Source organism: Erythrolamprus reginae, chromosome 3 (genome assembly GCF_031021105.1).
Source record: "Erythrolamprus reginae isolate rEryReg1 chromosome 3, rEryReg1.hap1, whole genome shotgun sequence".
Classification (NCBI taxonomy): Eukaryota; Metazoa; Chordata; class Lepidosauria; order Squamata; family Dipsadidae; genus Erythrolamprus; species Erythrolamprus reginae.
Window position 1 is genome coordinate 6,286,897 of NC_091952.1, and position 54,334 is coordinate 6,341,230.

Sequence of the window (54,334 nt, forward strand, 5' to 3'; positions counted from 1 at the left end):
GATGAAACATTGTTTCCCATAGGAATCAATGGAAAAGCGATTAATGAGTGCAAGCCCAAAATTCACTCCTTTTGCCAGCCGAAGCGCCCGTTTTTGCACTGCTGGGATTCCCCTGAGGGAGCATCAGTGAAATCGCAGCATCGCAAAAACACCAAAGTCCTCGAAACTCCACCTCCGGACCTCTGTGTTTTTGCGATGCTGTGATTTCACTGAGGCTCCCCTCGCTGGAAACCCCCACCTCCGGACTTCCGTTGCCAGCGAAGCACCCGTTTTTGCGCTGCTGGGATTCCCCTGCAACATCACAAAAACACGGAAGTCCGGAGCTGGGGTTTCCCATGGAGGGGAGCCTCAGGAGAATCCCAGCAGCACAAAAACAGGCGCTTCGCTGGCAACAGTTTCATCATTTAAAAAAATAATAATGTTTATTAATGTTTCCCAATTTTTAAAAGAAAACATTTCAATAATTTAATACAAATGTATACCTGATATCTTTTAAAGAAAATTACTATAAGATGCTCTATAGGTAGTATTTAGCTCCCTCCAGATTAGAAAAAAATTACCCAAATATGAATTTGACCTGTTGGAAGTGCAACAAAGAATTAGGCTCTTTCTTTCATGGCATTACCCACATAATTATGGCAGCACGGATATCCTATGCACAATTCTGGAAAATGGTATATTTACTTCCGCATCTCCACTCCGTGGAAATTCGACCTTCCTGGGCGGTCTCAGAATGCATCCCCCGTAAAAATCGAGGGAACACTGTACTTTTTTCCTTGTTTTCCACTTGTAAAATCTAGGTGCGTCTTATACTCTGAAAAATACAGTCGTTTTAGAGAACCGGTAGCAGAAATTTTGAGTGGTTTGGAGAACCGGTAAATACCACCTCTGACTGGCTGCCTTCCCTTCTATTCTGTGCCTCTCAAGTCCCAGCTGATTGGAGGAAATGGGGATTTTGCAATAACTGTGCTCCTGCCACGCCCACCAAGCCACACCCCACCCACAGAACTGGTAGTAAAAAAATTTGAATCCCCCCATTGGTTGTAAAGGTATTATAACTTACAACTCTCAACTTACAAAGGTAGTAAAACGGTGCATCTCACTTAACAGCTGCCTTCCTGTGCAATGGAAATTCTGGTCCCAGTAGCAGTCCTAAAGCAAGAACTACCTGTAATCTTGCCATTAGAGATCAACCTTTTGCACACTAGAGAAATTCCACACTTCTTTCAAGGAAACTAACATAGACCCTTTCCCTAAGCATGCAATGCAACTAGAGGGAGAGGTTGCGTTATTATACAACCAGAGCGGCATACACACCGAAACATGTACAACAGGTGGCAGCAACAATCCTTTTGCAAACTGCCAGGTCCTGGGATCATTTGATTCCCCTTTGCGACCTGTGAGCCACGGTGGCGCAGTGGTTAGAGTGCAGTACTGCAAGTTCACCAGTTCAAATCTCACCAGGCTCAAGGCTGACTCAGCCTTCCATCCTTTCGAGGGGGGTAAAATGAGGACCCAGATTGTTGGGGGCAAGAGGCTGATTCTGTAAACCACTTAAAGAGGGCTGGAAAGCCCTGTGAAGTGATATATGTCTAAATGTTATTGCTATTGCTGTCTGTCTAGCTAGCTAGCTAGCTAGCTAGCTATCATCTAAGTGCTATTTCTTTCTTTCTTTCTATCTATCATCTATCTATCTATCTATCTATCTATCTATCTATCTATCTAGGAATATATAGCACTTAGATGATAGCTAGCTAGCTAGACAGACAGACAGACAGCAATAGCAATAACATTTAGACTTATATATCACTTCATATATATATAGGAATAAAGCCCTATATGGCATTGGATCAGAATACCTTCGGGACCGCCTTCTGCCAAAACAATGTCGTCTGGCGGGCCCCAGGAGAAGAGCCTTCTCTGTGGCGGCCCCAGCCCTCTGGAATCAACTTCCCCCGGAGATCAGGACTGCCCCCACTCTCCTTGCCTTTCGCAAACTACTGAAAACCCACCTATGCCGCTAAGCTTGGGGCAATAGCTGACCCTTAGCTGTTTCATTTTAGGTATGGTTTAGTTGGATGGTATGACTGTTTTATAATGGGTTTTTATAATTGTTTTTAATATTAGATTTGTGCTTTGTATTTTGTTGTGAGCTGCTCCGTGTCTTCGGAGAGGGGCAGTATACAAGTCTAATAAATCATTATTATTATTATTATCATTATCATTATTATTATTATTATTTCCTGCTCTTTGCTTTCTTATCCATGCAAACGCATGGGCTGTTCAACTTCCTCTGGGAATTGTCAAGAGGCCCCTGGGCATGTACAGAGTGATTTCCTTTGACCTGCAAAGTCGATGGTGACGCTGTGTTCATTTCACACACACACATTACTAACTGAACAACCACAGCCATTCACTTAACAACCGGGGCAAGAAATATTGTAAATCTAGCTTAACCAACGTCTCGCTTAGCAACACAACTGTGAGCCTTCCCCCACCACCACTCAAGTGTGGTCGTAAGTCGAGGACTCCCTGCACAATTGGAACCAAATGTATATATATATTATCCCAGCAAGATATTTCCTGCTCTTTGCTTTCTTATCCATGCAACCCTATTGGCCGTTCAGCTTCCTCTGGGAAGTGTCAAGAGAGCTCCTGATCATGCACAGAGTGATTTCCTTTGCTCCCAAGTCGTTTCTGGATCCAACCCACCCGGATGCCTTTCCCACCTGCGAGATGGGGATTGTGGTCCCGCCTTCCCCCTTGGGGTTTCGCTGTCCCCGTGATTCCCCCTCCCCCCCGCAGGAGGGCGGCGCCGGACACTTACCGGGCACTTTACAAGGGGAGGGGTGAATTCGGTTTAACGGCTCCTGCTCGCTTTCCTTATGGGCTTCTTCCTCAGTCCGCCCCGCTCGTGCGAGGCACCCTGGGAAATGGAGTCCCGTCCCCACCGGCCACGGCGTCCGGATGGCTGTAAAAAAACCACGTTCCCCATGAGCCTCTGCGTCTCCACGCCACGCCCTCTCTCGCATCGCCGGGCAGAAAACCATGGACAAGGAAGGAAAGAAGAGGGAGGCGGAGCCATTTTCGGTCGGCTTCGCCCGGTTATAAACCATAGAGGGAGAAGGAAAGAAGAGGGAGGCGGAGCCATTTCCGGTCGCGTATAAACCATAGTCAGAGAAGGAAAGAAGAGGGAGGCGGAGCCATTTCCGGTTGGATTCTCTCTATGGTCATACAGGAGACCGGAAACGGAGGCGGATTCCGAGAGCCGTCATGGCGGACATTGGATACTGAAAGGGGGGAAAGCCGTCCGTCGTTGGGGCGGGGAGGTCGTGCTGGCCTAGCGCTTTCCCCTCGCTTGGGTGGCGAGCGGGAGCTTTCGTTGGTCTCCAGGCCGACCCCGCGTCCAGAAGCCCCGTCTCCACAACGCTAGTCGTCTCCTCCACCCTCCAGTGGACCCATATGGCTGTGGATGATGGGAGATGAGTCCATTGTCTTCGGTGGGCTAAGACTTCTCTCTTGTTTTTGATCTGAGTTGACTGCAAAGGAAAGAAAGGTCTAGCTTGGAACGAGGCCTCTTCCTATCCGTTCGCAAATCTATTTTATTTATTTTATTTTATTTCATTTTATTTTTGCTGGGGCTTTTCCTGTTGAATTTCTGTCTGGCTCACAAGGCAGAAGCTGCCGGGCGTGAAGAATAAAAGGGAGGAAAAACAGTCATAATTCTTTTCTCTGCCCAGAGACCAGCTGGAGTTTCCCCCTTTTCTTTCCTGCCTTTGCTCCTGGGCCACTTAATACCAACCACAAAAATTCACACACAAAAAAGATAGATAAGTAAAAATGCTAGAAAAAGAGGAAGCAATAAGCCAGAAAATTAAGTGGCACAGGAGATTATAATTAACCATTAAAATTAAGGAGTAGCAATACATTAAGAATAAAAATTGAATTAATTGGTGGTTGTCCCAGGAGGCAAAATTAGAGGATTAGGTGGCATTAGAGGGGCATAAAATATGCCAAGGTTATATAAATTATAAACAGAAATGAAACAAAAATAATTGTTTGCCACTAATATAAAAATAAGCATATCAGTTGGTTGAATATAAGTTAGTCTATAATTTGTAAATATGGTAATGTTCCTGGTTTAAAATAATATTAAAAATTACAACCTCATTTTGGTGGAGGGGTCTCAATGATCTTGGGTGGTGGGACCACGCATTACTGTGCACTGTCTTTTATGTAGTGTGTATGTGTTATTAAAAATTAATAAAATTTAGTTTAAAAAAATATAAATGGATTGAGATTGGGGGACACTGAGGAACGGTTTTAAAGGGAAGAAGAGGAAGTTAGAAAGGGGAGTTAGAGGAGTGGAAAGAAGCAGAAATGTAGAGATAGACGATGAATGGAGAGAAGGAATAATAATAATAATTTTATTAGATTTGTATGCCGCCCCTCTCTGAAGACTCGGAGCGGCTCACAACAACAATAAAACAACACAAAAACAAATCTAATAATTAAAACTTTAGCTAAAACCCATTTTCTTAAAAACAATCGATATTATACAATCATACCCACTCATAACTTTAATGGTCAGAAAAGAGGGATACATTAGTAGAAAGTAGTAGGAAGAGGAGATGAAGGTTCAAGAGAGGAGTGTTGGGTTAGGTAATCGGTATTGAAAAAGATGCAAATTAAGATTGGTTTATGAAATATTGAAGATGTATATGTATTTTATTGATATATTTTAAGGTGTATAAAATGGAATTTGTGGAAAGGAATAAAAAATTTAAAAACATTTTAAAAAATTCATTTCTTCAAAAATTAAGAAAAATCAACAGCAGGAAATTTTAATCCCTTCATATCAGGAATTGTTTTAATGCCTGTAAAGGGCACACCGCAAGGGAGGAGGGAAGCTATAAGTGGATTGCAGTTGTTATCTATGGTATATGAAAGGCACTTGATGTGATTTGTTCTTCATTTCAGGAGTCAGTAACACTTGGGCAGATTTTATGGCAAATTTTCCACAGTTTTAGAAGATGGAATAAATGTCCTGGTGCTTTTGAGATGTTTATCTTTGTAATTTCCCAATACAGGTTGTCCTCAATTTACAAACATTTGTTTAGTGACCATTTGGACCCCAAGAGCACTAAAAAAAAGACTTCTGAACAGTTTCACACTTAACGAACATTGCAGCATCCCTGTGGTCACATGATAACATTTGGGCTTGACAGTTGCACTGTCCTAGGGTCACATGACCCCCCACCCCTTTATAACCTTCCCATCTAGCATCTGACAAGCAAAGTCAGTGGGAGAAGCCAGATTTGCTTAACAACCACAGGATTCACTTAACAAATGTGACAATTCTATCTGTCCGTCCATTACCCTGGCGGGGGGGGGGGGGAATCATTGACCCCCTCAGAGAGGGTTTGCAACTTGGGTGTCCTCCTCGATCCACAGCTAACATTGGAACACCATCTTTCGGCTGTGGCAAGGAGGGCGTTTGCCCAGGTTCACCTGGTGCACCAGTTGCGGCCCTATTTGGACAGGGAGTCATTGCTCACAGTCACTCATGCCCTCATCACCTTGAGGTTCGATTACTGCAACGCTCTCTACATGGGGCTACCTTTGAAAAGTGCTCGGAAACTTCAGATCGTGCAGAATGCGGTCGCGAGAGCTATCGTGGGGCTTCCTAGATTCGCCCACGTTTCTGCAACACTCCGTGGCCTGCACTGGCTGCCGATCAGTTTCCGGTCACAATTCAAAGTGTTGGTAATAACCTTTAAAGCCCTACATGGCATTGGACCAGAATACCTCTGGAACCGCCTTCTCCCAGTGGCCGATAAGGTCCCACAGAGTTGCCTTCTCTGGGTCCCGTCGACTAACCAATGTCGTTTGGCGGGCCCCAGGGGAAGAGCCTTCTCTGTGGCGGCCCTGGCCCTCTGGAATCAACTCCCCCCAGAGATTAGAATTGCCCCCACCCTCCTTGTCTTTCGCAAATTACTTAAGACCCATCTGTATCGCCAGACATGGGGGAACTGAGACATCTCCCCCAGGCTTTTATATTTCATGTTTGGTATGTGTGTGCTACATGGTTTTAAATGATGGGGTTTTAGATGTTTTTAATATTAGATTTGTTTCGTTATAATATTGTTTTATTATTGTTGTGAGCCACCCCGAGTCTTCAGAGAGGGGCGGCATACAAATCTAATGAATTGAATTGAATTGAAATTATTATTATTATTATTATTATTATTATTATTATTATTATTATTATTATTATTATTATTATGAGAGGACACAGTGGATAGAGTGCAGTACTGCAGGCCACTAAAGCTGACTGCTAGATCTGCATGTCAGCGGTTGAAATCTCATCACCTGCTGAAGATTGACTCAGCCTTCCATCTTTCCGAGGTGGATAAAATGAGGACCCGGATTGTGGGGGCAATAGGCTGGCTCTGTTTAAAAATGCTATTGCTAACATGTTGTAAGCCCGCCCTGAGTCTAAGGAGCAGGGCGGCATTAAAACATTGAATGGATGAATGAATGAATGAAGGAACGAACGAACAAACAAACAAATAAATAAATAAGATAAGTAGCACAACTCTTAGCAGCCGCCTTGCTCTGCATGAGAAATTTTGAAAAAAGAAAAAAGGAAATTTTGAGTCTCATTGTGAGCGTAAGCTGAGGACCACCTGTAATATTGCTTTGTAACCTACTCAGTGTCTCAGGTTCCTCTGTACAGAATTGCAAAAGCTTTTCCTGAAAAGTAGTATGAACCTCCTGACAATTATCTTTTTCTCTTGCAGTGACATGAGCTTGGATGTAAAAGAAAAAAACCAAACGCTACCATGAACTAAAAGGTTGGGTGAATATCGTTATTTCTCTATTGCCTGTTAAACTGAAAATGCGCTGAATTCTCAAAGAAAAGGAACGGAGCCATGGACGAGGAGAGCTTGGAAACGGCGATTCAGACTTACAACGCTCAGTTGCAGCAGGTGGACTTGGCCTTGACAGCAGAGCCGGACCCAACACAACAGGCCGATCTAATCCAGCTGCAGACGGATTTAAGACAGCTGATAGAACTGACCGAAGCCAGCCTCTTATCTGTGAAAAAAAGCAAGCTTTGTTCGGTTTTGGACACTGAGGCGCTTTCCACGCCTTCGTCCACCCATCCTCCACCAAGTGGTGGGGCAGCAGCTGGCCACCCAAACGTCAACGACGAATATGCTGCCTTTAAGGAAGCCATTGAACAAATAGAGGGAGAGGCCGGTCCATTAAGGACTCAGGAGGACAGAGCTGGGGTGGGTGATGAAGAAGAGGAGGAGGAGGAAGAAGAAGAAGAAGAAATAGCCAGCGGGATGAAAGTGAAAGCTCCTTACTACAGTTCCTGGGGAACCCTGGAGTATCACAATGCGATGATCGTAGGTAGTGAATGTTTGGAAGATGGAGGGCCCGGAGTTAGGGTGCTTTATCTCTACCCGACTCACAAGTCTTTGAAGCCGTGTCCCTTTTTCCTGGATGACAAATGTCGGTTTAAGGAGAATTGCCGGTAAGTAGATCGACTGGTAGCAGGGGTGGGATACCATGATACTGTCTGGATATAGATACAGTGGTACCTCTACCTAAGAATGCCTCTACTTAAGAACTTTTCTCGATAAGAACCAGGTGTTCAAGATTTTTTAGCCCCTTCTTAAGAACCATTTTTTACGGAGGGGGGTGGCATACAAATCTAATAAATAAAATAATAATAATAATTATTATTATTATTATTATCTAGTGAAATACGAAGATCTAAAAATCGAGCTGCAATGACTCTGGCATAAGCCCATGAAAGTGGTCTCAGTGGTACTTGGCACGCTGGGTGCAGTGCCAAAGGATCTCAGCGGACATTTGAAAACCATCGGAATTGACAAAATCTCCATCTGTCAATTGCAAAAGGCCGCTTTACTGGGATCGGCAAACATAATTCGCCGCTACATCACGCAGTCCTAGGTGCTTGGGAAGCGCCCGACTGGTGATGAAATATGAAATCCAGCATAGTGATCTCGTTTGCTGTGTTGTTAATAATAATAATAATAATAATAATAATAATAATAATAATTAATATTAATTATTAATTATTTATTAATTAATTAATAAATAATTAATTATTAATTATTAATATTAATATTATTATTATTAATAATAATAATAATTGAACCCCAGCCTAGAAAATTTTTCAGGAAATTAGAGAGTGGCACGAAGGCCCAGCCAGTTTCCTGCCATTCCCTCTGGGTTTCTCTCTCTGGTGCAGTGTATAGGAGGCAGCCTCGTGCCCAGTGTATGGGAGGCACATGCTCCTCCTTGCCTCCTCAAAGTTCTCCTTTTTTCTTTTCTTTTTTAAGCATTAAAGTTTTGGATATTTTTGATTCCCCTCACCTCACCTTCTTCTTTCGGCAGTGTTCTGTCGGGCTCTCTGGTAGAATCCTCCCAAAAATGCACAGGTACAAATTTCAGACACACGTTTGAAAATTCAAAACAATGTTCTTTATAATGAAAATTCACTTAAACCAAGCCCTCTTTTGGTATAGCAAAGAGCCCTCGTCTCCAAACAAACTGGTAATTGGTACAAGTCCCTTATCAGTTCTGTGATACTTAGCTTGCACCTGTGAGGCAATTCACAGTCCTTCTTCTTCCACAAAGTGAAACACACTTTGCTCTGGTTTAGTTTCAAAGTGGGGAAAAATCAGCACACAAAAAGTCAAAGTCAGCAAAGCAGTCATGAAACACAACAATCACAACAGCAGATGTGGTAGATAAATCCACAGTAACTGAATTTAAACATGCCTGGGATAAACATATATCCATCCTAAGATAAAATACAGAAAATAGTATAAGGGCAGACTAGATGGACCATGAAGTCTTTTTCTGCCGTCAGACTTCTATGTTTCTATCAGATAATCCTCCACAATGGCCAAACCCACAGGCTGCTATTTATAGCAGCCTCACTAATTACCACAGCCCCACCCAACCACAGGTGGCCTCATTTTCTTTGATAATAATATCTCAGTTGTTGTTGCCTATGCATCGCTCTCCGCATGGGTGGCTGTATCATTAACTCTTGTTCTGAATCCAAGGAGGAGCTAGATAATTGATCTCCTGAGCTGTCTGCCATACTCTCCTCCTCCCTGTCACTCATGTCTTCTTGGTCAGAGGAGCCTTCATCAGCAGATTCCACCGGAGGCAAAACAGGCCTGCAACATGTGGATGTCTCCCCCACATCCACAGTCCTTGGGGCGGGAGCTGGGCCAGAGCTAGCCACAAATAATAATAGTAATAGTAATAGTAATAATAATTTAAAAAAAGAACCCCAGCCTGGAAAATATTTCCAGGAAATTAGAGAGTGGCACGAAGGCCCAGCCAGTTTCCTGCCATTCCCTCTGGGTTTCTCTCTCTGGTGCAGTGTATGGGAGGCAGCCTCGTGCCGGGTGTAAGTAAGGAAAGCAAGTAGAATGCTTGGCTGCATAGCCAGTGGTATAACAAGCAGGAAGAGGGAGATTGTGATCCCACTGTATAGAGCGCTGGTGAGACCCCATTTGGAAGACTGTGTTCAGTTCTGGAGACCTCACCTACAAAAAGAGATTGATCAAATTGAACGAGTCCAAAGACAGGCTACACAAACGGTGGAAGGTCTTAAGCATAAAACGTATCAGGAAAGACTTAATGAACTCAATCTCTATAATCTGGAGGACAGAAGGAAAGGGGGGACACGATTGAAACATTTAAATGTGTTAAAGGGTTAAATAAGGTTCGGGAGAGAAGTGTTTTTAATAGGAAAGTGAACACAAGAACAAGGGGGCACAATCTGAGGTTAGTTGGGCGGAAGATCAGAAGCAACGGGAGAAAATATTTGAGTAGTAGATGCTTGGAACAAACTTCCAGCAGACGTGGATGGTAAATCCACAGTCACTGAATTTAAATATGCCTGCCTTAATCATCCATCCATCCTAAGATAAAATACAGAAAATAGTATAAGGGCAGACTAGATGGACCATGAGGTCTTTTTCTGCCATCAATCTTCTATGTTTCTATGTTCCAGAGGGCCAGGGCCACCACAGAGAAGTCTCTTCCCCTAGGCCCCGCCAGTCGACATTGTCTGGCTGAAGGGACATCACTTATTTATTTTATTAGAGTTGGAAGGGACCTTGTAGGTCCTCTTGTCCAACCCCCTGCTCGAGCAGGAGACCTTACACCACCGCAGACAAATCGCAGTCCAATCTTCTCTTGAAAGTGTCAAGTGTTGGAGCGTTCACAACCTCCGTTGGCAAATCGTTCCACTAGTTGATTGCTCTCACCGTCAGAAAGTTCTTTCTTACTTCCAGATTGAATCTCTCCTTGGTCAGTTTCTATCCATTGTTCCTTGTCTGGCTTTCTGGTGCTTTGAAGAATAGCCTGACCCCCTCCTCTCTGTGGCAGCTTCTCAAGTATTGGAAGATTGCTATCATGTCCCCCCTGGTCCATGCCCAGTTCATGCAACCTCTCTTCGTATTTTTTAGTTTCCAGTCCCCTTATAAAGGGAAATATTTCTTCACCCAGAGGGTCATTGGTTTATGGAATTCCCTTCCAGAAGAGGTCGTGACAGCTGTCAGGCTGGATAGCTTCAAAGGAGGATTAGATAGATTAATGGATGCCAAGTGTATCGGTGGTTATTGAAACGGATGTCCAAGTGCCACCTCTATGTTGGTTGAGGCAGGCAGGATTCCCTTGGGTCCCATTTGTTGGGGGTCAAAGGAAAGGGAGGGATTTTGCCTTCTCTTTCTGCTCAAGATCCCCATGGATCCCCGAGTCTACGGAGAGGGGCGGCATACAAATCTAATAAATAAGTAAATAAATAAATAAAATGGACACTTGGTGTGCCACTGTGTGACACAGAATTCTGGACTCATTGGGCTTTGGCCCGATTCAGCATGGCTCTTCTTAGGGAATTATGTTCTGTTCTATCATCCTGGTTGCTCTCTCCTGCACTTTCTCTAAAGTTGGTAGTTTTGAAACCAAGGCCCTTAACCATGGACTCTCCCTCTCCCTGGTGTTCCTGGCAGGTTTTCCCACGGGCAGGTGGTATGCATCGAGGAGCTGCGCCCCTTCGAAGAGCCTCACCTCAGTTGTCTAGCTGTGGGGTCAGCCTGCCTGGCGAGACACCAGGATGGGATCTGGTACGCTGCTAAAATCACAGGTGAGGTCGCTTTCAGCACATACCCCAGGGGTTTCATTGTAGGAAGAGTCTATAGGATGCTGGTAGTCACATCTGGGACAGGTAGAACTCTGGGCTAGAATTGAGGACCCCTTAACTGCAGCCAGGTGTTGTGGGTTATTTGCTCGTTTTAAGAAAACTGTTCTGGTACAAGTTCAACTTTTCCCAGTCAGATAACTCAGCACAACGAGATATCACGGATCATTTTATTACAGGCATTCTCACAATAACTCACAGTTACAATGCGATTCTTCTGCAGTATAATCTTTCCCATTGTGCAGGTAAAAAGAGGTTGAATTTACCCAGGCTCTAGGTGTAGCATCTACATGCTGGCTGGCTTAGTGAGTGAAGACAAAGACCCTCTGGAATGTTCTCTCCAATTACCCCTCATCCCGAGTCAGAGCCAATAGGAATACATAAATGTGGTCACATGTAAAACTACATTACCCAGAGTGCAATTTCACTACATTTCCTCTAATGCAATATCTTAAGGAAACATGCCTAAATACAGCCCAACTATCTCTGTCTCTAGGGACAGCACAAAAACACACAGGTGATCTGTCCAGAGCTAACATTTTTTTCTCCTAGATTTGCTGCCAGATTCCAAGTTTGCTCTTTTTTGTTTTAAGTTTCCTTGGCTCATTGATTTAGAAGCTTCTGGAGACCTGAAGCAGCTCATTTTTTAAACCATTTTTTAAACCAAATTTTGCTACCGGAACTGCGTTCCTCCCAGTCCAGGCAAAAGCCCACTCCTGCTTTTAACTCAGTGTTTCTTGATCTCAACAACTTTTAAGAATGATAAATTCCCCGAATTCCCCAGCCAGCCAATCACCTATAGACTTTGAGTTGTTATTATTATTATTATTATTATTATTATTATTATTATTATTATTAATTAGATTTGTATGCCGCCCCGCTCCGAAGACTCGGGGCAGCTCACAACAGTAATAAAAACAATAGTACTGGAACAAATCTAATATTAAAAAACATATAAAACCCTATCATTATTTAAAAAAACCCAAACAGCACATTCATACCAAACATAAAACAAAGTCTAAAAAAGTCTCAACTCCCCCATGCCTGGCGATATAAGTGAGTCTTGAGTAGTTTACGAAAGACAGGGAGGGTGGGGGCAGTTCTAATCTCCGGGGGGAGGTGGTTCCAGAGGGCCGGGACCACCACAGAGAAGGCTCTTCCCCTGGGGGCCCGCCAAATGACATTGTTTAGTCGACAGGACCCGGAGAAGGCCAACTCTGTGGGACCTTATCAGTCGCTGGGATTCATGCAGTAGCAGGCGGTTCCGGAGGTACTCTGGTCCATTGCCATGTACAGTAGTTCTAATCCTGCCTTAGGCCCAAAAGCCAACCGGGTGACTTTGGGCCCATCACTCTCTTTCAGCCCAATACACCTTGCAGGGTGTTGTAGGGACTATAGGAGGAGGAAGTGGTGTTAGTAATACAGTAATCCCTCATTTTTTGCAGGGGATGCATTCCAAGACCAACCGTGAAAAACGAATTTCCGTGAAGTAGAGGAAAGATATTTTTAATGTATTTAATGAGTATTTGGACTTTTAAAACCCACCCTTTGCATTAAAAACAGTCATTCTATAATGTTTCTCAGCTGGAACTACGTGTGATATCCTACCTGTTTCTTTAATAGAGTACAGTAGTACTGTAGAAGAATTTTATGAATTTTTAATGGCTTTAAAATTTTCAATGGATTTAATGGATTTAAAACCCATGAAGTAGCGAATCCGCAAAAGATGAACCGCAAAGTAGCGAGGGATTACTGTAGTGTTACCTTGGTACACATCGTTATTGATTCCTGAAGGCACGATGAGTAACAAAAACAATGAGTACCAAACACATTTTCCCCAAAAAGAATAGAATAGAATAGAATTCTTTATCTATTGAGTTATTGATAGAAATAATTAATGCAGAATGTAAATAACGTGAATAATCTCCATTTTGGTAATGACCTATAAAGCCCTCCATGGCATCGGACCAGAATACCTCTGGAACAGTCTTCTGCCGCACGAATCCCAGCGGCCGATAAGGTCCCATAGAGTTGGCCTTCTCCGGGTCCCGTCGACTAAACAATGTCATCTGGCGGGCCCCAGGGGAAGAGCCTTCTCTGTGGCGGCCCTGGCCCTCTGGAATCAACTCCCCCCAGAGATCAGAACTGCCCCCACCCTATTTGTCTTTCGGAAGCTATTGAAGACCCACCTATGTCGTCAGGCATGGGGAAATTAAGATACCCCTGGGCTTATATTGTTTATGTATGGTATGATTGTGTTGCGTGGTTTTAATCATGTGTTTTTAGATGTCTTTTAATATATTGAATTTGTCACATTGTTGTTTTTGTTGCGAGCCACTCCAAGTCTCCAGAGAGGGGCGGCATACAAATCTAATAATAATAATAAAATAATAATAATGATGATGATGAATGCTTTTAACTTGCTTTCCCCCAGGCATGGGGGAATTGAGACATCTCCCCCAGGCTTATATAGTTATGTATGGTACGCTTATGTTGCATGGTTTTAAATGACGGGGTTTTAGATGTTTTTTTAAATATTAGATTTGTTACATTGTCGTATTGTTAATTATTATTGTTGTGAGCCGCCCTGAGTCTGCGGAGAGGAGCGGCATACAAATCTAAGAAATTATTAATTTATTATTATTATTTTCCTTTCTCAGACATTGACAGCGGTTATTACACCGTGAAGTTTGACTCGCTGCTCCTGAAGGAAGCGGTGGTGGAAGGGGACGGCATCATTCCTCCGCTCCGCAGCGAGGAGACCTCTTCCTCCTCTGAGTCCGAAGGGGATGGACTGGATAGCTCTGCCTACGCTAAAGGTAAAACACGGTGCGGCTCCGTTCTCGGATTTTCTGACTTCCCCGCTGCCCTGTAGTTACTGCACTTATTTTACTCCTAATCGGCTGCTTGTACCCTCCAAATCCCTCTTTGGCCACCGTGCAGGTAGTCTTTGATTTACGGCTAGAATAGAATAGAATAGAATAGAATATGGAATAGAATATAGAATAGAATGTGGAATGGAATAGAATTGAATTGAATAGAATAGAATAGAATAGAATTTTATTGGCCAAGTGTGATTGGACACACAGTGCATATGCTCTCAGCGTACATAAAAGAAAAAGAGACATTTGTCAAGAATCATGTGGTACAACACTTAATGATTGTCATAGGGGTCACATAAGCAATGAAGAAGCAATATTAATAAAAATCTTAGGATACAAGCAACGTTACAGTCATACAGTCAACATGGGAGGAAATGGGTGAAAGGAATGATGAGAAAAACTAGTAGAATAGAAGTGCAGATTTAGTAGAAAGTCTGACAGTGTTGAGGGAATTATTTGTTTAGTAGAGTGAGGGCGTTCGGGGGAAAACTGTTCTTGTGTCTAGTTGTCTTGGTGTGCAGTGCTCTCTAGTGACGTTTTGAGGGTAGGAGTTGAAACAGTTTGTGTCCAGGATGTGAGGGGTCAGTCAATATTTTCCCCGCCCTCTTTTTGACTCGTGCAGTGTACAGATCCTCAGTGGAAGGCAGGTTGGCAGCCATTGCTTTTTCTGCAGTTCTGATTGTCCTCTGAAGTCTGTGTCGGTCCTGTTGGGTTGCAGCACCAAACCAGACAGTGATAGAGGTGCAGATGACAGACTCAGTGATTCCTCTGTAGAACTGGATCAGCAGCTCCTTGGGCAGTTTGAGCTTCCTGAGCTGGCGCAGAAAGAACATTCTTTGTTGTGCTTTTTTAGAAACATAGAATATTGATGGCAGAAAAAGACCTCATGGTCCATCTAGTCTGCCCTTATATTATTTTCTGTATTTTATCTTAGGATGGATATATGTTTATCCCAGGCATGTTTAAATTCAGTTACTGTGGATTTATCTACCACGTCTGCTGGAAGTTTGTTCCAAGGATCTACTACTCTTTCAGTAAAATAATATTTTCTCATGTTGCTTTTGATCTTTTCCCCCCAACTAACTTCAGATTGTGTCCCCTTGTTCTTTTGTCCACTTTCCTATTAAAAACACTTCCCTCCTGGACCTTATTTAAGGCTTTAACATATTTAAATGTTTCTTTAATAGAGTACATTAAATCTATTAAATTTTTGATGATGTTTTTGATGTTAGGTGACCATTTTAGGTCTTGAGATATGATAGAACCTAGAATTTAGGCTACAATTGAGCCCAAAATTTCCATCGCTAAGCAAGGCTATTGTTCAGCGAATCTTGCTCCCATTTGTTAAGCGAAGCACTGCAGTTGTTAAGTTGGCAACACGGACGCTAAGTGAATCTAGCTTCCCCCTGGACCTTGCTTGTCTGATGGTCGCAAAAGGGGATCATATGAACCCGGGACATTGTGACCGTCATAAATATGAGCCCATTGCCAAGTGTCCGATTGTGATCATGTGACGAAGGGGAAGGCCGCAATTGTCAAAGGTGGAGAAAGTAGCCCACAGTCATTTTATTTTTATTTTTATTTCAGTGCTGTTGTAACTTTGAACAGTCACTAAACAAATGCTTGTAAATTGAAGGTTGCCGTATTTTTTGAACTATAAGAGGTCCTAAATTTAGAAGAGGAAAACAAGAAAAAGGGTTTTGGCCTCTGCACGCCCCATTTTCAGCACTTTTTTCAGCCTTTTTGTCTGCCTGTTTTCAAGGCTTTTTTTTTGGCCCATTTTTCGGTGGGTTTTTTCACCCCATTTATGGGCAGGAAAAAAGCCTTGAAAGGGGGACCAAAAAAACCCTTCAAAAATGGGCCCCAAAAGCCAAAACAAATGGGCAAAAAAGCCAAAAAATGGGGCCAAAAAGCCTCAGGAGTGGGTTAAAAAAAAAGGCCTTTGGTGCAAGGCGTTTTTTTGGGTCCCAAAAGGTCCCCAATAGTGCAATAATAGACAGTAAATAGTTTGACAGTGTTGAGGGAATTATTTGCTTAGCAGAGTGAGGGCATTCAGGGAATGCCAGGGTTCCAAGAAGTCCTAGCTGGATGGCTCAGACGCAAGCTGAGCAACGTGGTATATACAGTAAAATACATCCTTTAAGATGGGTGGACTTCAGCTCCCAGAATGCCACTTTCTGCCCTTAATCTCTTTTTTCCCCCCCTTCCTGTTTCCAGTCATTGACGGCAGCATTCCGGAGAACGGCGAAGGGACGTCCAGCTGCCTTTCGGCCTTCGGCAGCTGGGAAGCCCACACGCGTGGCATTGGCTCCAAACTCATGGCCCAGATGGGGTACGAGCTTGGTAAAGGTGAGTGGTGGGTCCTGTGGGGTGGAGGGAATAAGGTGTACACTCAGGGGTGAGTTGCTACTACTGCTACTACCGGTGTGCTGCGCATGCAGTTTCAGTTGTCTTGCGTGCGCGAGTGCTATACACGCACATCCCCAGCGGTTTTGCTTCTGCGCATTTATAGAAAGCAAAAACAAACTGAAATCTTTCCTCTACTTCACGGAAATTCGTCTTTCGCGGGTGGTCTTGGAACGCATCTCCAGCGAAAAACGAGGGATCACTGTATATAAATTGTATGTGTACGCACACAAACGTACGAAACACACAGCTTTTCTAAAATTATACACATTCAACCTCATTTACTGCAATAGAAAAATGAGTGCTCACAGTCACTCATGCCCTCATCACCTCGAGGCTCGACTACTGTAACGCTCTCTACATGGGGCTACCTTTGAAGAGTGTTCGGAAACTTCAGATCGTGCAGAATGCAGCTGCGAGAGCAGTCATGCCCATGTCACACCAACACTCCGCAGTCTGCATTGGTTGCCAATCAGTTTCCGGTCACAATTCAAAGTGTTGGTTATGACCTATAAAGCCCTTCATGGCACCGGACCAGATTATCTCAGGGACCGCCTTCTGCCGCACGAATCCCAGCGACCAGTTACCGTATATACTCGAGTATAAGCCGAGTTTTTCAGCCCAAAAATGGGCTGAAAAACACAACCTCGGCTTATACTCGGGTCATCGACAAAGTCACCACACGAGGGCGCCATTGCTTGAGCCAGAGCGAGGAGGCACCAGCTTTTGTCCCCTCTCGCACACCGTAGTTCCTCTCCCTGGCTCAAGCAAAGGAGGCAGCCATTTGCTCCAACCGAGAGGGGAAAAAAGCAATGGGAAGCCGGTGAGGTCGTGTGTGTGTGTGTGTGTGTGTGTGTGTGTGTGCATGCCCCCTCTCCCCCCCCACCGTGAAAAAAGCCAGCTACCTCTTGCTGAAACCCAGAGGCTTTTTTTTTTTTACTCCCTGTGTGTATTTGTCAACAGGTTTACAGTAACTATTCCTTGCTCTCTCTGCATTGCCCTTAGTTGGATTAAAAAGGCCCCCTGCTATCAGATTCTCCTCCCCCTCCTTTGAAAGGATTGAAACTGTTTAAAAAATGGTATTTTGTGGTAGTTGCTGTCCTTGCTTGGATAGGATCTAATAATGTGTTATGAGGCAGAGCTAGACAGGAATTCTTTTTCTATCTGTCTATTTTTCTATCTATCTATTTTTCTATCTATCTATCTATCTATTTTTCTATCTATCTGTCTGTCTATCTATCTATCTGTATCTATTTCTATCTATCTATCTATCTATTTTTCTATCTTTCTATCTATCTATTTTTCTATCTATCTATTTTTCTTTCTATCTATCTATCTATCTATCTATTTTTCTATCTGTCTGTCTGTCTATCTTTCTATCTATATCTATCTATCTATCTATCTATCTATTTGGTTTTCTATGCTGATAACCTCACAGCAGCTAATGCTGAAGCCCTTCTTTGGATACACTTATTTATTTGTTTGTTTGTTTGTTTATTTATTTAATTGGATTTGTATGCCATCCCTCTCCAAGGACTCAGGGTGGCTCACAGCATATATAAAAACAGAACAATAATGTAAATCCAATTAATGATGAGAAGGAATCCAGTTTTGAAGGATTTTAACTCTTAGGTTTTAGCTTTGTTGCTGATCGAGCTACTTTTTTACTTTTTAATTTATTGTTAATATTGTTAATTTGTTTACCCTCTTTTAAATTTACAGAGCTAGTTTACTGGTTTTCTTTAAAATAAATATTCTAAAACATGTCTCAATTAATGTAATTTTATTGTTTTCCATTTTTATAAGTTACCAGTAGCCACTGCATTTTCTAACCTCGGCTTATACTCGGGTCAATACGTTTTCCCAGTTTTTGTGGCAAAAATTGGTGCCTCGGCTTATACTCGGGTCGGCTTATACTCGAGTATATACGGTAGGTCCCACAGAGTGGGTCTTCTCCGGGTCCCATCAACTAAACAATGCCGCTTGGCGGGACCCAGGGGAAGAGCCTTCTCTGTGGGGACCACGGCCCTCTGGAACCAACTCCCCCCAGAGATTAGAATTGCCCCCACCCTCCTTGCCTTTCGCAAGCTACTTAAAACCCACCTCTGTCGCCAGGCATGGGGGAATTGAGATTCCTTTTCCTCCTAGGCCTTTACAATTGTATGTATGGTATGTTTGTATGTATGTTTGTTTGTTGTTGTTGTTTTTTAATATTAAGGGGTTTTTAATTCGCTTTTAGTATTGGATTATTATTGTATGCTATTTATGATTGCTGTTAGCCGCCCCGAGTTTTCGGAGAGGGGCGGCATATAAATCCAATAAAACTAAATCCAATAAAACTAAACTAAAACTAAAAACATCCCCAGAGACCAGAACAAAAAAAATTCAAAACTTTTCTACCGGTTCTGCGTACCTGACCATACCCGTAGGAGCCCGTCACTGCATCTATCCCAAATTTCAAAATATTCTGAATCTTTCCAGCCTGACAAGTCAATTGTTAGCCTATAGATTTTGGCATATTCATATACCGGTTCTGCATACCTGAGCAAAAAATTTCTACCGGTTCCGCGTACCTGACCGTACTCGTAGGAGCCCCTCACTGCCCGTGTCGTTTTTCCTCTTGCAGGCCTGGGCAAAAACTCCGAGGGCCGGATCGAGCCCATATTAGCCGTCGTGCTCCCCAAGGGGAAATCGCTGGACCAGTGTGCGGAGATCTTGCAAAAGAAGAGGGAGGGGAAGCTGGACCCCTCCAAGCCCAGGAAACGGAGGGCGAAAGGCAAGAACCCGGCCCGCGTCCGGCGGCAGAACCCCAAACCCCGAAACGTGTTCGATTTCCTAAACGAGAAGCTGCAGCAGGGCCAGGACTCTGAGGGGACACCGGGAGGGAAGCTGCCCCCGCTAGAGAGGAGTAGCAAGGAGATCTACCACGCCAGCAAGGACACCAAGAAGGCGCTGAACGTCCGCCTCTTCCAGACGGTGGAGAAAATCGAGCAGACCCAGAGGGACATCCGAGGGATCCGCGAGGCCTTGGCACGCAACGTCGGGCGGTAAGGGGGACGTCCAGTGGGCGGGAGAGGGATACATAAGAACATAAGAAGAACCATGCTGGCCTCTTTCCCAACTTCTGGTAGGCCCAGTAAGCTCGTATTTTGCCCTCCCCAGGCTCCAAAGGCTTCCCTGGAGCCTGGGGAGGGTAAAAATGCCTCCCCTCATCCCCCTAAAGGCTTTCTGGAAGCCAAAAACGTCTCCCAGAGCCTCTGTGCAAGCCAAAAATCAACTGGCCAGCACACACGTGCACGTTGGAGCTGAGCTGGGGCAATTATTATTATTTTATTATTATTTATTAGATTTGTATGCCGCCCCTCTCCGTAGACTCGGGGCGGCTCACAACAATAACAAAGACAATGTAAGTACAGATCTAATATAATTTAAAAAACACTAAAAACCCCATTATCAAAAGCAAGCATACACACAAACATACCATGTATAAAATGTATAGGCCCGGGGGAGATGTCTCAGTTCCCCCATGCCTGACGGCAAAGGTGGGTTTTAAGGAGTTTGTGAAAGGCAAGGAGGGTGGGGGCAGTTCTAATCTCCGGGGGGAGCTGGTTCCAGAGGGTCGGGGCCGCCACAGAGAAGGCTCTTCCCCTGGGTGACATGTTGATGTTTCCCCTGCATCCACTTCCACATTCCTTGGAGCAGGAGCTGGGCCAGAGCCAACCATAACATCTGGCGGGCCCCAGGGGAAGAGCCTTCTCTGTGGCGGCCCCGGCCCTCTGGAATCAATTCCCCCCAGAGATTAGAACTGCCCCCACCCTCCTTGCCTTTCTTAAGCCCACCTATGGGGAATGGGGAAATTAAAATACCCCTGGGCTTATATTGTTTATGTATGGTATGATTGTGTTGCATGGTTTTAATAATGGGTTTTTAGATGTCTTTTAATATATTGGATTTGTCACATTGTTGTTTTTGTTGTGAGCCACTCCAAGTCTCCAAAAGGGGCGGCATACAAATCTAATAAATAATAATAATAAAATAATAATGATGATGATGATGAATGCTTTTAAATTATATTGAAGGGTTTTTTTAAAAGTCTTTTTAATCATATTAATTGGGTTTTTTAGATGTATTGCTATCTTTTTTGATATGTTGTGAGCCGCCCCGAGTCCTAGGTCCCGAGTTCCAATAAATAAATAATAAATTTCCCGGGGATTGGAATTTATCAGAAGCCCACGAGCAGAACACTCGCTGTCCGACTCGGATGCCAAGTCGGATGCCAATCCTCAGGAGATGTTCCTGAGGATTGGAGAATGGCCAGTGTTGTGCCTATCCACAAGAAGGGCAGTAGAGAAGAAGCTGGTAACTACAGGCCAGTTAGCTTGACATCAGTTATAGTTAAAATGATGGAGACTCTACTCAAAAAGAGGATAAATCAGCACCTAAAAAACAATAACTTATTGGACCCAAATCAGCATGGCTTTACTGAAGGCAAATCATGTCAGACTAATCTCATTGATTTCTTTGACTGTGTCACAAAGGTGTTGGATCAAGGTGGTGCCGTGGATATTGCCTATCTGGACTTCAGCAAAGCCTTTGATACGGTTCCACATAAAGAGCTGATAGATAAATTAGTGAAGATTGGACTTAATCCCTGGATAGTTCAGTGGATTTCAAGCTGGCTGAAGCATAGACATCAGAGAGTTATTGTTAATGGCGAGTATTCTGAGCAGGGTCAGGTTACAAGCGGTGTGCCACAAGGGTCTGTTCTGGGTCCTATTCTTTTTAATATGTTTGTGAGTGACATAGGGGAAGGTTTGGTAGGGAAGGTTTGCCTATTTGCCGATGACTCTAAAGTGTGCAATAGGGTTGATATTCCTGGAGAGGTCTGTAATATGGTAAATGATTTAGCTTTACTAGATAAATGGCCAAAGCAATGGAAACTGCAGTTTAATGTTTCCAAATGTAAAATAATGCACTTGGGGAAACGGAATCCTCAATCTGAGTATTGCATTGGCAGTTCTGTGTTAGCAAAAACTTCAGAAGAGAAGGATTTAAGGGTAGAGATTTCTGACAGTCTCCAAATGGGTGAACAGTGTGGTCGGGCAATAGGAAAAGCAAGTAGGATGCTTGGCTACATAGCTAGAGGTATAACAAGCAGGAAGAGGGAGATTGTGATCCCCTTTTATAGAGCGCTGGTGAGACCACATTTGGAATACTGTGTTCAGTTCTGGAGACCTCACCTACAAAAAGATATTGACAAAATTGAACGGGTCCAAAGACGGGCTACAAGAATGGTGGAAGGTCTTAAGCATAAAACGTATCAGGAAAGACTTAATGAACTCAATCTGTATAGTCTGGAGGACAGAAGGAAAAGGGGGGACATGATCGAAACATTTAAATATGTTAAAGGGTTAAATAAGGTTCAGGAGGGAAGTGGTTTTAATAGGAAAGTGAACACAAGAACAAGGGGACACAATCTGAAGTTAGTTGGGGGAAAGATCAAAAGCAATGTGAGAAAATATTATTTCACTGAAAGAGTAGTAGATCCTTGGAACAAACTTCCAGCAGACGTGGTTGGTAAATCCACAGAAACTAAATTTAAACATGCCTGGGATAAACATATATCCATTGTAAGATAAAATACAGGAAATAGTATAAGGGCAGACTAGATGGACCATGAGGTCTTTTTCTGCCGTCAGTCTTCTATGTTTCTTTGTTTCTATCTCAACTCCCCCATGCCTGGTGGTATAAATGAGTCTTGAGTAGTTTACGAAAGACAGGGAGGGGGGGGCAATTCTAATCTCCGGGGGGAGTTGGTTTCCAGAGGGCTGGGGCCCCCACAGAGAAGGCTCCTCCCCTGGGGCCCGCCAAACGACATTGTTTAGTTGACGGGACCCGGAGAAGGCCAACTCTGTGGGACCTTATCAGTCGCTGGGATTCGTGCGGTAGCAGGCGGTTCCGGAGGTAGTCTGGTCCAAAGCCATGTAGGGCTTTAAAGGTCATGACCAACACTTTGAATTGTCACCGGAAACACTTTGTAGGTCGGAAGCGCACGAGCAGAACACTCGCTGTCCGACTCGGATGCCGGCTGCACTGGCGCTGGTGTGTCACCGTCAGTTTCCTCTCGAACGGGATCCGCTATCAGCTGCACTAGCCACTGGTGGGCCACAACACCCGAGCGCTGCCTGTCCCACTCCTGATCTCTCTCTTTCTCTCTCTCTCTCCACGATATTTAGGCACACCGTCGCCACCACGAAGCTGGAAGAGAAGCTCTCCGGCGCCCACAAGAAACTGGACGAGCTGCGGGCTTTGGAAGCCACCCTTCAGCAGGAGCAGAGGAAAGCGGACACGCACAAAAAGATGACCGAGTTCTAGGTTTTGCTCCGCGTCGGAAAGGGATGTATCGGTTCAGGACGGCTGCAGAAGGGTTGGGTTTCGTCCTCTCCCTGTTGGACAAGTGGGCTGGGTTTGAACTGGTAGCTTCAGAGAAAACCTGCCCCAAGTATCTACAGCAGATTGAAAACTTATCTTTTTTGTTGTTGTTGTTATGGCAACTTTAGGACCTGCGGACTTCAACTCCCAGAATTCCTGAGACAGCAACGCTGTCTCAGGAATTCTGGGAGCTGAAGTCCACAGGTCCTAAAGTTGCCTTTCTTTGCCTCCTCCTACGTTATGTCCTGCCAATTTCTTTGGTACTTAATTCCTACAGGACTTCTCTATGGTTCCTTGGGGACTGATGGCCTCTTTTCTCCCCCTCTTAGCAGACAGGAGCGCTACTGTGGAGAACGGAGAAAAATAAAATGAGAAAAACTCTTATTATTATTATTTTTGTGCTGTCATTAACCTGCATGACCAGCAGGAGGTGCAATAATTTGTTTTATTTATTTATTTTGTCCAATACACAATAATACACAATGAAGGTAATAGAGGACACCTTTGAGGAAATAGAATTAGAGAAAGAATAGAAGAGAGAGAATAGGATAAAATTAATCAACGAGAGAATAGAAGAAAGATATAGGGATAGAAGAGAAGAGAAATAGAAGAAAGATATAGGGATAGAAGAAAAGAAAGAAGAAAGATATAGGGATAGAAGAGAAGATATATGTTATAAATATGTTAAAGGGTTAAATAAGGTCCAGGAGGGAAGTGTTTTTAATAGGAAAGTGAACATAAGAACAAGGGGACACAATCTGAAGTTAGTTGGAGGAAAGATCAAAAGCAACATGAGAAAATATTATTTTACTGAAAGAGTAGTAGATCCTTGGAATAAACTTCCAGCAGATGTGGTAGATAAATCCACAGTAACTGAATTTAAACATGCCTGGGATAAACTTATATTCATCCTAAGATAAAATACAGGAAATAGTATAAGGGCAGACTAGATGGACCATGAGGTCTTTTTCTGCCGTCAGACTTCGATGTTTCTGTGGGATATAGGAGAGACAATAGGACAGGGGTTGGAAGGCACTCTATGCACTTATGCACGCCCCTTACTGACCTCTTAGGAATCTGGAAAGGTCAACCGTGGACAGTCTAAGGGTAAAATGTTGGGGGTTAGGGGATGATATTCTTGCACAAAGCAAAATATTAAGAACCTAAGAAGAGCCATGCGGAATCAGGCCAAAGCCCATCGAGTCCAGCATTCTGTGTCACACAGCGGCCCACCAATTGTACATGGGGATCTTGAGCAGAAAGAGAAGGCAAAACCCTCCCGTTCCCCTGACCCCCAACAAATGGGACCCAAGGGAACCCTGCCTGCCTCAACCAACAGAGAGGCGGCACTTGGACATCGGTTTCAATAACCAAATATTGGATTGCAATATTCTGAACCTTTGGTTGCCTTTTTTAAAATTTATTTATTTTATTGTATTGTATTTGTATGCCGCCCCTCTCCGAGGACTCGGGGCGGCTCACAGCATATATTAAAAAAGAACAGTAATACAATCCAATTAGTACTACAATATTAAAAACAATTAGAGAAGAAAATTGACTTATTAACCAAACATTCAGCAATCATACTTAAGGCATTCAGTGATCAGGGGAAGATCTAAGAGTCCCAAGCCTGGCAGCAAAGATGAGGTTTTAAGCTCTTTCGGAAGGCAAGGAGGGATGGGGCAGTGCGAATCTCTGGGGGGAGTTGATTCCAGAGGTCCGGGGCTCCCACAGAGAAGGCTCTTCCCCTAGGTCCAACCAACCGACATTGTTTGGTCGACGGGACCCTAAGGAGACCAACTCTGTGGGACCTCACCGGTCGCTGGGATTCGTGCGGCAGAAGGCGGTCTTGGAGTTTGTTTGTTTGTTTGTTTGTTTGTTTGTTTGTTTATTTATTTATTTATTTATTTATTTATTTGATTTGTATGCCGCCCCTCTCCGTAGACTCCTCCGTAGACTCCTCCGCCCCTCTCCGTAGACTAATAATCTGGCCCTGTGCCATATAGGGCTTTATAGGTCATAACCAACACTTTGAATTTTGCCTGGAAACTGATCGGTAGCCAATGCAGTCCGCAGAGTGATGGTGAGATGTGGGCATTTCTTGGAAGGCCCAAGACTGCTCGTGTGGCTGGCAGAGCACAAAACACCCACCCCTTTCCCAGGGTCCATGCCTCCTTCACTTTTTTTTTTTTAAATACTTTATTGGTTATTTACATTAAAAAAGATTAAATATAAACATTACAACAACACAACAGTTACTTGGTGCGTGAAATTACATAAATGTTTATGCATTGTTGTGATTCCGTCTGAGGCTCCTCAGGGAACGGCTGAACCTCTGCCGGCTCCATGCTCAGAGGGGGAGGATGAGGAACAGGAGGAGGAGGAGGAGGCCCAGGTAGACGGGGAGGAGGAATATCAGGCCGAGGGAGAGGGAGAACAGCCTGAGTCCCCCGGGGTGGAGCTCTCCCCAGCAAGCAGCCTGGAGTCCTTGGATGAAAATGCACACGCCATCATTGATCTCAGGCAGAGAAGAGCAGCACAATGAAGGGGACAATTAGCCAGGTATTTCCAGCCCTAAATAGGCAACAGCTGGGTTTGGGTGTGGTTCTCCCCAGAAAGGCTGAAAAGGCAGACCCACCCTTCCTGTATTGTGGAGTATTATCTTTGGGAGTCCTGGGACCTGGCTGTGATCTTTGGCGTTTCTGACTCTGGCTTGTGGCCCTGAAGGCTGAAACCTTGGGGGGAAAGACGTGGGTCTTATTCTCTACAGTGGTGTGTGTGCCAGCAAGAAGTCTGCTGTATTGTCTGGCCGTCATGACTCTGCTGTGAAGCCTCATAGCCTGTCTGTTGGGAAGAACAGGTTTTTCTCTGAGTTTGTTTTTCCAACTATAAAGTGCCTTTGCTTTTACCAGCGTGTCTGGCTGCTTTTTTCAGTTGGTGTTGAAGTCTGGGGGCACCCAGACAGAACATGCATAAGCTTCCTTCAGAAAGAGAAAGAAAAGAGACAAGAGAAGAAATTGAAGTATTACAACAAACATACATACATACATTCAAGACAAAATAAAGCATTATGCTTTATACATACATTATTCTGGTATCAGATCTTAATATTTACACCTGCTGGATTGCAGGTTAATTGTTTAATGCAGCGTATTCATTTATAATATTTACATATACATATTTTTTCCTTATTTGTTATCACATATATATATTAGTTTATTACAGTGATACCTCGTCTTACAAACGCCTCATCATACAAACTTTTCAAGATACAAACCCGGGGTTTAAGATTTTTTTGCCTCTTCTTATAAACTATTTTCACCTTACAAACCCACCGCCGCCACTGGGATGCCCCACTTCCAGACTTCCGTTGCCAGCGAAGCACCCGTTTTTGCGCTGCTGGGATTCCCCTGAGGCTCCCCTCCATGGGAAACCCCACCTTCGGACTTCCGTTGCCAGCGAAGCACTCGTTTTTGCGCTGCTGGGATTCCCCTGAGGCTCCCCTCCATGGGAAACCCCATCTTCGGACTTCCGTTGCCAGCGAAGCACCCGTTTTTGCGCTGCTGGGATTCCCCTGAGGCTCCCCTCCATGGGAAACCCCACCTTCGGACTTCCGTTGCCAGCGAAGCACTCGTTTTTGCGATGCTGGGATTCCCCTGCAGCATCGCAAAAACACAGAAGTTCAGAGGTGGGGTTTCCCATGGAGGGGAGCCTCAGGGAAATCCCATCAGCGCAAAAACAGGTGCTTCGGCTGGCAAAAGGGTTGAATTTTGGGCTTGCACACATTAATCGCTTTTCCATTGATTCCTATGGAAAACATTCCTATGGAAAACATTTTCCATTGATTCCTATGGAAAACATTTTCACCTTAAGAGCCTCGTCCCGGAACCAATTAAGTTTGTAAGACAAGGTATCACTGTACTAAGGTATCCATTTCTATGTAATTGCTTTCATATCCTCTCTATTTTTCCATGGTATAATAATGCCTTATAGTAATAATATTTCCTCTTGACAATAATTTGATTTTTCTCTCTTTATTCTTTTGTTTTGTTTTGTTTTTATTTATCCAGATATACCACCTGTCCCAAGTGTTGTGGAATTCCTTTGTATCTTTATCCTGTAACTCCTATGTGAGCTTTGTCATTTCTACTTTATTTATTTATTTATTTATTACTTGGATTTGTATGCCGCCCCTCTCCGAAGACTCGGGGCAGCTCACAGCATGTAAAACAAATCATAGTAATCAGACAGATTTAAGATATTTAAATATTTAAAAAAAACCCAGATACTAACAGACACACACACAGACACACCATGCATAAGTTAAACGTGCCCGGGGGAGATGTTTCAGTTCCCCCATGCCTGACGGCAGAGGTGGGTTTTAAGGAGTTTACGGAAGGCAGGAAGAGTAGGGGCAGTTCTAATCTCCGGGGGGAGTTGGTTCCAGAGGGCCGGTGCCGCCACAGATAAGGCTCTTCCCCTGGGGCCCGCCAACCGACATTGTTTAGTTGACGGGACCCGGAGTAGGCCCACTCTGTGGGACCTAATCAGTCGCTGGGATTCGTGCGGCAGGAGGCGGTCTCGGAGATATTCTGGTCCAATGCCATGAAGGGCTTTAAAGGTCATAACCAACACTTTGAATTGTGACCGGAAACTGATCGGCAGCCAATGCAGACTGCGGAGTGATGGTGAAACATGGGCATACCTAGGTAAGCCCATGACTGCTCTCGCAGCTGCATTTTGCACGATCTGAAGTTTCCGAACACTTTTCAAAGGTAGCCCCATGTAGAGAGCATTACAGTAGTCGAACCTCGAGGTGATGAGGGCATGAGTGACTGTGAGTAGTGAGTCCCGGTCCAAATAGGGCCGCAACTGGTGCACCAGGCGAACCTGGGCAAACGCCCCCCTCGCCACAGCTGAGAGATGTTGTTCTAATGTGAGCTGTGGATCGAGGAGGACGCCCAAGTTGCGGACCCTCTCTGAGGGGGTCAATAACTCCCCCCCCAGGGTAATGGACGGACAGATGGGATTGTCCTTGGGAGGCAAAACCCACAGCCACTCCGTCTTATCCGGGTTGAGCTTGAGTCTGTTGACACCCATCCAGGCCCCAACAGCGTCCAGGCACCGGCACATCACTTCCACCGCTTCGTTGACTGGGCATGGGGTGGAGATGTAAAGCTGGGTATCATCCGCATATTGATGATACCTCACCCCATGTCCTTGGATGATCTCGCCCAGCGGTTTCATGTAGATATTAAATAGCAGGGGGGAGAGGACCGACCCCTGAGGCACCCCACAAGGGAGAAACCTAGGAGTCGACCTCTGACCCCCCACCAACACCGACTGCGACCGGCCAGAGAGGTAGGAGGAGAACCACTGAAGGACAGTGCCTCCCACCCCCAACCCCTCCAGCCGGCGCAGAAGGATACCATGGTCGATGGTATCGAAAGCCGCTGAGAGGTCAAGGAGCACCAGGACAGAGGATAAACCCCTGTCCCGGGCCCGCCAGAGATCATTCATCAACGCGACCAAAGCGGTTTCCGTGCTGTAACCGGGCCTGAAACCCGACTGCTGGGGACCTAGATAATCGGCTTCTTCCAAGGACCGCTGGAGCTGGAGTGCCACCACCTTCTCAACAACCTTCCCCATAAAGGGAAGGTTGGAGACTGGACGATAGTTGTTAAGCACAGCTGGGTCCAGGGAGGGCTTCTTGAGGAGGGGGCGCACAAGCGCTTCTTTATAGAGTGATGGAAAAACTCCCCTCCCCAAGGAAGCGTTGGTAATCTCCTGGGCCCAGCTCCGTGTCACCTCCCTGCTGGCCGAAACCAACCAGGAGGGACACGGATCCAGTAAACAGGTGGCGGAACTCACAGCTCCAATGGCCTTGTCTACTACCTCATATATTCACTTACTTGTTTAGATTCAGACTTTATGGGTTTAGGTTTAGGTTTATTGGATTTATATGCCGCCCCTCTCCGCAACAATAATAAAAAACATTACAGTACATAATACCAAATCCAATGCCCACCCATCAAGTTACAATTTAAAATTATTAATCTCATAAAAACAGTATATATAAAAAAACAGGCACACAGTCAATCAATCAACAAAACAACATGGGCAAGGGGGAGGTGTTTTAGATATAAGTCTAACCTGTTCTTGAAAGCCTCCAGTGATGAAGCTCCCACAACTTCCAAAGGCAGCTTCCGTTCCATCAGTTGATTGTTCCCACTTTCAGAAAAGTTTATCTTTAATTTCCAAGTTGAATCTCTCCTTGGTCAGTTTCCATTCATTATTCCTTGTCTGGCCTTCAGGTGCTTTGGAGAATAGCCTGACCCCCTCCTCTCTGTTGCAGCCCCTCAAACATTGGAACACTGCTATCATGTCTACCCTGGTCTTTCTCTTCACTAGAGTAGCCATGGCCAGTTCCTGCAACTGGTCATCGTATGTTTTAGTCTCCAGTCCCCTAATCATCTTGGTTGCTCTTCTCTGCACTCTTTCTAGAGTCTCAACATCCTTTTTAATAGTGTGGTGACCACTATCATTTTTTACATTGCTGTTAGGGTGGCCTACAAATCTCATTTATAAATAAATAGATAAAGTCAATATTTGTCACACAGGAGAGGGGGTGGACCTATTCTCCAACACACCAGTGCAGAATAAGAAACTATAGAAAGTAATTGAGGAAAGAAGCAACTTCAATTTGAGGAGAAACATCCTAGCAGGACAATTAACCAGTGGAACAGCTTGCCTCCAGACGTTATGGGTGCTACATCACTGAAGAGTGGATTGTCACTTGTCAGAAATGGTATAGGGCAGTGATGGCAAATAGAATATAGACTAGAATATATAATGCTCAAAAAAATAAGGGGGACATTCAAATAACACATCCTCACAGAGGGGTGGCATACAAATCTAATAAATTATTAAATTATTATTATTATCCTAGATCTAAATGAATGAAATATTCTCATTGAACATTTCATTTGCATAACTATTCCATTTGCACAACAGGACGTGAAATTGATTGTCAATCAGTGTTATTGAGTATCAATCAATATTTGTTTGTTTGTTTATTTATTTGGTTTGTATGCCACCCTTCTCCGAAGACTCGGGGCGGCTCACAGAATACAAAAAACAACACAACAACAAATCTAATTAATTAAAAATTACTACTAAAATCCCATATATATCAAAATAAATTGGCCAACTCATTCACAACCACACATTACATCTCATAAACAGGGGAAGGGGCTTGATCTAATTGCTCCATGCCTGGCGTGCCTTTACTTGGAGTTCTATTCTGTTGTGTAAGTGTTCCCTCTATTTTTTTTAGCAGTGTAGAATAGAATAGAAAATAAAATAATAGATTAGAATTAGAATAGAAAATAGAATAGAATTAGTCTAGAATAGAATAGAAAATAGAAGTAGACTGGAATAATAGATTAGAATTAGAATAGAAAATAGAATAGAATTAAAATTACAATAGAAAATAGAATAGAATTAGACTAGAATAGAAAATAGAATAGAATTAAAATAGAATTAGAATAGAATTGTTGGAAGAGACTTTGGAGGTCTTCTAGTCCAACCCCCTGCTTAGGCAGGAAACCCTACACCAGACAAATGGTTATCCAACATCTTAAAAACTTCAATTGCTGTAATATTCACCCCTTCTCCCCTGTCTACAACAGTTGCAAGAAGATCACTATCCTGGTGATGGAGGGCACAGATAAACCAAATGACCTCAATGACTCTCGGAGAGAGAGAGTATTAACGACCAGATGACTGCAAAGAATATACAGTAAACCTTTACATCCTCCACCACTCAGTCAGAACAGAAGCAGCTTCTTGGAGGAGAAGCAAAATGTCTTCTACCGTAGCAAAACAAAACTCTTTTGAAAAAAAGCAAAAATGGCACCTTTTCGGAAAACAATCATTGTTTTTTCCCCCTTAAGAATCAGCAGAGGCAATGATTGCAAGCGAACAAGCTGCTAGACCTCGGTGAGAGAATCCGCAGCCTGTTCCTGGCGTGTACACACCAAGGAGCAGTGGTGATGTCACGGGACCACAACAACTCGGTTTATCGCTGCCATTTCCTGTGCATATTTTCTTGCGCATCCCCCAAAGTGGGGGGAAATAACCAAGCTCGCTGTGGTTTCCATTCTCCCCCACGCCCCTTTCATCCTTACAAGCGGTTTTTTTGCACATTCAGACTCTCACAAACTGCCAAAAGACCAACTTGTCCTCTGGTCAAATGCTGTTTTTCTTCACCGTTCTAATTTCCCAAATTGGGAACGTTCTCATTTTAGAAACAGAAGATTGACAGCAGAAAAAGACCTCATGGTCCATCTAGTCTGCCCTGTATTTTCTGGTTTTTCTTTCAAAATGTTTCGCTTCTCATCCAAAAAACTTCTTCAGCCCTGGCTGGATAGCAGGGATAAAACACCCAAACACAAGTTTTAAGTTTTATTGGATTTATATGCCGCCGCTCTCCGAAAACTCGGGGCGGCTAACAGCAATCATAGACAATATACAATAATAATCCAATACTAAAAGCAAATTAAAACCCCTTAATATAGAAAACCAAACACACATACAAACATACCATGCATACCATTGTAACGGCCTAGGGGGAGAAGAAATCTTAATTCCCCCATGCCTGGTGGCAGAGGTGGGTTTTAAGTAGTTTACGAAAGGCGAGGAGGGTGGGGGCAATTCTAATCTCTGGGGGGAGTTGGTTCCAGAGGCCGGGGCCGCCACAGAGAAGGCTCTTCCCCTGGGTCCCGCCAAGCGGCATTGTTTAGTTGACGGGACCCGGAGAAGGCCCACTCTGTGGGACCTAACTGGTCGATGGGATTCGTGTGGCAGAAGGCGGTCCCTGAGGTAATCTGGTCCGGTGGCATGAAGGGCTTTATAGGTCATAACCAAAACTTTGAATTGTGACCGGAAACTGATCGGCAACCAATGCAGACTGCGGAATGTTGGTGTAACATGGGCATACCTGGGGAAGCCCATGATTGCTCTCGCAGCTGCATTCTGCACGATCTGAAGTTTCCGAACACTTTTCAAAGGTAGCCCCATGTAGAGAGCGTTACAGTAGTCGAGCCTCGAGGTGATGAGGGCATGAGTGACTGTGAGCAGTGACTCCCGGTCCAAATAGGGCCGCAACTGATGCACCAGGCGAACCTGGGCGAACGCCTCCCTCGCCACAGCTGAAAGATGTTTCTCTAATGTGAGCTGTGGATTGAGGAGGACGCCCAAGCTGAACAATGTGGTATATACAGTAAAATGCATCCTTTAAGATGGGTGGACTTCAACTCCCAGAATTCCCCAGCCAGATTGCTTTAAGATAGGGGGGGGGACTTCAACTCCCAGAATTCCCCTAGTCAGCATCCTTTAAGGTGGGTGAACTTCAGCTCCCAGAATTCCCCAACCAGATTGCTTTAAGGTGGGTGGACTGTCAGGAATCACTACCCCTAAATCCTTCTGAAGTTTTTGCTAACACAGTACTGCCAATACAATACTCAGATTGAGGAGTCCTCTTCCCCAAGTGCATTATTTTACATTTGGAAAAATTAAACTGCAGTTTCCATTGCTTTGACCACTTATCTACTGTTGTGGTTAGCTCTGGCCCAGCTCCTGCCCCTAGGAATGTGCAGGTGAATGGGGGAGAAACAACCACATGCCGCAGGCCTGTTTTGCTCCCGATGGAATCTGCCGACGAAGCCTCCTCTGACCAAGGAAGCATGAGTGACAGGGAAGAGGGGAGTTTGGCAGACAGCCCAGGAGGAGATCAATCATCTGTATCATCCCTGGATTCTGAACAAGAATTAATGACACATCCATGCATGTGTAGAGTGATGCATAGAAGACAACAACTGAAGGATTATTACAAGAGAAAATGAGGCCACCTGTGGTTGGGTGGGGCTGCTGTAATTAGTGCTACAGATAAAAGTGCAGCTTGGTTTTTTAGCCTCATGGCAGTTTATCTGATTCATTGTTTCGTCAAGATCGTGGTCTTTGTGCTGTTCAAGATTGTGTGTGGACTCTCTGGACTTTAGAGTTGGACTCAATTTCCCAGTTGTTGGGTGAGCAATTGGACTGCATTTAACCTGTGCCTTGTATGTACCAGAAAATCCCTTTGACATTTAAAAAGGGAGTTTTTTCTGTTTTTCTGTTTATAAAAACTTTTGGGTTTTCCTTTTATTGTGTGGTGTGTGTCTTCCTGGACTAATTACCCTGTAATTACTGGTGGTTGAAACATGCCGGCAGAACATCAACTAAAGCTAAATAATTTTGGATATAATGCACCCTTGTTAACCGTGAACCTTTCCAATTTCTTCCTGTTTTTTTAATATATACATTGGAAACATAGAAAGTCCAATAGAACTCATCAATGATCAGAAGCGGGTGGAAATAGTTGGGGACACAGCTAGTCCCCAACTTACGATTGTTCGTTTAGTGGCTGCAGTTAACGATGGCGCTGAAAAAGATACTTATGACCGTTTTCCACACAGTGTCTGTTGCAGCATTTCCGAGGTCCCATGATCAAAATTCAAATGCTTGGCGACTAGTTGTACTTGCGACCATTGTCGTTGTGTCTCAAGGTCAGGTGGTCCCCTCTTGCGACCAAGTCAATGGGGGAAAGCCAGATTCATTTAGCAACCAGGTAACTAATTTAACAACCGCAGAGATTCACAACGGTGGCAAGGGAAATCATAAAGACTTCATAAACTCAATCTGTATAGTCTGGAGGACAGAAGGAAAAGGGGGGACATGATTGAAACATTTAAATAGGTTAAAGGGTTAAATAAGGTTCAGGAGGGAAGTGTTTTTAATAGGAAAGTGAACACAAGAACAAGGGGACACAATCTGAAGTTAGTTGGGGAAAAGATTAGAAGTAACGTGAGAAAATATTATTTTACTGAAAGTAGTAGATCCTTGGAACAAACTTACAGCAGACGTGGTTAGTAAATCCACAGTAACTGAATTTAAACATGCCTGGGATAAACATAGATCCATCCTAAGATAAAATACAGGAACTAGTATAAGGGCAGACTAGATGGACCAGGAGGTCTTTTTCTGCCATCAATCTTCTATGTTTCTATGTTTCTACAACCAGGTTCCTAACTGATCGACTCTCCTGATTCACTTCAAAGCTCTGGCAAGGCGTTTTCGCTCTAAACTGAGCGAAAACTCACTTTGCCAATGTTTCACTTCGCAACAGAAATTCCGACCCCAACTGTGGTCGTAAGCCGAGGACTAGCTGTAAACAATTCACTCCCCGCCTACCTGCCCGTCTGGTTTCAAACAGCCCCTTTTTGTCATTACGTCGCGTAGGCAGGAAACCAAAGCATTTATCTTTCACTGCACAGTTGTTTGCTTCACATCTTCTGGTGAAAACGGCTGTGTGAGAGTTGCGGAAAACGGCATCCAAGCAAGAGTTGAAGGCTTGAAGGACATCTGCAAGAAGATCCATCCTGTGAGAAGATCCATGAGAAGTAAGCATGCCTCGTTGGGAAAGATCGTAAGCATGACCGTGGCTTCCTGTTGTTCCTGAACCAGTGAAGTAAGTTGTCTCTTCAAACACTGCAACTTGGGCCGTGGGTTCTCTTTTACATGAAATATTTAAATTAAATATGTGCCAGCCATGTGCAGCAGCTGCCAAAAAAGCCACAGAGTTCTAGGCTGCAATAACAGAGGGATAGAATCAAGATCACATGAAGTGTTAATACCACTTTATAAGGCCTTGGTAAGGCCACACTTGGAATCCTGCATTCAGTTTTGGTCGCCACGATGCAAAAAGGACGTTGAGACTCTAGAAACAGTGCAGAGAAGAGCCACAAAGAGGATTAGGGGACTGGAGGCTAAAATATATGAAGAACGGTTGCAGGAACTGGACATGGCTAGTTTAATGAAAAGAAGGACCAAAGGAGACACGATAGTAGTGTTCCAATATCTCAGGGGTTGCCACAAAAAAGACGGGGTCAATAGCAGCTGAGGGTAGAATAAGAAGCAATGGGTGGAAACTAAACAAGGAGGGAAGAAACGTAGAACTAAGGAGAAATTTCCTGAGGGTTAGACGAATTAATCCGTGGAACACCTTGCCTCCAGAAGTTGTGAATGCTCCAACGCTGAAAGTTTTAAAGAAGATGTTGGATAACCATCTGTCTGAAGTAGTGTAGGGTTTCAAGCCTAAGCAGGGGGTTGGACTAGAAGACCTCGAAGGTCCCTTCCAATTCTGACATTCTATTCTATTCTCTGCTATTCTACTCTATTTCTATTCTAATTCTATTTATTTTATTTATTTATTTATTCTATTTTATTCCACTGATCCACAGCACTCTCCTCCGGTCTAGATGTGATAGCTTTTTGTATTGGGTTTTAATTGGTTGTATTGTTTTTTTATTGTTGTTCACCGCCAAGAGTCCATTAGTAGTTGAGAGGCCTATAAATTTAATAGAATTCTAATTCTAATTCTAATTCTCTTCTATTTTCTATATTATTCTAATTCTATTCTATTTTCTATTTTATTTCTATTTGAATTCTATTCTATTCTAATTCTAATTGTATTCTATTCTATTTTTATTCTATTTTATTCTATTTTCTATTCTATTTTTATTCTACTTTCTATTTTATTTCTATTCTAATTCTAATTGTATTCTATTCTATTTTTATTCTATTTTATTCTATTTTTATTCTACTTTCTATTTTATTTCTATTCTAATTCTAATTGTATTCTATTCTATTTTTATTCTATTTTATTCTATTTTCTATTCTACTTTCTATTCTATTTCTATTCTATTTCTATTGTAATTCTATTTTATTCTAATTCTAATTCTATTTTTATTCTATTTTCTATTCTATTTCTATTCTATTTCTATTTTATTCTAATTCTATTCTGTGAAGGTTCCCCTCCACCTCCGTTTCTAGGCCAACTTGGTTGTGATTGTGATCTTGGGAGTCCTAGCGGATAACCACTTAAATAGGAGTCCACGTTGTGCTGCAGCTGCCAAAAAAGCCAACACACTCGTAGTCTGCACTAAATAGAGGGACCGACTCGAGGTCATGTGAAGTTTTAGTATCATTTTATAAGGCCTTGGTAAGGCCACACTTGGAAATACTGCATCCAGTTTTGGTCACCATGATGTAAAAGAGATGTTGAGAAACTGGAAAGAGGGCAGAGAAGAGCAACAAAGATTCCCTGAAAGCTCCAGAGTGCGAAAAACAGCATGATGGGCAAACAGGAAGTCCATTTTTCCGAACTTCCGGTATGCCCATTTGGCTGTTTTTTTCACCATCCCAAGCTTCAGTGAGGCCTGTGTGCATGCGCGGAGATGGGAGGGATTGTGTGCAGAGGCAGTGTGGGGGGGGGGAGGATTGCGCATATGTGTGTGTGAGGTAATGGGCATGGTCACATGCGCACATGCTGGTACATGAATACACACCCTCTTGGCACACAAACCAAAAAAGGTTTGTCATCCCTGATATAGATCTTTGGAGCCTTTTAAAATGCTTATTTATTGGAATCCACATACATATTCTTTCTTTCTTTCTTTCTTTCTTTCTATCTCTCTCTCTGTCTGTCTGTCTGTCTCTCTCTCTCTCTCTGTCTGTCTGTCTGTCTGTCTGTCTATCTATCTCTATCTATCATCTCTCTCTCTCTTCTCTCTCTCTGTCTCTCTATCTATCTATCTCTATCTATCTGTCTGTCTGTCTGTCTGTCTGTCTATCTCTATCTATCATCTCTCTCTTCTCTCTCTCTCTCTCTCTCTCTATCTCTGTCTGTCTATCTCTATCTATCATCTATCTATCTATCTATCTATCTATCTATCTATCTATCTATCTATCTATCTATCTACCGACCTCTATCTATCTATCTATCTATCTATCTATCTCTATCTATCTATCTATCTATCTATCTATCTATCTATCTATCTGTCTCTATCTATCTCTCTGTCTCTATCTATCTATCTATCTAGCTATCATCTATCTATCTATCTATCTATCTATCTATCATCTATCTATCTATCTATCAATCATCTATCTATCTATCTATCTATCTCTCTGTCTCTATCTATCTATCTATCTATCTATCATCTATCTATCTATCATCTATCTATCTATCTATCTATCTATCATCTATATTTATCTATCTATCATCTATCTATCTATCTATCATCTATCTATCTATCTATCTATCTATCTATCTATCTATCTATCTACCGACCTCTATCCATCTATCTCTATCTATCATCTATCTATCTATCTATCTATCTATCTATCTATCTATCTATCTATCTATCATCTATCTATCTATCTATTATCTATCTATCTATCTATCTATCTATCATCTATCTATCTATCATCTATCTATCATCTATCTATCTATCATCTATCTATCTATCATTTATCTATCTATCATCTATCTATCTATCTATCTATCTATCTATCTATCTATCTATCATCTATCTATCCGACTTCTATGCCACCCAATCCCTCAGGGCAGCTCACAACATAATATAATACAATACAAAAAGATACAAGCAATAAAAAGAAGTCGAATATAATCTCTAAAAACTAACCCCGATAAAACCCATTTACATATTAATTTGGCATCTGAGGGACAAGTACTTAAGGCCCCAAGATTGGTTTCTGAAAAGAGCGATTCAGATGAATGGCAACCAGCAAATACAGGTGGTCCTCAACTTACGACTGTTTGTTTAGTGACCAAAGTTACAACGGCACTGAAAAAAAAGTGACCGGATCATTTTTCACACTTTTTTGACAACCCCGTGATCACATGATCAAAACTCAGGCGCATGGCGATTGACTCATAGTTATGACATCCGTCTACAGCCTGGGGATCAAGTGATCCCTTTTTGCCTCCACCTGGTGATCAAAAGTCAACGGAAAAGCTTAGTGTAATTTTCTATTCTCTCTTTTACGTTTCTTTGTTTTCTCTATTTTAGATTTAACAGATTTAATTTTATTTTATTTTTATCCTTTTTATTTTTAATTGTATATATATGAAGGAATTAGTAATTAGGTTTGTAATTGGATTAATTTGGCAATATTGGTGATATTATTTGGCGTATTTGTTCCCCTTGGACTACGCTATTTCAAATGTTTTTTTCTTTCAGGGGTATTTTATTAATAGGCGTTAATTATCTGCTAGGAGTATTGACTATACGTGAAAATTGATATGGAAGCGATTAGGAGAGATTTGAAACATTTCAGCCTACTCAGTGTGAGATACTAAAATTTGGAACAGCATAAATGGGGTTTTAGCTAATAGTATTTTTGTTTAGCATTAAAAAAACCTGTGCAGCTATTTTTATCCAGATGTCAAAAGAGAAGGTGGTAGCATTTGGCTTGTATACTATAACTTCTTGAAACTGATTTATTGTAAAGCAATTTGATGTTGCTGTTATAATTTTTACTGTACTGTGATTGGAGAGAAAGAATAAAAAAATTATTTACCAAGGGAAAAAAAAGTCAACGGAGAAGCCAGATTCCATTAACAACCAGGTTACTAAGTGAATGCTGCAGTGCTTTGCTACGGAGAGGAAGGCAAGTTTCACTTTTCAATGTCTCGCTTAGCGACGGGAATTTAGGGCTCCGTTATGGTCATAAGTAGAGGACTACTTGGGTTGTAATGGGTGATTTTTCTTCCTCTCTCCCTCTCTCTCCACTTACAGCTTCCTGTGCCAAGCGGCTTTCCAGCCTCTGTTTTATGGCGTCCGTCTTTGAGGAAGGACCGGTGGGAGGGTTCCCCTTCTTCATTGCGGGGGTATCCCTGCTTTCCGCCTGTTTCGTGGTTCTCTGTGCGGCCTGCAGAAGGTAAACGTTGGAGCCACTTTGGGACCAGGGTCCCCCTAAAGCAGTGGTCCTCAACCTGGGGATCAGGACCCCTTTGGGGGTCAAACAGCCATTTCACAGGGGTCACCTAAGACCATGGGGAAAAGACAAATTTCCCCTGGTGTTAGGAACTAAAGTTTCTATTCTGGCACCTTGGAACATATTTTTACAATCTGACCAATCAGGTGTTTACAGTGGGGGCGTCCCTCTGACCTTCCTGCCAATCAGCTTAAAGTTCTGTTGGGAGAATTGGCGCTAGGCTTGTGGTTGGGGGTCACCACAACATGAGGAATTGTATTAAGGGGTCGCGGCATTAGAAAGGTTGAGAACCACTGCCCTAAAGGAACTCAGCATCTGGGCACACCCTACTTGGAAAATGAGCAGGTGTATCTAATCAGATGTGACCCTGAATCACCTTCCCTTATAGATGGGGTCTGCCCAGTGGTGAAATCCATTTTTTTTACTACTGGTTTGGTGGGCGTGGCTTGGTGGGCGTGGCTTGGTGGGTTTGGTGGGTGTGGCTTGGTGGGCGTGGTGTTTGATGGCCATGGCTTGGTGGGCAAGGCAGGGGAAGGAAACTGCAAAATCCCCATTCCCACCCCACTCTGGGGCCAGTATTTGCCGGTTCTCTGAACTACTCAAACTTCCCGCTCACCGGTTGTCCAGAATCTTTCAGAACCTGCTGGATTTCATCCCTGAGTCTGCCTTATCTTCAGCCCCTGCCTTGTTTAGCCCTCTGAGAGCTGTTCTAGGTATGTTGGAAGATGAAACAATAACCTCGGATGAGTAGAATTGAGTATTTCTTGCTCTTTCCATCCTTTTTAATAGGAAAGTGAACCCAAGAACAAGGGGGCACAATCTGAGGTTAGTTGGGGGAAAGATCAGAAGCAACATGAGAAAATATGATCTTACTGAAAGAGTAGTAGATGTTGGAAGAAACTTCAAGCAGACGTGGTTGGTAAATCCACAGTCACTGAATTTAATCCACAGTCACTGAAACAAAATACCCTACGAAACTAGACTTACAATCCTGGGTCTTGAAAGCTTAGAACTACGACGCCTTAAACATGACCTCCGTCCAGAGTCTGCAGAGAGGGGCGGCATACAAATCTAATAAATTATTATTATTATTATTATTATTATTATTATTATTATTATTATCATCATCATCTAAGTATTGCCCACAAGATCATATGCTGCAATGTCCTGCCTGTCAAAGACTACTTCAACTTCAACCACAACAACACAAGAGCACACAACGGATTCAAGCTTAATATTAACCGCTCCAAACTTGACTGTAAAAAAATACGAGTTGTTGATGCGTGGAACTCATTACCGGACTCTGTAGTATCATCCCTTAATCCCCAACTCTTTACCCTTAGACTCTCCACGGTTGATTCCTCAGAGGTCAGTAATGGGCGTACATAAGCACATTAGAGTGCCTTCCGTACCCTGTCCTATAGTCTCTCCTATATCTCATATATCTTCTCTCCTTGTTGTCTGAAGCAGAGGTCTCCAGCCTTGTCAACTTTAAGACTTGTGGACTTCAACTCCCAGAATTCCTCAGCCAGCAAAGCCTAAACATTTTAGAGTCACCAAGGTTGGAGACCCCTGATAGCTAATTTGGGCATGGCGATATTGAGCATGGTGATATTATTTTCTCAGATCTCTCAAATAGAGAGTTCACCTGATTTGTTGGTTAGTCTCAGCAAAGGGAAGACCTAGTTGGTTTAATTAGGCTCGGAAGCTCAACAGAGCTGGGATTGGTCTATCTGTGAATAGGAGACCACAAGGAAATCCAAGGATTGGACATTTTCATTTCCCACAAGCCTTAGCAAAAGTCAAGTTAGCAGAAAATGGTGAAATGGGGGAAACTGTTTTGAGAAGTGAATGTGGCGTCATGGTAACTACTTGAATTGAATGGATATCTCAGTGTTTTCTGGACCACGATAACAAAACTGAGTTAATGGACTCTAAGTGATTAACCTGTCCAAGGATTCATTTTGCCTCTTTTATGTTATTTAGGAAAGATGAGAGCAAACTGTCTTCCCAGGATGATGAACGGGTGTTGTATCATGAGCTTGTGAGTGCAGTTCTTCTCCTATTACATTCTCTGGGGGTTCATGAGGACTAGAACACTCATTAGTCAAATGCCCAGTTTTAGGCTCCTATGCTTGATTTTAAGTGTGGGAGACAAACAAAGGTCTTCAAAAATGAAAATAGGCCACATGAACCTGATCCAGAAGCTTAGAGAATAAAGAGAGAGGGGGCTGCAGCATTGTTTGACATAGAGCGTGTGTGTGTTTAATAATCTTTCTCCATATCTGCCTGGTTCTTGCCTCTGTCTGTCTGTCTGTCTCTCTCTCTATCTCTCTATCTCTCTATCTGTCCGTTCTGCCAGCATGTTTCAACTGCCCGTAATTACAGGGTAATTAGTCCAGGAAGACACATACCACACGATAAAAGGAAAACCCAAAAGTTTTTATAAACAGAAAAACAGAAACAGCTCCCTTTTTAAGTGTCAAAGGGATTTTCTGGCACACACAAGGCACAGGTTGCTCACCCAATAACTGGGAAATTGAGTCCAATTCTAAAGTCCAGAGAGTCCACCCACAATCTTGAACGGCACAAAAACCACATCTTGACGAAACAATGAATCAGATACTGCCATGAGGCTAAAACAACAGGCTGCCCTTTTATCTGTAGCACTAATTACAGCAGCCCCACCCAACCACAGGTGGCCTCATTTTCTCTTGTAATAATCCTTCAGTTGTTGTCTCCTATGCATCACTCTACGCATGCGTGGATGTGTCATTAATTCTTGTTCAGAATCCAGGGATGATACAGGTGATTGATCTCCTCCTGGGCTGTCTGCCAAACTCCCCTCTTCCCTGTCACTCATGCTTCCTTGGTGAGAGGAGGCTTTGTCGGCAGATTCCATCAGGAGCAAAACAGGCCTGTGGCATGTGGATGTTTCCCCCACATTCACCTGCACATTCCTTGGGGCAGGAGCTGGGCCAGAGCTAACCACAACACTATCTATCTATCTATCTATCTATCTATCTATCTATCTATCTATCTATCTATCATCTATCTCTATCCTTTATCTATCATCTTTATCCACATCTCAGCTCTAAGTTCAGTACAGAAGATGCTAGACTAGGAACAGAGAGATCTGAGTTCCAATCCTCCCAAAGGCATAGAGGCTAACCCTGGGGAAATTTGTGCCAGCCACTCTCTCTGTGTCTCTCTCTCTGGCCAGCCTACCTTACTGGGTTGTTGTTGCAGGGGGGGGAAAGAGGAGGGGGAAGGACCCAAGAGGACCTAAGTGTGGAAAATTCCAGGCCCAGAAAGACTCTCTTTGGGGTTCCTGCTTCTGAACCTCGCATCACTGGTTTTCCTTGTCGTTTAGCAGGCTGTGCCAGGACTGACAGCACCCTTGGCGTTCAGAGGCTCACTGCCCAATCTGCAGCATGGCAGTGGGAGAGATCCAGGGGATGCATGTAAGTGACCAGGTGTTTTCTCATCAGAACTGGGAACGGGGCGGCCCATTGGAATTGGGGAATGGAATGATTATCATTATTGACCTTTCTTTATTCTTTATTGTTCTTTGTTTTGGTTATCCAACATCTTCTTTAAAACTTCCAGTGTTGGAGCATTCACAACTTCTGGAGGCAAGCTGTTCCACTGGTTAATTGTTCTCAGTCGGGAATTTTCTCCTTAGTTCTAAGTTGCTTCCCTCCTTGTTTAGTTTCCACCCATTGCTTCTTGTGCTACCCTCAGGTGCTTTGGAGAATTGCCTGACTCCCTCTTCTTTCTTTCTTTCTTTCTTTCTTTCTATCTATCTATCTATCTATCTATCTATCTATCTATCTATCTATCTATCATCTATCTATCTATCTATCTAATTCTCTCTTTCTCTATCTATCTATCTATCTCCCTCCCTCTTTCTCTCTATCTCTATCTATCTATCTATCTATCTATCTATCTATCTATCTATCTAATTATCTCTCTCTCTCTCTCTCTCTCTCTCTCTATCTATCTATCTATCTAATTATTTTTCTCTCTCTCTCTCTCTATCTATCTATCTCTATCTATCTATCTATCTCTATCTCTATCTATCTATCTATCTATCTTTCTTTCTATCTATCTATTTTATTTGTCAATCAAGTATAGGATAGTAGTTTATATAAACATAACATAGAAAGTAATGATAAAAAAGACAATAGGATAGGGAGGGTAGGCACAGTGATGCGCTTATGCATGCCCCTTACAGACCTCTTAGAAAAGGGGAGAGGTCAACTGTAGGTTGAAGATTTTGGGGTTGGGGGAAGAAACAACAGAGTCAGGTAGTGAATTCCAGGCGTTGATCAGTCCACTGCTGAAGTCGTATTTTCTGCAGTCTAGTTTTGGAGCAGTTTAAATTTAGTTTGAATCTGTTACATGCTCATGTGTTGTTGCAACCCTTGATATACTGGAACACTGCCATCATGTCTCCCCTGGTCCTTCTTTTCATTAAACTAGCCAGGCCCAGTTCCTGCATTTGTTCTTCATATGTTTTAGCCTCCAGTCCCCTAATCATCTTTGTCGCTCTTCTCTGCACTCTTTCTAGAGTCTCAACACCCTTTTTGCATTGTAGCGACCAAAACTGACTGCAGGATTCCAAGTGTGGCCTTACCAAGGCCTTATAAAGTGGTATTAACCCTTCACGTGATCTTGATTCTATCCCTCTGTTAATGCAGCCTAGAACTGTGTTGGCTTTTTTGGCAGCTGCTGCACATGGCTGGCTCCTATTTAAATGGTTGTCCACTAGGACTCCAAGGTCCCTCTCACAGTTGCTACTGTTGAGCAATGTGCCACATATACTGCACCTGTGTGTTTTGTTTTCCTTGCCTAAATGTAGAACCTGACTTTTTTCACAATCAAATTTCATTTTGTTTGATAGTGTGCTTTGATAGCACCATTGTACCTTTGAGTGTTCATTAAACAGATGACTGTTAGTTGACAACTATCTCTATTGTGCTAGGGGGCAGGTGAGAGAGGGGATCGTTTTAAAAACTTTTTTTTTAATTTAAGATTTAAGTTTTGTGGATTTCCTGTCTCTTTGGCATATGTGAGTGTGAATGTTTTTTTACAACTCGATCAGGTTTCAGTTAATTGTTGTGGGTTTCCTGTCTCAACAGCCAGTCATTGTAGGATGAGGGTGCTAGAAAAATACAGATGGCTGGATCTCATCATTTAAGGCAGCCTGAGACCTGTTTTAAGTCCCCCCCCCCCCAAATCCTGGTCCTAAACCAAGAGTCACCAAAGTTGACTTGGGACTTCAACTCCCAGAATTCCTCCATTAACCTATCTGGCTGAGGAATTCTGGGAGTTGACGTCAAGAGAAGTTTTATATTTTATATTATAGCAGCTGCCAAAAAACCTAACACAGTTCCAGGCTGCATTAACAGAGGGATAGAATCAAGATCACGCAAAGTGTTAATACCACTTTATAAGGCCTTGGCAAGGACACACTTGGAATACTGTACTGCATTCAGATTTGGTCGCCACGATGTAAAAAGGACATTGAGACTCTAGAAAAAGTGCAGAGAAGAGCAACAAAGATGATTATGGGACTGGAGGCTAAAACATATGAAGAACTAAGACACCTTAAACAAGATCTAAGTATTGCCCACAAGATCATATGTTGCAATGTCCTGCCTGTCGGCGACTACTTCAGCTTCAACCACAACAACACAAGAGCACACAACAGATTTAAACTTAATATTAACCGCTCCAAACTTGACTGTAAAAAATATGACTTCAGTAACCGACTTGTCGAAGCATGGAACTCATTACTGGACTCCATAGTGTCATCCCCAAACCCCCAACACTTTACCCTTAGATTATCTACGATTGACCAATCCAGATTCCTAAGAGGTCAGTAAGGGGCGAGTACAAGTGCACTAGAGTGCCTTCCGTCCCCTGTCCTATTGCTCTCCTATATCTCCTATACCTTTCTTCTATTTCTATATCTCTTCTTCTATTCTTTCATTGATATGTTCTATTACTATATCTTCTTTTCTATTATTTCTTAGATTATTTTACTATGAGTGTCTCCTCTATAACCTTCATCATGTATTGTACTATGTGTATATACCCACTAAAACCCTCATTGTGCATTGGACAAAATAAATAAAAAAATAAAAATAAAAATAAAAATAAAAAAATAAATAAAAAAATAACAGTTGCAGGAACTGGGAATGTCTAATTTAATGAAAAGAAGGACCAGGGGAGACATGATAGCAGTCTTCCAATATTTCAGGGGTTGCCACAAAGAAGAAGGAGTCAACCTATTCTCTAAACCCCCAGAGGGTAGAACAAGAAGCAGTGTGTGGAAACTAAACAAGGAGAGAAGCAACTTAGAACTAAGGAGAAATTTCCTGACAGTCAGAACAATGAATCGGTGGAACAGAAGTTGCCTCCAGAAGTTGTGAATGCTCCAATACTGCAAGTGTTTAAGAAGATGTTGGATCACCATCTCTCTGAAGTAGTGTAGGGTTTCCTGCCTAAGCATGGGGTTGGAGTAGAAGACCTTCAAGGTCCCTTCCAACTCTGTTGTTATTATTATTATTATATCCAAATACATTATATTGTTTCCATCTTTCCTTTAAAAAAATAAATTTACCATGGGCCGAGAATCAGAGTCTGCACTAGATAGATAATCGGCAGTTGAGTTGAAACTTAATCAAATTAAAAATAGCAAATGGGAGAGATCTTTTGACTCAAATTTCCTCTTTTGGAAGGGATTTCCATAAACCAATTACTCTCTGGGTGAAGAAATATTTCCCTTTATTTGTCCTCACTTTCTTACCTATGAGCTTTAGGGAGTATCCCCTCGTCCTCGTATTGTGTGATAGAGAAAAAAATTGTTCTATCCCATGCATGATTTTATACACTTCGATCAAGTTACCTCTTAAACGCCATCTTTCAAGGCTGAAGAGACCAATGAGTTGCAACCTGGTTTCATAAGGGAGGGGCTCCATTTCTTTGATCATTCTTGTTGCCGTTTTTTGCACCTTTCCCAGTTCCATTATATCCTTCTTCAGGTGCAGTGACCAGAACCATAGACAGTACTCCAAGTATGATCTCACCATCAATTTGTACAGAGGCAATACAACACTTGTTGACCTATTTAAACACCGATTTAAAAACCAGTTTATTGTGGTTTGGAGACGCTTGTCCGAAAACCACCAGTGTCAACCCTGAAGCCATTCTGAAGCTTCATTATTGCCACACGAGCTGAGGAGTAGGGAGGGGTGAATAAAGGTAGCTGAGATTTTGTAGCCAAAACAAAATACTTTTCCTTGGGACCCAAGGGCATTCTAACAACTGACAGGAGGAGCGACATTACCAGGTGACTGGATGACACTTTGATTAGACCATGTGACCATTTGGAGAAGGAAAAACTTTTAATTAGGTGAAAACCACAGGAACCTTCAGAGTCGGTTTTCACCAGAACTGTGCCAGTATAATGGACCCAATAAAGCTGTTCTTTGAGGAATCTACCTGCCTTGGAGATTTTGCTTGCTGTGGGTGTATTATTTGGAACCCTGGACTGTCCCTCTTGTCTCTCTCTCTCTCTCTCTCTCTCTCTCATATTTATTTATCAATGTATCAATCTTATCAATCAATCTATCTATCGATAGCCAGCTAGCTAGATCGATCAATAGATAGATAGACAGACAGACAGACAGATATAGATATAGATATAAAGATAGATAGATAGATAGATAGATAGATGAGAGAGAGAGGAGGAGGAATAGATGAGTATATTGATAGATTGATGAGAAAGTGAGAGAAAGAAGGGAGGGAGGGATAAATGGATAGATGGATAGGTAGATAGGCATTGCTCAAAAAAATAAAATAAAGGGAGCTCTCAAAGAACGCATCCTAGATCTGAATGAATGAAATATCCTAATTGAATCCTTTGTTCTGTACAAAGTTGAATGCACACAATAGCAGGTGAAATTGATTGTCAATCAGTGTTGCTTCCTAAGTGGACAGTTTGATTTCACAGAAGTTTGATTTACTTGGAGTTATATTGTGTTCCTTTAATTTTTTTTGAGCAGTGTAGGTAGGTAGGTAGGTAGGTAGGTAGATAGATAGATAGATAGATAGATAGATAGATAGATAGATAGATGAGAGAGAGAGAGAGAGAAAGAGAGAGAGAGAGAGAGAGATCTATCCCTCCCTTGCTTGCTGTGGGTGTATTACTTAGAATCCCAGTGGCTGATAAGGTCCCACAGAGTTGGCCTTCTCTGGGTCCCGTTGACTAAACAAGGTCGTCTGGCAGGCCCCAGGGGAAGAGCCTTCTCTGTGGCAGCCCCAGCCCTCTGGAATCAACTCCCCCCGGATATTAGAACCACTCCCACCCTCCTTGCCTTTCGTAAGTTACTGAAGACCCACCTATGCCGCCAGGCATGGAGTACTTGAGATATCCCCAGGCTAATGTGATTTATTTATGTATGGTATGATTGAATTGTATGGTTTTTAATGATATGGGTTTTTAGATGTTGTTTTTAAGTACAGTGGAACCCCGACATAAGAGCTGCTCTACTTAAGAGCAACTCGAGATAAGAGCTGGGAGGGGAGAGATATTTTTGTTCTACTTACAAGCCCAAATTCGAGATACAAGCGCCAAGGAGCTGTCTCCTGAAGCCAAACGCTAACTTCCGCGTTCGGCTTCAGGAGACAGCTGTGAAGCGGCGCGCATGTTTTAAAAGGTTGCAGCCGGCCTGGGGGGCTCGGGGGGGTGCTTGCAGCTTTCTTTCTTGCTCTTTTTCTTTCTCTCTTTTACCTTCCCTTCCTCTATTTCTTCTTTTCTTTCTCCTTCCCACCTTCTTCCCTCCCTCCCTTCACTCATTCCTCTCTTACTCTCCCCTTTCATAAGTTTCCTTGCTTCCTTCCTCTGTTCCTGTCCCTTCCCCCTTTTTTTCTTTCTTTCTTTCTTTCTTTCTTTCTTGCTCTTTTTCTTTCTCTCTTTTACCTTCCCTTCCTGTATTTCTTCTTTTCTTTCTCCTTCCCACCTTCTTCCCTCCCTCCCTCCCTTCACTCATTCCTCTCTTACTCTCCCCTTTTATAAGTTTCCTTGCTTCCTTCCTCTGTTCCTGTCCCTTCCCTCTTTCCTTCCTTCCTTCCCACCCTCCGTCCATTCATTCACCCATTCCTCTCTTGATCGCTTAAAGCCGGTCCCTGGTGCAAAAAGGGTTGGGGACCTCTGTCCTACAGGATTGGGTGGCAGAGAAGTTGAACATATGTAAATTTAAAAGTTTAAGAAAGTTTACAAGTTAAGTGAAAGAAACTTCATTATTCATTTATATGTACATGTACATTTCTTCATTAAAAACATGTCTTTCTGCATAATTTAGACTAACTTTGTGAGTTTTTTGAGGGCTGGAACCAATTAAAATTATTTACATTAATTCCTATGGGGAAAAGTCGTTCGAGATAAGAGCTGCTCGACTTAAGAGCCCAGGTCCGGAACGAATTAAACTCGTATCTCGAGGTACCACTGTACTGGATTTGTCACATTGTTTATCTCTGTTGTGAGCCGCTCCAGGTCTTTGGAGAGGGGCGGCATACAAATCTAATTAATAATAATAATAATAATAATAATAATAATAATAATAATAACAACAACAACAACAACAACAACCCTGGACAACTGCTGTGTTTCTCTTCGCAGACATCCCACCAGCCCTGCTGACTTTTCCTCGCCCGTCGAACAAAGACGACAACTCTGTGGGTAGTTGCAACTTCCTCGTCCTCCCTCCGAGGGACCTGCCTACCGTCCCGCCTTCTCCAGACACGACCTACTCCAACCTCAGCTTCCCAAAACGAGGTGAGGGGACACTGTGCGAATCCCAGGCAGCGGAGGGAGAAGAAAGCCAGAGCGACCAACCCGCAGAAGATAAGAGTATAGAGAACGTCCTTGGCTACCAGGCCCAGAAAGGCGGACCCAGCTATGCGTGTATTGTGAAGAAGAAGAAGACGACCGATGACAAACCGACCTGGGTGGAGGCGGATAAACCTCAAGAGGTGTCTCTTCTCTCCAGCACGGCATTATCTCTATCAAGGAAAGAGGTAGGAGAAGTTTTTAAGTGGCCTTCAAGAGAGATGTTCTTGTTTTGTTCAGGTTGAACTTGCGGACTTCAATTCCCAGAATACCTCAGCCGGTACGGCTGACTGGCTGAGGAATTCAGGAAGCTGAAATTGCAGACTTCAATTCCCATAAATACCCAGTGAAAACGGCTGACTGACTGAGGAATTCAGGAAGTTGAACATGGGGACTTCAATTCCCAGAATTCCCCAGATAGAACGGCTGACTGGCTGAGGAATCAAGGAAGTAGAACTTGCAGACTTCAATTCCCAGAATTCCCCAGCCAGAACGGCTGACTGGCTGAGGAATTCGGGAAGTAGAACTTGCGGACTTCAATTCCAAGAATTCTGGGAGTTGAAGTCCACAAATGCTGGCAAATTTGGAGCCCCCTTTTTGAGATAATACCTCAGTGTAAAGTCCTTTTTCAGGTTTATTTATTTATTCATTTATTTATTCATTTGTCCAATACACAATACATATGGAAGAGAATACACATGAAGTAATATATATAAAGATAATATGTAAAAATAGAGGAGAAGATATATGAAAGGAAGAAAATATATACGATATATGAGATAAAGGAAAGACAATTGGACAAGGGACGAAAGGCACACTGGTGCATTTATGTACGCCCTTTACTGACCTCTTAGGAACCTGGAGAGGTCAATCATGGATAGTCTAAGGGAGAAATGTTGGGGGTTAGGGGTTGACACTATTGAGTCCGGTAATGAGTTCCATGCTTCGACAACTTGATTGTTCAAGTCATATTTTTTATAGTCAAGTTTGGAGCGGTTAATATTAAGTTTGAATCTGTTGCGTGCTCTTGTGTTGTTGCGGTTGAAGCTGAAGTAGTCATTGACCGGTAGGACGTTGCAGCATATGATCTTGTAAATCAGAACAAAAAGGTTGAACTAAGATGATAGAGATGGTGGAGTTTTGCCTAAGACCTTGTAATACTAATATCAAATGACCTAAGTGCCAAAGCCCACTGCAACAATATCGCCAAAAAGGCTTCCAGAGTTGTTAACCTGATCCTACGTAGCTTCTGCTCTGGCAATCTCACACTACTGACTAGAGCCTACAAAACCTATGCCAGACCCATTCTCGAATACAGCACATCTGTCTGTCCACATCTCAGACATCAACACTCTCGAAAACGTTCAAAGATATTTCACCAGAAGAGCCCTTCACTCCTCCACTTGAAACAGAATACCCTACGAAAATAGACTATCTATCCTGGGTCTTGAAAGCTTAGAACTGCGGCGCCTAAAACACGATTTAAGTATTGCCCGCAAGAACATATGCTGCAACGTCCTTCTGGTCAACGACTACTTCAGCTTCAACCGTAACAACACAAGCGCACACAACAGATTCAAACTTAATATTAACCGCTCCAAACTTGACTGTAAAAAATATGACTTTAACAATCAAGTTGTTGAAGCGTGGAACTCATTACCGGACTCAATAGTGTCAACTCCCAACCCCCAACACTTCTCCCTTAGACTCTCCACGATTGATCTCTCCAGGTTCCTAAGAGGCCAGTAAGGGGCATATATAAGTGCACTGATGTGCCTATCGTCCCCTGTCCAATTGTCTTTCCTTATCTCTTATATCATATATATTCTCTCCTTATCTATATATATATATATATATCATATATATTCTCTCCTTATCTCTTATATCATATATATTCTCTCCCTCCCATCTACTTCTCTTCTTTATACTTTCTATCGTTATATATATTACTTAATGTCTATTCTCCTCCATATGTATTGTATATTGGACGAAGAATAAATAAAATAAAATAAATAAATAAATAAAACAATGGAATTGACATTCCAATGCGGGGTTCGCTAAACCAGGACTATTTATACGGCTGCTAACGGCTCTTCCTTTTACAGATAGAAGAAATGTACTCCGTGGTTTGCAAAGAGAAAAAGAAGAACAGAGCCCCTCGCTCCGAAGGGGACGGCGAAGAGACAGTTCCCCAAGCCATTGGGAGTCCTGGGCACCCCCAGGAGATGACGGCGAGTAAGGAATCCAATGGCGTAGTAAGTTACCAGTCCTCATCGCTCCCCACCGCCATGGAGCCTTACTATGAGACTGTGCCGTGTGAACCCAGGATGAAAGCTGCAAGCCAGCCAGTGGCCGAACCGGCTTATGAGTCTGTAGACACTTACTGGAACAAGGTGAAGAAGAAATCAAAGTCCCCGAAGAAGAAAATGGCGCCTGAAAATTTGTACGAAAGCATCGACCAAGTGGTCATTTTGGGAGAAGGCCGAGGCCGAACATCGCAATTGGAAAGCTGACTCTTTTGTGTGTCTTTTTCACAGTCCAGGGGCCCAGGTTCCAAATGTTAAAGGGAAATACAGATAGCCCTCAACTTACAACCTGTCAGGTTGACACAACCACCCATCAATCAATCAATCAATCAATCAATCAATCAATCAGAATACAGTGGTACCTCTACCTACGAATGCCTCTACTTACAAACTTTTCTAGATAAGAACTGGGTGTTCAAAAAATGTTTGCCTCTTCTCAAGAACCATTTTCCACTTACAAACCCGAGCCTCCGTGGGGCCTCTCTAGGAATCTCATGGGAGGAAACAGGGCCAGAAAAGGCGGGGAGAAGCCTCTGTGGGACCTCACTAGGAATCCCCTGGGAGGAAGCAGGGCCAGAAAAGGCGGGGAGAAGCCTCCGTGGGACCTCTCTAGGAATCCCCTGGGAGGAAGCAGGGCCAGAAAAGGCGGGGAGAAGCCTCCGTGGGACCTCTCTAGGAATCTCCTGGGAGGAAACAGGCCAGAAAAGACAGGGAGAAGCCTCCGTGGGGCCTCTCTAGGAATCTCCTGGGAGGAAACAGGGCCAGAAAAGGCAGGGAGAAGTCTCTGTGGTGCCTCTCTAGGAATCCCCTGGGAGGAAGTAGGGCCAGAAAAGGCAGGGAGAAGCCTCCATGGGCCCTCTCTAGGAATCTCCTGGGAGGAAGTAGGGCCAGAAAAGGCAGGGAGAAGCCTCCATGGGCCCTCTCTAGGAATCTCCTGGGAGGAAACAGGGCCAGAAAAGGCAGGGAGAAGCCTCTGTGGGCCCTGTCTAGGAATCTCCTGGGAGGAAACAGAGCCAGAAAAGGTAGGGAGAAGCCTCCGTGGGGCCTCTCTAGGAATCTCCTGGGAGGAATCATGGCCAGAAAAGGCGGGGAGAAGCCTCCGTGGGGCCTCTCTAGGAATCTCCTGGGAGGAAACAGGGCCAGAAAAGGCGGGGAGAAGCCTCCGTGGGGCCTCTCTAGGAATCCCCTGGGAGGAAACAGGGCCAGAAAAGGTGGGGAGAATCTTCCGTGGGGCCTCTCTAGGAATCTCCTGGGAGGAAACAGGGCCAGAAAAGGCGGGGAGAAGCCTCCGTGGGGCCTCTCTAGGAATCCCCTGGGAGGAAACAGGGCCTCCACCATTCCTGTGGTTTCCCCAATCGCACACATTATTTACTTTTACATTGATTCCTATGGGAAAAATTGCTTCTTCTTACAAACTTTTCCACTCAAGAACCTGGTCACGGAACGAATTAAGTTCGTAAGTAGAGGTACTACTGTACAGGTAATCTTCGACTTACAACCGCAATGGGCCCAAAGTTAACATTGCTAAATGAGACATTTGTCAAGTGACTTTTGCAGCGTTTTATGACCTTCTTTGCCACAGTTGCTAAGTGAATCAGGGCATTTGTTAAGCGGGACACACAGTTGTTAAGTGAATCCATTGGCTTTACTTGTCAGAAGGTCGCAAAAAAAGGGATTATGTAACGCCGGGATATCACAAATGTCATAAATATGAATCCATTGCCAAGCATCCCCACGTAACCATGAAGATGCTACTCACGGTCATAAGTGTGAAACGTGGTCATTAGTCATTTTTCACAATTTCAAATGAATTGTTGGTAAGTCAAGGACAACCTATGACTCGCTCACCAACTGCCTTGCTTAGCAACGGAAATTGTGGTCCAAAATTTTGGTTGTAGATCGAGGACTATTTGTGTTTTATCGTAATAACATAATACACTTATGTTATTAAAACTCAACCTTGATAAGACGGAGTGACTGTGGGTTTTGCCTCCCAAGGACAATTCCATCTGTCCATCCATTACCCTGGGGGGGGGATCACTAACCCCCTCAGAGAGGGTCCGCAACTTGGGCATCCTCCTCGATCCACAGCTCACATTAGAGAAACATCTTTCAGCTGTGGCAAGGGGGGCGTTTGCCTGGTGCACCAGTTGCAGCCCTATCTGGATCGGGAGTCACTGCTCACAGTCACTCATGTCCTCATCACCCCGAGGCTCGACTACTGTAATTCTCTCTACATGGGGCTACCTTTGAAAAGTGTTCGGAAACTTCAGATTGTGCAGAATGCAGTTGCGAGAGCAATCATGGGCTTTCCCAAATATGCCTATGTCACACCAACACTCCGCAGTCTGCATTGGTTGCCGATCAATTTCCGGTCACAATTCAAAGTGTTGGTTATGACCTATAAAGCCCTTCATGGCACCGGACCAGATTATCTCAAGGACCTCCTTCTGCTGCACGAATCCCAGTGACCAGTTAGGTCCCGCAGAGTTGGCCTTCTCCAGGTCCTGTCAACTAAACAATGTTGTTTGGCTGAACCCAGGGGAACAGCCTTCTCTGTGGCGGCCCCGGCCCTCTGGAACCAACTCCCCCCAGAGATTAGAATAGCCCCCACCCTCCTTGCCTTTTGTAAGCTCCTTAAAACCCACCTCTACCGTCAGGCATGGGAGAACTGAGATATTTCCCCCCCCCCCCCAGGCCTCTACAATTTATGCATGGTATGTTTGTATGTATGATTGGTTTTATGACAAGGTTTTTTAGCTGTTTTTAGTACAGTATTGGATTGTCACATGCTGTTTTTACCACTGTTGTTAGCCACCCCAAGTCCACGAAGAGGGGCGGCATACAAATCCAATAAATAAATAAATAAATAAATTTACGGTCGATAAAATTGAATTCCCAATGGCAGTATATGCCATGGAGAGGCCATTAACCAAACGTGACCAAATCTGAGAACGGTTGTGCAACTCTGATAAGCTGCCCACATGTATATTTGTCTTCTTTTTGATTAGATTAGATTTCTGTTGTGGTTGGATCACTGCCAGCTCCTCTGGAAACAGATTTTGAGTCAGATTAGCCGGGTCTGTCTGAGCATCGGAGACCTGTGTAGCTATCGGAGGACTCAGACAGAGGGGGATGGAGAGATGGAAGCTTGAAGGTGCTGGAGAGATAGAGGTGGAGGCCCCTGCAGTGCCTGGGGAACCCCCAGTTAGAGCCTCGTTTGGGTTGGATGAAGAGGATGTGA

General features: G+C 43.4%; 2 protein-coding genes across 3 annotated transcripts; both read left to right on the top strand.

The window, feature by feature from the left end:
* Positions 1-3,068: 3,068 nt before the first annotated feature.
* On the top strand, positions 3,069-23,373 carry ZGPAT (zinc finger CCCH-type and G-patch domain containing). 2 transcript variants are annotated; one of them, XR_011558500.1, is made up of 8 exons: positions 3,193-3,500; positions 6,804-7,546; positions 11,076-11,209; positions 13,924-14,082; positions 16,363-16,494; positions 19,178-19,598; positions 22,788-23,116; positions 23,181-23,373. XR_011558500.1 is itself a non-coding variant. In XM_070744423.1 (7 exons), the coding sequence occupies exons 2-7, from the start codon at positions 6,936-6,938 to the stop codon at positions 22,924-22,926; spliced, it is 1,596 nt and encodes a 531-aa protein (XP_070600524.1). In that variant the 5' UTR covers positions 3,069-3,500; positions 6,804-6,935; the 3' UTR covers positions 22,927-23,373. The 2 variants fall into 2 exon arrangements, 1 of the variants encoding a protein (XP_070600524.1); XM_070744423.1 differs by having other exon boundaries at positions 3,069-3,500; positions 22,788-23,373.
* An 11,054-nt stretch (positions 23,374-34,427) lies between these two features.
* Positions 34,428-51,297, top strand: LOC139163480 (uncharacterized). The gene is made up of 6 exons (XM_070744280.1): positions 34,428-34,552; positions 38,685-38,826; positions 40,870-40,927; positions 42,257-42,347; positions 48,575-48,972; positions 50,890-51,297. Exons 2-6 carry the CDS (start codon positions 38,720-38,722, stop codon positions 51,295-51,297), a joined length of 1,062 nt encoding a protein of 353 aa, XP_070600381.1. The 5' UTR covers positions 34,428-34,552; positions 38,685-38,719.
* Positions 51,298-54,334: the final 3,037 nt, after the last annotated feature.

Excerpts from the sequence above, each read along its gene's own strand:
- ZGPAT (XM_070744423.1), top strand. The coding sequence starts at position 6,936 with ATGGACGAGGAGAGCTTGGAAACGGCGATTCAGACTTACAACGCTCAG. Across the intron at positions 7,547-11,075 it reads CGGTTTAAGGAGAATTGCCG|GTTTTCCCACGGGCAGGTGG; the intron begins GTAAGTAGATCG and ends TGTTCCTGGCAG. Across the intron at positions 19,599-22,787 it reads TTGGCACGCAACGTCGGGCG|GCACACCGTCGCCACCACGA; the intron begins GTAAGGGGGACG and ends CACGATATTTAG.
- LOC139163480 (XM_070744280.1), top strand. The coding sequence starts at position 38,720 with ATGGCGTCCGTCTTTGAGGAAGGACCGGTGGGAGGGTTCCCCTTCTTC. Across the intron at positions 40,928-42,256 it reads GGGTGTTGTATCATGAGCTT|CAGGCTGTGCCAGGACTGAC; the intron begins GTGAGTGCAGTT and ends CTTGTCGTTTAG. Across the intron at positions 42,348-48,574 it reads GAGAGATCCAGGGGATGCAT|ACATCCCACCAGCCCTGCTG; the intron begins GTAAGTGACCAG and ends TTCTCTTCGCAG.